The sequence below is a fragment of the Pan troglodytes genome, chromosome 1, assembly GCF_028858775.2.
Source record: "Pan troglodytes isolate AG18354 chromosome 1, NHGRI_mPanTro3-v2.0_pri, whole genome shotgun sequence".
Classification (NCBI taxonomy): Eukaryota; Metazoa; Chordata; class Mammalia; order Primates; family Hominidae; genus Pan; species Pan troglodytes.
In genome coordinates this window covers 226532382-226603760 of record NC_072398.2, presented here as the reverse complement: position 1 = coordinate 226603760, position 71379 = coordinate 226532382, and the positions used below count along the sequence as shown (strand labels likewise).

The following is a 71379-nucleotide window of genomic DNA, read 5'->3' as shown; positions in this document are numbered from 1 at the left end:
TCCAGCTTCACAGCAGCAAAGGACCTGAGCACATTTCACTGGATGATGTGTGCCCATCCTCCTGCTCTGCCCCTTCCCAGGAGAACATCAGCTCTGAGGGCTGGGACTGTGTGCTCCGCTTACTGCCGTATCTCCACAGACCATAGCAGGCACTCATCAAATACATGTCAAATACACAAATAGATAAGATAGCAAAGCAGCCAGAGGTGACGTCATCACCTCAGCGAAGCTCAAGCCCCATCTACGGGCAGATGCAGACGCCCGTGGAGGAAGCAGTGGGGGTGACCAGCAAGGTCACGTCGGGCCACTGGCTTGAACTTGATTTCTGTCTCCTGCTCTCTTTGCTAAATGGGAAAACAAAATGCCCTGCTCACTTGGCAGGGAAAGTCCTTATGGTGTGAATTGACTCACCCTATCAAGAGGCATAAATGGGTTAGGATGAATAATGAACGGTCAATACCTGGACTTGGCGTGAAAAGCACATCATCAAGTCTGCGTGGCCTGGTGACAAGGACAGCCCTGCCTCTCCCCTGGGTCCCGATCCCTAGGAAGCCAACCCCAGTGGGAAGTTATTTGCCTGTCTGGGGTAATTAGCAGCAGAGGCAGATGGAGCCACGCAGTCAGGCGTGGCCCTCTTTCCAGCTTGCTGTGTTCTCCTGTGGCAGGTGGCCACACTCCTGGGCTTCAGTTTCCCTGTTTAAGCAGTTAGACTCACCCTCCCTTCCATCACTCATTTTGTTCTTGTATAGAGGGACCCTGATGAAAGGAACGTCCCTGACCTCTGTTTTCCTTCTCAGGCTCCCCTGTCTCTCCAGGCAAAGGGGGAGTGACTCAGCTGATGGGTGAGTACAACAGTCCCCAGAGTGTGATGTTCCCCTTCCTGTGTCCATGTGTTCTCATTGTTCAATTCCCACCTATGAGTGAGAATATGCGGTGTTTGGTTTTTTGTTCTTGTGATAGTTTACTGAGAATGATGATTTCCAATTTCATCCATGTCCCTACAAAGGACATGAACTCATCATTTTTTATGGCTGCATTTAGTTTCTTACTGTCACTGAAACAAATGACTGCAAATGTCACAGCTTAAGACAACACCAATTGATTGATTGATTGATATTTATTTTTTGAGACAGGGTCTTGCTCTGTTGCCCAGGCTGAAGTGCAGTGGTATGATGATGGCTCACTGCAGCCTCAGCCCCCTGGGCTCAAGCAACCCTCCTGCCTCAGCCTTCCAATGTGCTGGGATTCCAGGCGTGAGCCACAACACCTGGCCGTAATAATGCCATGGAGCTGGCCCCGGGCCTGGGCATGACCCAGTGTCTGGGACATTAGAAAGTCCATCTGGCAGTACCTTGGTCATCTCTCTCCCAACAGCCTTGTCTAAAATGAAGACGATTGCCTTTTATGCTTTATTTACTTGATTCTTGTGTCCATTTGCCAAACTTGGGAGGGGAGGGTGTCCTATGTCAACCCACTGAAATTCTCATGGTGACGCCTGTTGCACTTCCAGGAACATAGGAAACACTAAGAATGGGATCTGGGAACACAGAAATGATAGAGATTGAGGTTTCTGGAGTCCTCTAAGCCCGTGGCTTGAGGCCCTGGCACCACCCCACCCTTGTGGGTTTCTAACTTTGTGAAAAGTCAGTGGTGCTCTATGACCAGGGTTCCAGGGGCACCTGGGTTTTCTGGGTGCAGCCTGGGAGGGCCATGCTGGGGCTGGGACCTGAGTGCACTTGGGCTCTGCTGGATCTTGACCTTGGAGGGTCACTGCGGCTTATGGAGGCTTTAACCATAGGCTAGGGGCTATTTTGCAGCAAGGGCAGACCTTAGCAGTTCCAGGTGGAATAGCATGGTGAAGGCACAGCTTTGATGATAGCATCTGTGGGTATACAGATTTTAAGGCATTAGGGGATGAAACTTTTTTTTTTTTTTGCTGCTTTTAACTGTGGTGCTCAGTCAGACTGGCAGGCGAGGGAGCCAGGATTTACAACTGTAAAAGTGTCTGGTTTCTGCTGGCATCAGGAGCAGGCAAGAGGCTCCAGCTTCGAGCGAGCCATCAGAGCTGAGTCCGCAAGCACGATTGAATCTGCCGGCCACTATTATTCCCCTCCCTTCCTCCTTCTCTCCCTCCTGCCTTCCCTCTTCCCTCTCTCCTTCCCCCCTTCCCTCCTTCCCTCCCTCCTTCTTTCTTTCCTTCCTTTCTTCCTGTTCTTCCTTCCTTCCCTCTCTCCTCCCTTCCCTCCTCCCTTCTCTCCCTCCTTCTTTCTTTCTTTCCTTCTTCCTTCTTTCATTTCCTTCCTTCCTTCCCTCTCTTCTTCCTTCCCTTTCTCCTTCTTTTCTCCTTCCTTCCTCCACAGAAGACAGAACTGGCTAGAGGCCGACTGAGACACCATAAGCGACCTTCCTAGGAAGAGGGTGGGGAGGAGACCCCCCCTGCAAACCCATGGTCTGGGAAGACAGTGACTGCATGGCGGAGCCCGCACCTTCTGTTTCTGGGAACCAGGTTTGCTCAGAGGGACCCAGGAGGCAAGGGGGTGGCCTGAGAACACGTCTCAGAATTACTCTCAGAAGAGCAGCTGGGCTGTGAGGAAGGCAAAAGAAGCAAGACATGGATTCCAGATGCAGAGCAGAGGCATTTCCACTCCAGGAAGGTGGAGATCTCAGAAAATGTACCAGGCAGATGCAATGGGGAAACTGAGGCTCTGGAGGCCTATCTGCTCTTAAAGAAGCAGGGAAATGGACAATGCAAGGCCCAAGCATATTAAACCGGTATTAAAGAGGAAAGTTGAATTCAGGTCAAAGAGCTCCAAGGGACAAGAGGAGGTGTCTTGGTTCCTACCGATTGGAGAAGTCGAATCACAGAGGGTGAAGGGCATGACTCCCGGCAGGAGCATGAGCCAGGACCTGTTTCAAGCTACAGGTGAGAGTTACAGCAAAGGTGACTGGGAGTCATTTCCTCTGAAGACAGTGGCAGCTGCAGGAGGCAGTCGCAGGAAATCTGGGCAGCTCACTGAGCAGAAGGCTAGGAGGTAACTTTCAGGTTGATGAAAGAAAAACTTCAGCCGAATTAAATTTAAAAGAGTCTAATCGAGCAAGGAATGAGTCCCGAATTGGGCAGCCCTCAGAATCACAGCAGACTCCAGGGGTGCCTCGTGGTCAGAACACATTTATAGACAAAAAACGTAAAGTGACCTACAAGAATCGGAAGTGAGGTACAGAAACAGTGTGATTGGTCACAGCTTGGCAGGTGCCTTATTTGAACACAGTTTGAACGCTCAGCAGTCTATGAGTGGTTGAAGTATGGCGGCTGGGATTGGCCAACACTCAGCCATTAGTACAGGTGCATACTATTAAGTTGGGTTTTCAATTTTGTATATTAAGCTAGGTGACAGTTCATCCACAAGGACTCAAATACAGAAGTATGGAGTCCTTCTCAGGCTTTATTTGGTTTGCTTTAACAAGGTAGATATCCTCACCATAAGTATTGGTGCAGCCAGGGTCTGATAGGGAAATTTAGGGATGGGGGCCCAGGAAGAAGTCCAGCAGAAGAGAAGCAGTGAGTCAGGGAGGGTCTGGGCATACCTCTGTCGCACAGCCTAGGTTCAAATCCTGGCTCTGTCACCTAGCGCTCTGCAGCCTTGGGCAAGACACTTCTGGCCTCCAGAACTATGAGATAAGAAGTCCACATTACACTCGTGCTAACTTGTTACAGCAGCAACAGGGCACTCATACAGCACCACTTACACAATATGTGCCTCATAAATACCGGAAAGATGAACAAACAAATGAACGAGTGAATGAATGGCAACGAATACCACAGAGGTCTTGAACACACAAAATCGGAGGAAATGCAGTCTTTTAGGAGCACTGGGAAGAGGCTCAGCAGCATGGCTTTCCCGGCCCCCATGGCGGCTCAGCTCAGCAACTTGCTGAGGGCAACCCTGCTGCTGAGTAACCATGGGAAGGAGACGGGAGCTATCCCCAGAAGACACAGCCTCAGGCCCAAAGGATTTCATCTCAAGAGACAACAGGAACAGGAAGGATGACCTTTCCCAGAGGACACTGCAGGGGCTTTGTGGAGAGACCGAGTTGAAACTCAGCCTGTCATTGAGGCACCCAGAACCCAAGACAAAGCAGTTTTAAGCATGTGGGACAAGAAAAACTCATCTCACATGAGGCATGGTAAGTGGGGCTTCCAGCAGACTTAGCCAGACCATGGCATCCTCCCACGGACAGCTCTCTGAAAGACAAGACAGCATCCTGTGGGGAGTTCTCGCCCAATTTGACAAACATCACTAACTTCTTAGGGGGAGATTTTGCCCAGGTGAGTGCAAGTTCTCAGGTCCTGCACTTGGTGCAATGGACAAAACTGAAAGCAGCGGGATTTTCTCTGTCTTCATTCAATACCAGAGTCTGCCCTGTGTTTTGGGGGCACTAAGCACTGAGCTCTAGGAACAGAGCTTTGCCTTGGACAACTGCTTCAGGGCTGGGGATGACCTTGTTCTCTAAATACATCAGGGAAAATACCACCATATTATTGTGTATCTTGGAAACTCTTCACACTCACTCAAACCAAGGCACACGGGAGCCTAATTCAACTTCTGAGGTTCTGAAGAAGACATCCTCATCTCCCAAGACACGCCAAACAGCAACTGCTACAGAAACTCAGGTCTGGGAGCCCACAAGACCGGGGCCTGAGTAGGGTAAGACATTGTGGGAGCCAGCTTCCAAGATGCCCCCTGAGGATCCTCACTTCCTGGTATCCAGACCCACAGTGAGTAGGGCTGAGCTGGGTCAACAATAGGACATTGTGGAAATGACAGAGCATGACTTCCAAAGCCGAGTCATAAAAGTTATTGCAATTGTGGCCTTGCTCTCTCTTGAATATTTCATTCTCGGGGAAGCCATCTGCCACATCAGAAGGACATAGTGGCCCTTTAAAGAGACCCATGTGGTGAGAAACTGAGGCTGCCTGCTGAGAGCCAGCACTACCTTGGTGGCATGAATGCAGCCATCTTGGAAGCACAGCCTCCAGCCCCAGTCAAGCCTTCAGATGATGGCAGCCCCAGCAGACATCTGACCACGGCCTCAGGAGAGACCACAAGCCAGCCCTCCTAGGTAAGCCGCTGCAGAGTGTCAGACCCACAAACACTGAGAATAATCAATGTTTATGGATGTTTCCAGCTGCTTCATTTTGAGACCTTCTAATGAGCTCATTAGGATGATGTGGCTGGACATAATTTGGGATGTAGCCTAGAAGAGAGAAGATATTTTCAGCCTTGGAAACAGAGCAGTCTCAGAGTTAATTTCATTCATGTACTCTGTGCCTTCTGGAGAAAATTTTGCACTGCCCCCCTGCAGTCCCAGGAGATTCCCCAAAGGAGTAACTGTTTGTATAAGTTACCACGTGAAGGTGAGAAAGGTGGCCTTGGAAGATAGTTCTTGTCATTTAAAGAGGAAGCTACACCCCTGGCTCATTGTAAGCTTATTGATTAAGGAAACAGTCAGCTTTGGAAGGTCACTTGTGATGTTTCCACACAGAAGGACCTTCACTGGGTCACACTCCAGCCTCTCTAGCCACCTTGTCACCCCTGAGCTCAAGGAGAAAGCCCTGGGTGTGAGCAGAGCCTCTTCTGCCTGCCCTTCAGCCTCCTCCTGCCTGCTGAGCAGATGGACTCTGGCTACTTGGCTCTGTGATGTGCAAAGTGTGCTCAGGTAGGCTGTGGTCTCAAGGCATAACCAGGAGCATAGCAGGTAAGTTTCATTAGTAGGGGAGATGTACGTTATCAAGACCACCTGGACATCCTCAAGGCACATACGACAAGCAGCTTCCTTAGTGATACAGAGATATGTATTTTCACCTTCCTGTCACCTGCATCTCTTTCAGTTGGTTCCAAGCCTGTGGGGGACAAAGAAGATGTTACATAATGAGCATCCTTAAATCAGCATGGAGGGCTCAGACCACCTGGGCAATGGCAGCTCACTGGGAATCCCCAGGAAGAGAAGAGTGCTGTGGACTGTGCCCCCCACCCGCCAAATTCATATGTTGAAACCTCAATCTCCAATGCAATGGTATTTGGAGATGGGGTCTTTGGGAGGTAATTAGGTCATAAGGGTGGAGCTCCCATGATGGGATTAGCGCCCTTGTAAGAAGAGCCAGGAGGGGTCTCACTCTCCCTATTTCTTCTCTCTCTCTCTCTCTCTCTCCCCTACCACCCTACCCACATGAGGACACAGTAAGAAGGCAGTGTCTGCAATCCAGGAAACAGACTATATTAGTCTGTTTTCACACTGCTGATTAAGACATACCTGAGACTGGGAAGGAAAAACAGGTTTAATTGGACTTACAGTACCACATGGCTGGGGAAGCCTCAGAATCACGGCAGGAGGTGAAAGGCACTTCTTACATGACATCGGCAAGAGAAAATGAGGAAGATACAAAAGTGAAAACCCCTGATAAAGCCATCAGATCTAGTTCACTACAAGAACAGTATAGGGGAAACCGACCCCATGATTCAAATTATCTCGCACCAGGTGGGAATTATGGGAGTACAATTCATGATAAGATTTGGGTTTGGGGACACAGAGCTAAACCATATCACAGGCCCTCACCAGAAACCAAATCTGCCAGCACCTTGATCTTGGACTTCCAGCCTCCAGACCTGTGAGAAATAAATGTCTACATTTAAAGCACTCTGTCTATGATATTTTTGTTATAGCAGCTTGAACTAAGACAAAAAGTTAGCAGTGGACAAGTTGAGGGTCGCGGGTGTGGCCACAAGTGGAGGTCCCTGTTCTCGCCTAATAGGGGAGGCCCAGCTCAATTTCACCCTGAGTGCCTTGCTGGAACTGTGGTCTCTGCACTGATGGCGAAGCCGTCTGCTAGTTATGTAAGAAAGCCCTCGACGGGCAGTTAGTGATGTGCCTGCCTCATGAATTACTGAGGCCCATCCATTTTCTACAGAGGCTGAGCTGAACTCGGAGACCTTTCATAATTTAACATTTGATTACATTTCCGGCCTGTGGAGTTCGGTGTTTAAATATTTCAGGCAGAAGTCTAAGCTGCTGGCACGCCGCCCTCCTGCTTTGTGCAGCAAAGCTTCCCTGCCTTATTCATCAGCATGAAAGGAAGAAGGGGTCTGGGAAAAGTGGCAGGACTGCAGTTACAGGCTTGTTCAATGCCTTCCACCGCCTGCAGGGAAAGGAGCCGTCCCACCGCCACTAGTGCCATTACGATGCAGTGAAGTTGAATTCAAGGCAATTCACAGCTCCTCTGTAGGCAATGAGTTGTCCAGGTTGGAGTGTCTGGGCCTTTTGTGGTGAGAGACTCAAATTGTTCACTCCACTCCACGCTGAGAAGCATCCTTCACCCACCACTCCTGCAGGAGAGCACCCGCCTCTTTTGGGGAAAAAGCTCTCACTTAAGAAACCCTCCTCTCCCCTTAGGTGTATTGGGCTGATTCTATTTTCCATGAACACGTTGAATGTTGTCAGACATGGCTCAGAGCCCCTGAAACAGCTGGGTCTGCTCTCCTGGAGTGCAGCTGGGCCTCCCTTCCAGCTTTCTGTTGGCCACCACCTCAGGAGCTCCTTTGCTCTGGGGTTGGGGTGCCCTTGCTCTGAACCCAAAAGATCGATGTGATAAATTATCACCAAAGCAGTGCCAGCTGTCAGATCAGTCCTTCGTGTTTTAAACATTCATTCAGGTACCCAGTGACTGCTACCACATGGCCCATTAGAGAGGTTCTGTGCTGGGGGCCAGAGCACATAGGCTACAAGGAACAAGTCTGTTTTGTGTTTCCCAAAAAAAATTCATGTTGAAGCTGTAACCCCCAAGGACTCAGAATGTGATTATGTTTGGAGATAAGATCTTTGCACAGGTGATTAAGTTAAAATGAGGTCATTAGGGTGGGCCCTAATCCAAGAGGACTGATATCCTTATAGAAAGAGGGGATTAGAACACAGACATGCAGAGAGGGAAGATGATAAGACACAAGGAGAAGACGGCATCTTCAAGCCAAGGACGGGGCCTCAGGAGCCACCAACCGTGCCAACACTTTGATCTTGAACTTTCAGCCTGGAAGACTATGGGAAAATAAATCCCTCTTGTTCAAGACCCCGAGTCTGTGGGGCTTTGTTATGTCAGCCCTAGAAAATTTTAAAGCAAAGTCCTTGCTGTCAAAGTGGTTGTGATCTTGAGGGTGAGGCAGACAAGTAACCAGTTGACTTAAAAGTTGATCAGGATAAGTCAATGATGCAGGTAAGGATGGGAGCAGAGGAGGCACAGAGGAGGGGAGCCCACTCAAGACCCAGGGAGTGAGGGCAGGCCATGGGCTCCGTGGCAGACACAGGGGAGGCTCAGGATTAGGGAAAGATGAAACAATTGCTAAACAGCCCTCAAGAGGATACCATTTGTATCAATGGGAACAATACAGAAACAATATACTATAGAAAACAGGTATTGCAAAACAAAAAACTGCAGTAGTCAAAGAGGACTTCCTGGAGGAGGGGGCATGCAAACCGGATTTTGGAGAATGGGTTGCATTTAGGTCTCAGGACTCAGAAAGTGTACACATGCCCTCTGCTCAAATGTTCCATTGGGCTGACCTTTGTCACATGACCACATCCAGCTACAAGGGAGGTGGGAGATGTACTCTGAAGCCAGATAGCCAGGCGCACAGCAGGTATGTGGAGTTCTACTAATAGCAAGGAAAAAGGCAGAACTGTTATCAGATGATTGATTTTCGATTTTCCTCCATCACATACTTGGTGATTTGTTGAGGTTCATGGGGGGAAAAGAACATCTTCTGGCCTAGGCTATGGCCCCCTCCAGAGGGGAAATTGGGAAAAATCAAGAGACCAGTGGGGTGCATGCCAAACCACAGCCAGATGGATGGTTTTGCTTATCAGGGTCTCTTTATTGTCTGTGGTGCAGGATTGTCTCACCCTGTGGTGGAGGGAAGAGGAAATGAGCATCAGGTTGTGGTGTGGTTTGAATGTACGTGTCCCTCCAAAATTCATGTTGGAACTTAAACCCCAAAGTGATGGTATTCAGAGGTGGAGCTTTCAGGGAAGTTACTAAATGATGAGAACTCCCCCCTCATGAATGGCTTTCTGCTCTCATCAAAGAGGTTGTAGCAAGCACCCTAGTCCCTTTTGCCTTCCATCTTGTCTGCCATGTAAGGACACAGCGTTCATCCCCTCTGGCCCCACACACATTCTAGCTGTGTGCATGGCTCTCTGGCTTCAGACTGTATCTCCCACCCTCCCTTGCTGCTAGATGTGGTCATGTGACAAAGCTCAGCCCACTGGAACACGAGCAGAGGGGATGCATACAACTTCTGAGTTGTGTCCCTGAAGAAGCTCCCATAGAGTCTTTCAGTCCCTGCCCTTTGGGGAGAGTGACAACAAATTGGAGGAACCATGGAAATTAACAACAAATTAAGGGTGACCCAGCCATCTGCCAGCCCCATGTGAGGACACAGCAAAAATGAGCCATGTTAAAAGAGAGAGTAGCCCTGCCCAGACGCTGAATGTGCCAGCCCCATGATTGTGGACTTCCCAGCCTCCAGAGATAAATAAGAGAAGTAAGCGTCTGTTGTTTATAGGCCACTCAGTCTGTGGTATTTTGTGGTAGCCGCCCAGATAGACTCAGACTGATTGGCTCCTGGTAGATCTGGACACCGACTCCACCTCCACCTCCACATTGCTCTGTGACTTCAGGAAAGTTACTCTACACCTCTGGTGCTCAGTTTCATTGAGAATATTCAGGCAGAAATGGCAGCACGGAGCCAGGGAGATTTGGTATTGGAAGCTCAATAAAGCACCAAATATGTGATCGAGAAAAATTGAAAATCAATCTTCTGATATCAGTGATGCCTTTTTTCCTTTTCAAACTGAGTAGAACCCCATACACATTCTGGCTGTGCACGTGGTCTGGCTTCAGACTGCATAACCCACCCTCCCTTGCAGCTCCGTGTGGTCATGTAATAACAAGTTAAAGGTGACCCAGCCACCTTCCAGCCCTGGTTTTTCACCCCTGGATGGTAAAATGAGAGAGTGAAAAGATCTGCGTTATCAAAATCACTATGGTTGGGTCTCTTTATTTTAGCAGCTTAGCTTCTACCCTAACAGATACAGAAACTAGTGCCAGAAGTGGGGTGCTACCAAAACGAAGAACTAAAATGTACACCACTGGCGTAGCAGTTGGTGCGGGAGGTGAGGGTCTAGACGCTGCAGGTTTGGAAGCTGTTCACCCTTGCTGTGTTTTGCAAATTTTGGTAGACCTGTCCCCTGGGATAACTTGGAAAGCAGACCACTTTCCTATCCACCTTCTCGACTTTATCTCACCAGGAATCTGCTGGAAAAACTCAGAGTGTTGGCTGCTCTTTGTTGCTTTTAGCAAAATACAAAAGAGAGAAATTCAGGTGAGAACCCATGGCTTTGTAAACAGGTATAGAAGAAAATTGACTTCAGTTAAGAGAAGCTTACAAGCTGAGACCTGCAATCTAAATTGATTTAAAATCCAGAAGTCTGGATTCTCACAAGATTAGAAAAGCCATCTGCTCCTGTATCTCAGGCAGCAGTAGGTGCAAGGGTCTCTAGGTGCCTCCTTAGCTTCCATGAGCTGAGCAAGGGTGCTGCCTCCCTACCAAGCCTACTGTTTCGGAAGGCCTTGGGGAGACATCATGAAATAAAAAGAGAGAGGGTGCACCAAGTTAAATAGTGTAGCCTTGTAATTAATGTCCACCTGGAACTTGTGAATGTAACCTTATTTTTTAAAAAAGGGGTCTTTGCAGTTGTAATCAGGCTGTAATGAATTAGGGTGGACTCTAAATCCAATAGGACTGGTGTCCTTATAAAAAGGAAGAAACTTGGACACCAAAACAAGAAAGAAAGCCATGCGAAGATGAAGGTGGAGATTTCAAGGATGCTGGCAGGAGCCAAGGAACATCGAGACTGCTAGAAACCAGCAGAGGCTGGATGAGCAAGGAGCGGATTGTCCTCTACAGCCTTTGAGGGCACATGGCCCTGCCAACACTTTGATTTCTGACTTGTAGCCTCCAGAACTATAAGAGGATCACTTCCTGTTGTTTTAAGTCACCTAGTTTGTGGCACTTTGTTACAGCAGCTCTTGAGAACTAGTGCAGAAGCGTAGACCTGGTCAACCAAGAAATCCTGGAAACAGAAAAGGAGACTTGGTCCATTTAAGATCATGACTTTAAGCAGATACAACCCTTCCTAAATGCCAAAGGCACACACAGACACACACACACACACACACACACTCACGAAGAATACAAATGACTAGAACCAAGAAATGTAAATACATTCTGCTATGTATGGTAAACACAGCCTACAATGTGGAAGAGATTAGAAAATAAACATGGAAATGAAATGTTTTTATTAATTCGCATCAGTACCCACCAAAACCAATCAGCATAATCAAATATTATAACACTGAATGTAAAAAACAATCCAAAAGTCCAGAGTGATAGGCAAAAGGTTTTAATTGTATAGATTAAAATTAACTTCGGACAAAAATTAAAACTCAGGCAGAGAATGTTTTCTTCTTTTTGCAACAGCAGACACTAGTAAAAACAAAGGCACAGTAAAAATTGAGACCCAAAATTTCCAGTGTAGAGATATGAATATAATAATAGACACAGGAAGGGAGGATTAATAAATGATAAAATGTTTAGAGGATGATCATTAGAATACAGGATATTTATACTCTTGAAAACCGCTTTCCCAAGTACTTCATTATAAGTAAGGTGTCTCTAAAAGGGACAGATCTCCTAGACCCCTCCTTAACCAAGTAACCAGTCCTGATATCATAATGGTGATGGACAAACTAGACCTTCTCTGCCCGCAGATGGGCTGAGGTTGGAAATTCACAGCATTGTCTCTGCAGTGTTCCTGGCAAAACGTTTAGGCTGAATTTAATCATGAAGACATTTTCAGACAACTTCAGAATGTAGATCATTGAGCCAGACAGCTGATCTGTCCTCTATAAACAAGTCCATGTCACCACCATCCATGACAACAACAAAAAGATGAGGAAATATTTGGGGTTCAAAATAACTAAAGAAATGCAGCTACATTATCTTTTTACTTTTCTTGAACCCAAAATATCTCTTCTCCTTTTTGCTGTGTGATTTGTGGTGATATGGACTATGTGAAGGAGACAGGTCGGTTGTCCTGCTCAGTGTTCTACATTCTGCAGTTGTCTGGTGATTACCTCCTACGAAACTCAGGCTAAGCGTTTTCTGCAAGAACATGGCATTGTTCATATTCTGCACCGGCCGAGTCCTGGGTGACATGCTGTCTCCTGCCAGCGGCTCCTGACTCCTGTTCTCTACAGGATGGAATTGAGAGGAGCAGGGCTAAGGCCTCCCAATGCTGTTTGTCCATCTAGCTGTGGTCTTCCTAAGTACTGACACCAATTGGAGGCTGAAGGACTGTGGCTTCTCTAACCAAAGGAGCCTAGCGGGTTAACAATTGTCAAGAGCAGTTGGTGGTTCTGAAATACAATCCTCAGCCAAGGATCCCTCCTGTGTTACAGATGGATCAGCTAAAACAAGCCAACACTGAAGACACAAAGAATGAGGTTAGGTTCATTGAAACCAGGGTAACACCTTTGGATGAGCTAAACACAAAGATGACACTGACCTTGAGCAGGTATAGAAGCTCAGAGACATGCCTGCAAAATGAAATCCCTGAGGAACTTTGTAGCTACCCAGAGATACGTGGCTCAAATTAAAATGTCTGACTGATCACTCCCAGCATGTGCTGCACAGTTATGTGAACGTGTCACACCTAACTTGGGTCCATTGTCTTCAGACTGAGCACAGGTTGCCACTGGCATGGTCTGAGAATAGGAATAGAGCCATGCCCACTGACCCATCCTATGTCTGGGCTTCCAAATGGAACTATAGTTTCATTCAAATCTTCATGTGCCTATAGGTCCTGCCTGCAGGAATGACATCTCTCTGCTTAGTAAGGGCTGCTTATTGTGGGAATATGACTCCCATCTGGAAGACCAGGTGGAGCCTTGTCACCGTCAAAGTAAAAAACCTATTGTCCACGTAAAGGGCGAAGCTGATGTGCTGTTCCTCAAATGAGTAAAACACACTTCTGTAGTGCTGGAATAAGTCAGGTAGTTCAAAGTAGATTGATGGAGTCGAATAACATCTATCCAGTGAGTCCTGTAAGACTTCAGGCTCTTCCACTTCCATCAGCCTGCTGTTGAGCCTGGAAAACGAGACAAAACTAAAGAAGCAGCCAGGGAAAATGAGACACCACAGAGCCCCACTAGATTTCAGAAGTAACATAAGGAAGTGGTTAGAAAAGAAAAAGGATAGATCCACTAATGAGGTAACAAAAAATAATTATTGCCTTTATGTTGGGATAGAACAGGGCCAGGTAGAAAACAATGAAAGAGAAAGACAGAGAGAGAGAGACAGAGACAGAGACAGACAGAAAGTGAGCTAGTGAATTGGCCAGGTGACATACTGGTAAGGGAGTCAAAGGACACTCTGAGTTAGTGCCCTCATGACACACAGCAAACTGTGATCATGAAAAGAGTGAGCTCAATAGTTTTCCATAAAATATGCTCAAAATTCGATGCAGTGGCCATGAGAGTACAGCCTTTGAGGTATGGTCAACCTACAGTAAGTTAGTTAATGATAAGGGGAGGAAGAAATGGAAACCTAAACATCTACTGCAATGAAAACCAACAGCAATGTCAGTAGGAGTCATTCAACCTTCGTTGAAAACATGAAATTGAACACACTCTTGTTTTCCCTGGACCTGGCATCTCCAGGTGTCAACACAGAATTAAGCATCCATAATTGCTCAAAGTTACCTGGGGCATGATGGGTCTTGGTCTTCTTCCACTTCTTGGTACTTTTCAATTTCTGCAATAAGTTCAGACATGGACAGACATATTAAGGTGGTTCTCCTACACACATAACAATCCACTGTCTAATCCTCACACAGGGACTTCAGGTTCCTCAGCATGAGAATAGGACACTGTGAGAGATATTCTTCAGGAGGCCTGAAGGCTGATCATGATAGAGATTCCTTGGTTTTTGTCCCAGAAACTGTGGGTAAAATTCCCTATTCTGGTAGATCGTTATCCCAATATCATTTGTCCCAAGTTTGTGCAAATGGTTATGCCATATTTTTCCAATCGATTTAAAGCAAATGCCCCCAAATGGTTGCTAGGAGAAAAACTGCACTATTCAGCCCTGTCTCATCAAATACTCAGATTGTTCATGGTAGCAAGGAATTTAGACGCTGAAATTAGAGGGAAGGATGAAATCTACAAGATCTACAAAATTGAGACAAAATCAGAGTTGTGTGAATTTGTCACATCTGCCCAGATCCAACATCTTGAGAGTAGGATTAGGGCGCCACAGGCATGGCCTGAGACTAGGAAGAGAGCCTTGCTCACTGGCCCATCCCTTGTCTGGGCTTCCAAGTGGAACTAGAGTTTCATTCAACCTACATGTGCCTATAGGTCCTCCCTGTGGCAATGACATCTCTCAGCTCAGTAAGGGCCACTTGCAGTAGGAATATGACCCTAACCAGAAGACTCAGTGGATCCTTATCACCTTCATAGAAAGGTACTCACCATCCATGTCAACAGCCAAGCCAACACGCTGTTGCTCCAATACGTAAAAGGCACTTCTGTAGGGCTGGCATGAGTCAGTCAGTCCAAGATAAACTGAAGGAGTTGAATAACATCTATCCAGTGAGTCCTGCAAGACTTCAGGCTCTTTCTTATCCAGCAGCTCTCTGCTGAGCCTGGAAAAGTGGGAAAAAGTAAAGAATAAGCCAGGGGGAATCAGAAACCACACAGCCCCAGCTAGATTTCATGGCTAACATAAGGAAGAGTTTGAAAAGAAAAAGGACAGATCCATTAATGAGGTAACAAATTATTGCCTTTATGTTGGGATAGACTAGGGCCAGGTAGAAAAGGATGAAAGAGAAAGACACACACACACACACACACACACACACACACACACAGAGTGAGCTCAGTGAATTTGTCAGGTGACACACTGATGAGGGAGTCAAATGACACTCTTTATTTGTGCTCTCAGGACACACAGTGAACAGTGATCATGAAAAGCATGTCCTCAATAATTTTGCATAAAATGTGCTCAAGTTTCCCTGCAGTTACCATGAGAATACAGCTTTTGAGGTATCGTCAACCTTCACTAGGTTAGTAAATGATAAGGGTAGGAAGAAATGGAAACCTAAACATTTACTCTAATGAGAACCAAAAAGCAATGAAGTAGGCATAATTCAGACTTGTCTGACAAGACAAAATCATTATTTTCAGCATGTACTGTTTTCCCTGGACTTGGCATCTCCAGGTGTCAACATCAAATTAACTGTCCACAATTTCTCAGACTCACCTGGGACCTGTTGCCTCTTGGTCCTCCTTTTTCACTTGATCCCACCGATGTCCTGCAAACAAATTCAGATGGGCCCTCTTACATTAAGCAGTTCTTCCTTGCACACAGAAACATTCCTCTGTCCAATCCTAACACAGGGACATCAGTCTTGTCAGTGTGAGAACAGGAGACTTTGAGAGAAATATTCCAGTAGGCCTGAGGTCAAGTCTTGAGAAAACTGGCTTGGGTTCTTTCATGAGCCTTGGGCAAAGTTCCCCTGTTTTGGAATGTTATCTTCCCTATGTGCTCTGTCCTAGGTTTATGTACACAAATGAGCAATTTTTTCCCCAATAAATTGTAGGCAAATAGTTCTAACACCTCATAGGAGAGATACTTCAATATTAAGCTTTCTCTCATTAAATACCCAGAATTTGATAGTTTATGAGATTGTGGACACAGAGATTTGATGAAGGGGTGCAATGTACCAGCTCTTGAGTCAAAATGAAACTTGGTTCTACACAGAAGCATCAGCTATTATGGCTTTTGTGGGTGAAAAGTCAGCCATTTATCTAGAAAACATACCAGGAACATGATGGACAGATGAGCTAAAACAAGCGAACTTAGAAGACACAGAAAATGGGACTAAATTCAGTGAAACCTGGGTCACATCTTTCACTGAGAGGTAAACAAGGGTGACACTGGCCTTGGGCAGGTAAAGAACCACACAGACATGCTTTGGGAACAAAACTCATAAGGAATTTTGTAGCTGGCAAGAGACATTTAATTCAGATGAGCTGATCTGACAGACAACTCCTGGGCATGTGCTGCATAGTTTGGTGTGAGTTTGCCACACCTGCCTTGAGTTCAATGTCGTGACAGTCAGTCCAGGTTGGCACGGGCATGGCCTGAGACTAGGAAGAGAGCAAAGCTCACTGACCCACCCCATGCCTGTGCTTCAGACTCGACTCCAGAGTGATTGAAATCTACATTGATATATAGGTTCAGCCCACGGTGATGGCAAATATCAGCCCAACAAGGGGCACAAGGCCCAAAGATTATGGGGTCTACCTGGGCCATGAACTGGAGCTTTATCACCTTCACAATGGAGTACTCACTGCCTATGTCAACAGCCATGCAGACTTGCTGTTCCTCTAATGAGTGAAATGTGCTGCTGTAAGACTGGTACGAGGCCAACATTTCAGGAGGAATTGAGAGAGTCGAATAACCTTCATCCCAGGACTCCTGGGGGACTTCCTCCTCTTCAGACTCCTGCAGATTCCTGATGAGCCAGGCAGGACAGGGATGATAGAAGATTTAACCAACAGACATTAGACAACAAAACCTCCCAGATGATCTGATGGGAGACAGAATGGAGTGGTCACAGAAACCAAAGGCATTTTTCCTTCAAGAGAAATAAAACTATCCTTCTAAATACAGGGTGGAGAGTGACTGCTCTGGGGACAGAGCAAAAATGGGCAGCATGTGCTCAGTACATTTGCCACAGATGAGCCAACTCAGGGCACCCAGACTCTCCCTGTAAACTACCATCATGACTTGCAGCACAGAGAACTGACACAGGGCTTCAACTACTTTGCATAAATTGGGTTGAATTTTACATGCAGCATTCAAGTGAAGAGAGTTCTTGACGCAGTGCAGACACAGATCTTGTGTATTAAGGGCCCCATTTTCCCAATATTTTGATATAATATATTTACTTTTTCAATTTCTTTTCTTGCAAAAATACTAGCCAACATACTACCAACAAATAGGAAGAAAGCATATATATACACCTCTCCCTGGATTTAAACACATGGGAGAGAATAGGCAACACCAAGAAATCCCTGTTTGAGGGTCTGGAGTGGACTTCCAGCAAACTCCAACAGACCTGAAGCTGAGAGACCTGACTGTTAGAAGGAAAACTAACACACAGAAAGGAATAGCATCAACATCAACAAAAAAGACATCCACCCCAAAACCCCATCTGTAGGTCGCCATCATCAAAGACCAAGGGTAGATAAAAGAAACCAGAGCACAAAAGCTGAAAATTCCAAAAACCTGACATCCCTTCTCCTCCAAAGGATCGCAGCTCCTCGCCAGCAATGGAACAAAGCAGGATGGAGAATGACTTTGATGAGCTGACAGAAGTAGGCTTCAGAAAGTCGGTAATAACAAACTTCTCTGAGCTAAAGGAGGATGTGCGAACTCATCTCAAGGAAGCTAAAAACCTTGAAAAAAGATTAGATGAATGGCTAACCAGAATGAACAGTGTAGAGAAGACCTTAAATGACCTGATGGAGCTGAAAACCATGGCACGAGAACTACGTGATGCATGCACAAGCTTCAGTAGCCAATTCGATCAAGTGCAAGAAACGGTATCAGTGATTCAAGATCAAATTAGTGAAATGAAGCGAGAAGAGAAGTTTAGAGAAAAAAGAGTAAAAAGAAATGAACAAGCCTCCAATAAATATGGGACTATGTGGAAAGACCAAATCTACGTTTGATTGGTGTACTGAAAGTGACGGGGAGAATGGAACCAAGCTGGGAAACACTCTTAAGGATATTATCCAGGAGGACTTCCCCAACCTAGCAAGGAAGGCCAACATTCAAATTCAGGAAACACAGAGAACACCATAAAGATACTTCTCGAGAAGAGCAACCCCAAAACACGTAATTGTCAGATTCACCAAGGTTGAAATGAAGGAAAAAATGCTAAGGGCAGCCAGAGAGAAAGGTCGGATTACCCACAAAGGGAAGCCCATCAGACTAGCAGCAGATCTCTTGGCACAAACCCTACAAGCCAGAAGAGAGTGGGAGCAATATTCAACATTCTTTTTTTTTTCCATATGTATAGTTTTCCTTTATTATTTTTTGTGTGTATGTATATATATTTTTTTTAATACTTTAAGTCTTAGGGTACATGTGCACAACGTGCAGGTTAGTTACATATGTATACATGTCCACATTGGTGTGCTTCACCCATTAACTCATCATTTAACATTAGGTATATCTCCTAATGATACCCCTCCTCCCTCCCCCCACCCTACAACAGGCCCCAGTGTATGATGTTCCCCTTTCTGTGTCCATGTGTTCTCATTGTTCAATTCCCACCTGTGAGTAAGAACATGCGGTATTTGGTTTTTTGTCCTTGCAATAGTTTGCTGAGAATGATGGTTTCCAGCTTCATCCATGCCCCTACAAAGGACATGAACTCATCATTTTTTATAGCTGCATAGTATTCCATGGTGTATATGTGCCACATTTTCTTAATCCAGTCTATCATTGCTGGATATTTGGCTTGGTTCCAAGTCTTTGCTATTGTGAATAGTGCCGCAATAAACATATGTGTGCATGTGTCTTTACAGCAGCATGATTTATAATCCTTTGGGTATACACCCAGTAAAGGGATGGCTGGGTCAAATGGTATTTCTAGTTCTAGATCCCTGAGGAATTGCCACACTGCCTTCCACAATCATTGAACTAGTTTACAGTCCCACCAACAGTGTAAAAGTGTTCCTATTTCTCCACATCCTCTCCAGCATCTTCAACATTCTTAAAGAAAAGAATTTTCAACCCAGAATTTCATATCCAGCCAAACAAAGCTTCATAAGTGAAGGAGAAATAAATCCTTTACAGAGAAGCAAATGCTGAGAGATTTTGTCACCACCAGGCCTGCCTTACAAGAGCTCCTAAAGGAAGCACTAAACATGGAAAGGAACAACCGGTACCAGCCACTGCAAAAACATGCCAAACTGTAAAGACCATTGACGCTAGGAAGAAACTGCATCAACTAACGGGCAAAATAACCAGCTAACATCATAACGACAGGATCAAATTCACACATAACAATATTAACCTTAAATGTAAATGGGCTAAATGCCCCAGTTAAAAAAACACAGAATGGCAAATTGGATAAAGAGTCAAGACCCATCAGTGTGCTGTACTCAGGAAACCCATCTCACATGCAGAGACACACATAGGCTCAAAATAAAGGGATGGAGGAAGATCTACCAAGCAAATGGAAAACAAAAAAAGGCAGGGGTTGCAATCCTAGTCTCTGATAAAACAGACTTTAAACCAACAAAGATCAAAAGAGACAAAGAAGGCCACTACATAATGGTAAAGGGATCAATTCAACAAGAAGAGTTAACTATCCTAAATATATATGCACCCTATACAGGAGCACCCAGATTCATAAAGCAAGTCCTGAGAGACCTACAAAGAGATTTAGACTCCACACAATCATAATGGGAGATTTTAACACCCCACTGTCAATATTAGACAGATCAATGAGACAGAAGCTTAACAAGGATATCCAGGACTTGAACTCAGCTCTCCACCAAGCAGACCTAAAAGACATCTACAGAACTCTCCACCCCAAATCAACAGAATATACATTCTTCTCAGCACCACATCACACTTATTCCAAAATTGACCACATAGTTGGAGGTAAAGCACTTGTCAGCAAATGTAAAAGAATGGAAATCACAACAAACTGTCAGACCACAGTGCAATCAAATTAGAACTCAGGATTAAGAAACTCACTCAAAACCGCACAACTACATGGAAACTGAACAACCTGCTCCTGAATGACTACTGGGAAAATAACAAAATGAAGGCAGAAATAAAGATGTTCTTTGAAACCAATGAGAACAAAGACACAACATACCAGAATCTCTGGGACACATTTAAAGCAATGTGTAGAGGGAAAATTATAGCACTAAATGCCCACAAGAGAAAGCAGAAAAGATCTAAAATTGACACCCTAACATCACAATTAAAATAACTAGAGAAGCAAAGCAAACAAATTCAAAAGCTAGCAGAAGACAAGAAGTAACTAAGATCAGAGCAGAACTAAAGGAGATAGAGACACAAAAAACCCTTCAAAAAATCAATGAATCCAAGGCTGGTTTTTTGAAAAGATCAACAAGAAAACCCTGTTTGGCTAGTTCACCTGGCTCATCTGATGGCAAGTTCCTATCTTGAGAGGACTATGAAATTAAAACCAATACAAGTGCCACAAATAACATACAACATTGTAAATCAGCACAATTTGTAGCTGGGTGAATGGAAGAAATAGTTCTATTCATCACTTCCTCATTTTCCCTAAATCTACAATCTCCAGATGTCACTACTGAATTAACAGCCAACAATTCCACAACATTACCTGGGAGACACTGGCCCTTTTTCTTCCTCTTCCTCATCATCACTTTCATTTTCTGTAAATAAATTCAGAGAAGCATGTCACATTAAGCAATTCATACTTCACATATGAACAAATCACTGTCCAGTCATAGCACAAGGACATAACTATTCTCAGTGCAAGAATAAGGATTCTGACAGGAATATTCTAGGGTGTCCTAGATTAACTTTGGTGAGAATTAGATGACCCTGCTTTCCAGACCCACAGGCCAAAATCTCCCTCTACGTGTAGACCATGATGCCATATTCCCTGCCTGAGTCAAAGTTAAACAAAATTTTTCCCCAAAAAAATCTCCAAAAATTGGTCAAACAATTTTCTAAGAGTGTTGCTGCAATACGGACTTATATCACCACGTAACATGGACATTAAATGTTTACAGGCATCTATACATGAAACACGACTGATAGATAAATTTGAACAACTCTTGCTTTAAAAAGAATCTGTGATTTGGGAGGCCAAGACAGGTGAATCATTTGAGGTCATGAGTTCAGGACTACCCTGGCCAATATGGGGAAACCCTGTCTCTACTAAAAATACAAAAATTAGCCAGATGTGATGTTGTGCACCTGTGGTCCCAGCAACTCAGGAGGCTGAGGCAGGAGAATCACTTGAATCTAGGAGGCAGAGGTTGCACCAAGCCAAGATGGTGCCACTGCACTCCAGCCTGGGTGACAGAGCAAGACTCCATCACAAAAAAAAAAAAAAAAAAAAAAAACCACGATGCTACAAAGAAACATTGGATCAGCCATTGCATTGACAGGGTAGAAAACCAGGGTCCAGCCTTGCTTTATGGAAATATATCAGCAAAGTAAAGAAGAAAAGTTTCCGTCCTGATTTCAGGGTGACTGTGCAGCTAAGCAAGCTGACTTAAAGGAGATCCAGATGAAAGCTGAGAGCAGTGAAGCCTGGGGAACAATATTTCCAAATACAAAGGCAAGGCTGCCAGCTTCCTTAAACAGGCATAGAAACTCCATGGACATTGCTCAGGGACAGATGACTTAATCACAGATGACAAGAGATACTGAATCGAAGCTAGGAGGCCTGACAGATACTGCCTGTGCACCTCCTGCACTCAGGTGACTATGAGATTGTCACACTTGCCTGGGGTTGAGTAACTTGATACTGGGGACTGGCAGACAAAGGCATGACATTAGCTGAGAAGGACAAAAAAACTCCCTGATATCTGTTTAGAAACCCATCATAGTTTTTTATTCAAATGAATTTGTGTTTATAGAGCCTGTCTTCAGAGTTTATCTTCCTCAGCCTAGAGAGAGGTATGAGACACAAGGAAAACAGAGGCTACCTGGAATAATGTGTACAGCATCCTCCCATTCAACATGAGAGGATGAGCCAATGAGAGTTGAGTCGACTTTGTCTTCCTCAAATGTGATTTTGGTTTTCCTATGTGGCTGGTTAGAGTCATAAGGGCCATGGCTATTTGAACAAGTGATGGCACATTCCTCCAGTGAGTCCTCAGGGACTTCCTTTTCTTCAGCCTTCTGCATCTCCCTGATGAGCCAGGTGGGACAGAGATGACAGAAGATTAAACACAGAGGGATTGGACCCCAGGGAGTCCTAGCTGGTTTTGACAGGCGGCATTAAGAGAGTGGTCCCAGAAAGCAAAATGGAGGTTCCCATTAAGAGGGAACATGCAATCCTGTTCTCTCTGCAACAGAGCATGGCTGCCATGGGAACCAGAGAGGAAGAGAGCAGCTGGTGTTCATTGCACTGGACAGATAGGAGCTGAGGAGGATGAAGACTCAGCTATCCCTGTACGGTGCAGATATGACACTCAGCACACATAGAGAAACATGACAGCTGCCGCACCCTGTGTCTAAGCTGGGTTATATTTCACATACTGTGGCCAAGCGAATGCGGGTTTTTGGCCCATCAGAGATGCCAGAGAGGGTGTGCCTCCTAGATATTCCTCATATGTTACCATCCATTAATTGTTCCTGAGTATTCAGTGTTACCTGGGGGCAGACGATTTCTGCACTTTCTCAGCCACCTCAACTTGAACATCTTCATCGTCATCGTTGTCATTTTCTGTAAATACAGAGGTGTTCATTCAGATATTTCCCACTTCACAGTCTGCAAGCACAGTCAGCCCAATGTGCAACAGAGACATGAACATCTAGGCATGGGTCACTGTTCAACTGAAAACTCTCATGTTTTATCTTTAACAGAATGCCCTGGCATAGTTTCCTGATCCATCAGGCAATGCATTTCTGATCTGGAGGGCCACCGTCAAGATGTGGCCAAATATTGAAAAGACCTTTTGCTTCCCATATCACTGGAGGCTTGTGCAGCCTCTCTCTGGACGTTGGCAGCTGTCTCCCCAATCCTGCCAGATCTGATTCCCAGGCACAGGCTTGGTGTCCTGTCACAGTTCGCATTTCAAACCTCATTCTTTCTCTTAGAAGAGGACAAACTTGTCCCACAGTCCTCTATGCATCAGAAGATTTCAAGCCTCCAAGTGGCTTCTGCTGTGTTATTCAGGGACATTCTATCCATGGGGAGTGCTCCAGTCTGAAGCACTTCCTACCACAAAACGCCCCCACATAAAGTGCCTTCTCCAACATCACACGGCGAGGGGCTTCATCTCATTTTGGAAAGCAGTTGTAAGTGTTCCCACATTTGAATGCTTCAGACCCTTGCAAGGGACAATTTGTCTGCCACGGAGAGAGAGAAACTCAGGAAGGACAAGTCATTCACTCTCTGACAGTTACTAAGAACATTGCCGAAAAGACAGCCTGGGAACCTTCATTCTTAGTCCAGAGCTCTTTTCACTCTAACAAGCCTGCTCCCATCGCAGCCTCCTTCCTGTCCTTTAAAACTAGACAGATGCTGCCTCTTACTCCAAAGACCACCTTCCATCAAGGGAGGAGGGACACTTGCAATACTGTGACCTCCAACCCCATGGGTTTCCCATCTCCGTTCTTACCCAAGAAGTCCTGGTCATGTCTTGGCCACATAAGCTTAGTGGAAAAAAACCCCGCTGATACAACTGTCATTGTGAAAGTATGGAGGTCTGGAGTCTCTCATAAGCCTGGGGTTTTGGGTCATCAGGGCCTATGGCCACCTTACCTGGGCTGAGCTTTTGGACGAAGTGCTGTGCCAGTCTACACCCCTCAGCCAGCTGTTCTTGGAGGTCCTGCCCCTGGGACTTGTCCGGCTCATCCGGAGTGAGGAGGGCCTGGAGATGCTGATTCAATGAGCGGGAGGCATCTCTCCCTTCCCGTAACTTTTCCCTTAACTGGGTCAGCTCTCGTTCCTGAGAGTGAACCAGGACTTTATATTGCCTAAGGTGAGACGGTAGAGAAAATTTAAGAGTAGAAAGGGTTGAGTGATCCGTTCAAATATTGCAACAGAGACTTCTGAGACAATGTCCTCAAGGAGACCTTCAAGCAGAAGGTCAGCACATGTTGAAAGGAATGTCTGTGGCCAAGAGAAAGAATAGAAAATGGTTTACAGGCTTCCTCTGTATCAGAGAGGGCTCCTGCAAGATCCTCGATGATGTTCCATTCATCTTTCCCTTCTGTAAACAAAAGTAGGTGTCTTCCTAATTCCGTTTCAAAAAGACATCCTTTCAGTTCCTCACTCTGGCCATGGACATTTCCATGTGAAAATACACATAGTGCATCTTGCGGCCACTAGATACAAAGCCATGTACAGAAATGAGGCCAGATGCAGATGGGGCGAATTGAAAAGACGAAAGAAGAAAAGAATGACAGGGTCGAGAAGGTAACATTGATTGAGTGAAAGAATGAGAAGCCGCAGTCAGTCAGGAGGTGATTCTCACTAAAGGTAAGTGGGGTGGTGATGGCACACCATTTTGAGTATACTGAATGCTGCTGTGTGGTTCACACTCCTTTGGTTAATTTTGTGTTATGTAAATTTCACATCAACAATTACTTGTTTGAAAAAGAGAAAACAAGGCTCTGAGAAACAACTGCAACCCATACATTTTTATTATACTTCTTCTCTGCTTGATAAATACTTGTGTGTTGCGAGCCTGCCATGGCAATTCCTGCTCTTCCCCTGGCCCAGCTTCGTTCTTACTTCTCCCTACCAAGCTGTTGTACTTCAGAGATTTACACACCTGCCCCCCTGCCTGCCCCCATGGGGTCCCCTCACCTGAGCTCCTCAGCTTGCTTGAGCTGCTCCGCAAGCTTCTCCTCCTTGAACTGTCGTCGCTCATTCCTCAGCATAGATTTTATGAGGTCTTCGCACTCTTCATATTCTGAGAAAAGACAGACACGCCTGCCTCAGTGGAAGGCTGGACATGCTGCTGTGGTCATTGCCTACAGGGCAGGAGCCAGGTCCATCCCAAGGACAAAACTCTCCCCAGTACCAGGTTCTAGACAGGGATTTCCACATCTTTACTCTTCAGTCTCCTGACTTTCTGGCATCTGATCCTCCAAAATTTAGAGATGAAGAAAGAGAACCTCAAGGGCACATCAAGGAAGTTGACAAGATGATTCAACCACAACGAAGTGGAGTCAGAATTCACAGTCCCTGAGGTCTGACTCTGAATGCGGGGCCACTTTCCCAAGCCTTGCAGCCTCTCCTCTAAAACACTGCACTGGGGCATGAAGTAGTGATTTCTTGTACAGTCGGGAAGGCCCCTAGGACTATGGGACTGATGGTTTCCCTTTTACTGGGAATTTCAAGGACAAGTATGCGAAAGATTTTTAAAATCTTTGATTTTTAAATCATATCTTCAGTTATGATTTTAAGAATCATATCTGAAGCATAAAGAGTGACACATAACACCATAAGGCCATGAAGGAAATATGCCCAAATGCTAATAAAGTTTGTGTTAATTTAGAAACAGCAGAATGAAGAACTAATAGATAGTGTTTACTCTGTGCCAATAAATGTTCTAGGAGATTGACAAGAAATAGCTCATGTAATTCACTGCAGCAATTTACAGAGGTAGGTATTATTGTAGTACCCTCTGAACAGGTGAGGAAACTGAGGGACAGACAAGACAAGCAACTTGGATGGAGCCCAGGAGACAGGCCCACGGTCCCTGCTCTGTACACTGCACTGCTATCTCCACACATTCTCGGGTGCGATCTTTCTTCCTCTTTAGCAACAAGACTCTGTGCCCCAGGAAGCAGGACTTCACCCTCACCAAGCTACTCTCTGCTTTTTATTCTTATTTTTATTTATCATTATTATTATTTTTTTTTAACAGTCTTGCCCTGTCGCCCAGGCTGGAGTGCAATGGCAAAATCTTGGCTCACTGCAACCTCAGCCTCCTGGGTTCAAAGGATTCTCCTGCCTCAGCCTCCTGAGCAGGGGTGATTACAGTCACCTGCCACCACGCCCATCTACTTTTTGTATTTTTAGTGGAGATGGGGTTTCTCCATGTTGCCCAGGCTGGTCTCAAACTCCTGACCTCATGATCTGCCCGCCTCAGCCTCCCAAAGTGCTGGGATTACAGGAGTGAGCCACCATGCACGGCCCCTACTCCCTGCTCTTGATGCTGTCACTTATAGACAGCACAGGTTCTATTAGGAGTAGACTCCTCTTGAAGCCCCTCAGAGCAGGTACTGGCTACTATCACCAAGTTTCCCTCAGAGTCACTAGAACGGAGCTTTGCCTGTTGGGCCTCAACAGAAACTTGAACTGAATAAAATTTCACTAGTCTCAGACATTTAGAACAACAGACTAGATGTTATTTGTCTGCAGGATCTTATATGGTACAGAGAGGATTCTTGAAAACACGATTGAGCCTCTTGGAGAAAACAGGTCATTCTGTGCCTGTGTCAGAAATCAATAAATGGCAGTTTAACTCTAGTCCCACCCCCACCTGATTGCAAACATGGAAAGTTGCTAAATACTTTGGTACCTCTGTCTTCCAACTTTAACAAAATGTTAAAATACCCATTTCTGTTTTCCTAGAAGTACAGGAAGAATGAAATTATTTTTGATGGAGAGAGCATTTAGTGTCTCAGAGAGAAGACAGGACATCATTCATCACTTTCGTGATGGTGAGCCTATAGATCTTACTGTATTTCTTCTGTCCGTTGGCCAGGAAGCCGGCCAGTTGAGTTACAAAACATTTCTCTTTGAGGCTTCTGAACTGCTGTTTCTTCTCTGCCAGCTGGGGGCGCAATTTCTCATTGATTTCTAGAATGTTCATCTCTGCCTTCTCGCTGGACAAAGGGCCGGCTGATACCACCATGCTGACGTTTGTGGCAGAAGAGGTGGAGTCAGGGACTGGGGAGAAGAAACCCAAACATATGATGGGTTAAAAACTGGTGAAATCAAATAGGTTTAATCAGGACTGAGGGATGTCAGTAACTGAAATTCTTAACTTACTGTTGTGAAAAATGTGATCACTCCCCACAGCACTTTAGGATTCTTCACCGCAAAAACAAGGTTCGAGGTGCCTGAACTCAGAGCTGAAAGCACTGCCAGTAGCTCAGACTCTGATAAGAGTGAGGTAGAATGTGGCCAGCGTGCCAGGTAACCGTCTGCAGTTGCAATAACAGAATTAGAAGGTGGGGGTGTCATGGAATCTTAGGAGCCCTGCATTCCAATTGCCCAGGCTTTGCTGAAACACAGTCACCCTAGTCTCACCTGAGGGTCACCACCAATGGGGATCATTCCTTCAGCATTCACTCTCAGTATTCGTGTACCCTTGTGACAATGCCACAGACCCGTGTCTTTCCCAATACATCTAAGCATATTCCTCACTGTTTATCTCTTGTCTGTACAACATCATCAAGGCAGAAACAGTTTCCCAACAGGTTATATTTTCTTAATGGTAGTCATGAAGTCACCCCACCTGCTCTCAGCTAAAACAGAGCTTAAGGCTTTTCCACAGGTGTAAGATATCAAACTTTTAGCCTGCCCTGATATCCTCCGGGTCTTCTGCAGTTTTTTCTGTATCCACTAGAAAGTGAATGAATAATTCATTTTTTTAAAATGTTTTCTTTCCTGTCTCAGTATTCTTGCTGCTGCATCCCATTGTTAGACTGATTTCTTCTTTCTTACTGGGGCACCTTCTTGGGTTTTCATTACATTCTAGACCAGTTTGACATCCCTACGTCCAAAGCTCTTCCTCTATGTGGGTTGATTTGTTTTTTAATGTCACTGAGCACTACATTTTATACTTGTCACTTATAGATGTCATTCTAGTGCCACAAGACCTCTTTTCAAGGTATCAAGTGATCAAAGTCATTTATATAGAGGTCTCCTGAAAACATGTGTGACCATCTATCTTGGGAAGTTTTGTAAACCTGATGCTATTTTGTTGTTTCCATTTTGTTTTCCCATATACTGAAAAGAACAGGGCCACGAGCAGTTCTTATGTAATATGGTTTGATATATATTTTGTTGAGATGACCTAACACCATTGATTTTGGGTTGCATTCCACTAACAGAACATGGCAAGATCAAGGTTATGGTCAGGGTTGGTTGGCGATCCTCAGTGTTGCTGTGCAGTAGAAGGTAAGTTTGAGGTGAGAGGAACAAGTAGGAAAGAGTGATCCCCTGAACCACCTCTTCGCTTTCTCAGCTTTCATCCCCACCTAGGTTTTGTGAGCCTGGAACTTGAGAGACTGTTCTGTAGCCCAGGTCTCCTAAGATTGGCTGCTGGACTTGCCTGAGTTGAGGGTGCAGTGGGTTGACCCTGGGCTGCCCAGCATTCATGTGGAAGTGAAGGAAGGAGGACTGGTTAATCCCATTTGAAAGCATCCCTCTCTGCAGCCTGCACCATCTTCCAGTGACACTGTAAGGATACTGCTTTGAGATGTACCAAAGGCTTTAAGTCAATGTATTTTCTAGGGTCTGGGAGACCTGACATTCTGTGTCAGAATGAAAATCTGTCAAGTTTCTAAATGAAAAAACTGCAGGTTCACAAAGTGTCATGGGTTACTTGAGGTCACAAAGGGATGAGTTTTCAGCACTGCCAATAAAAGCAATCACAATAATTATTCAGTAATTATTCATAGGATCCATACAATCCAGTAAATATTCACATATTTAGTAATTATTCATTGACCAATTCGTACAAGGCATTTTGCTCAAAACTGTGTTTATATTTGGACATTGTATCTTCATCATAATCCTTAAGGTAATGCTATTATCTATAAGTAACAGATAAGAAACCTGAAGATGAGGGACAGCTAATCATGTATTTGGCCATATTTCCATTTTTTGGTTTTTGTGATGCTGGAAGAATGACCAGAATGGGTCACGGGAAGAGTATTCGTTCCTGTATTATTTTCCAGGACAGAGGTGTGCCCTTCTAGAGTACTGGGACCAAAATTCAGAAGTGTCTGAAACCTTGCTTTAACAGTATGGGAAATAACCTCTATCACCTGGAATTTCCCTGGAACTTTGGAATATACAAGAGAAGTATGAGACGTGGGTCTTCCCTTGGCTGTGTTTAATTCACTCTTCTATGGAATACCAATGATTCTCACTAAGACTTTTGCCTTTTTATAACCACAATGTATGTCTTATGGAGAAGATTTTACACTTTGCTCTATTTAGAAAGAATAAATATGAGCAATAGTTTTAGGTTTTATGCCCTGGACTTCATATTTTTCTGATTTCTGTTTTGAGATTAAATTCTCATGTAAATAGAAAAATACTTATTATTTCTCATCAGGCCAAGTTTGTTATCAGCTTGAGTTTTTGAAGATGAAGCACAAACTTTTGATTTTATCTTTGTCCCCATCAGCGCCACTCATTGTCTCTCAGTATGACCTGGACTTGCCCCTGCATTTACCCTCATCCTGCTGAGCCATCTCCATGCACTGTCCAATTCCATCCGTGATTCGGGGTCCTCCCAAGGCTCCCTGAAATGTGCACAGGGATCAGGACGTCAGACACATTCCAGACACAAAGGCAACCCATACTGTAGAGTGAGCAGCTGTGTTCCTACTTCCCTAATGTTCCAGTGATGTCCTCAAACTGAAAGGAACACTTTCCCTTTTTAAGGGTCTGTTCTTCATGTCTCAATGCCTCTGATCTAGTGAACACAACTGTCCTGAAAGTGAAAGAACCTGCTAAATTTCGGGTTTCTGGTTAGGTGGCTAGAATAGGTTTATAAGACTTCCTTACTTACCTATGACTGCAGAAGTTTGAATTCTTAGCAGTATGATTCCTTTTCTTGTAAGCTGAGCAGCTTAGGAAAGATTGGCCATGTTGCTGTGCAAAAAGAGGTAAATTTAATTTCTACTCAAAGCATGCTTGAATTTGAAACCAGGGCTTCCACTCTTCCAAAGTTGGACTGTCACTACCTCAGGTATGTGTCCCAAAGGGCTCATGTCTCTGTTGTACTCAAAGTTCAAATGGAGCCCAGCAAGCCAGATCTCCTTTACTTCTAGGTTCCCTCAACAGTTTCTCCTCTGCTTTAGAGACTGCCTTGAAAATATTCTTGTCCTGCTGTTGTGTTTTGGCTTTGGAATGATGTGATGCAGCTCAATGGGTCCTACCCCCAAGTTGATCAGAGTAAGAAACAGCTGGGAAAGTCAGTGCAAATACAAGTTCATCGTCCTCCTTGCAGGGATTCTGATTCAGAGGGCCCAGGTGAGGCCTGGAATGTGTTTGTTAACATGACTCAGATGTGCAGTCAGTTTGGGGACCCGCTGATACCATCGACCTTACAGTTTATGGGATGATTCGTTCTGTTTTGCTGATGAAGAAACTGAGACATAGAGAGTCTGTAACTTGCCCAAGTTCCCCTTGCTGTAAGTCCTGGAGCCGGATCTCAGGTGGAGCAGCCTCTTCCCCATCCCCTTCCCACATTTTCCAATTCAGCTGGGTCAATTCTTTCCAAGTACATGTTTCTCTCCCCTATAAGTCATTTCTGAAAAGAGGAGAACTGGAATTTAACTTCTTTCATCTAATACATTTCCTCACAACATGCTGCCAGCATCATATTCTGGCCTCTTACTATTAAAGTGAGATGCCTTTTTTTTTTTTTTTTTTTTTTTTTGAGACAGGGTCTTGTTCTGTCACCCAGGCTGGAGTGCAGTGGTGATTATAGATCACTGCAACCTTGAACTCCTAGGCTCAAGCGATCCTCCTGCCTCAGCTTTCCAAGTAGTTGGAACTCTAGGCACACATCACCATTTCTGGCTAATTTTTTATTTCTCATGGAGACAAGGTCTTGCTATGTTGCTCAGGCTGGTTTTGAACTTCTGGCCTCAAGCGATCCTCCCACCTAGGCCTCCAAAAGTGCTGGGATTACAGGAGTAAACCACTGAGCCTGGCCCTGAAATGCTTTTTTTTTTTTTTTTTTTAATGAAAATACAAGGCATGGAGATGTGGAAAGACACCTTGCTTTATTACTGTTATTATTATTTCTATAGTATAATTCATATATCACAAAAATCACCATTTTAAGCATATATTTCAGTGTCTTTTACCATATTCCAAAAGTTCTGCAACCATCACCAATACCTAATTCCAGAATATTTTCATAATGCCAAAAAGCATGCCTGTACCTATGGGCAGTCACTCTCCAATTCCCCCCTTCTTGCAGTCTCTGACAACCACTAATCTACTTTCTCTATATAAAAATGTAATTGTTCTGGGCACTTCCTCTATATGGGATAACAAAGTGTGGCATTTTGCATCTGCTTCTCAGCATTTTGTTCTCAAGTTTCATCCTTTTTAGCCTGCATCAATACTTCAACTTTTTTATGGCCAAATGATATTCCACCATATGAGTATACCACATTTTATTTATTCATCAACTGATGGTGGTTTAAGATGTTTCCACTTTTTAACTATTATGAATAATGCTGCTATGAACAGCTTTGTACATGTTTTTGAGTGAACATCTGTTTTTCATTTTCTTGGTTATAAACCTAGGAGTGCAATTGCTGCATCATGTCACTTTATGTTTAACTTTCTTTTATGTTTAACTTTTTGAGGAACTTACACGCTGTTTACCAACTTCAGTGGCTATGCCATTTTACATTCCCACTAGTAATATATGAGAATTCCATATTCTCCATAACTTTCCAAACATGTGTTGTCTTTATTTTTTCTTAAGTCATACTAGTGGGTGTGAAGTGGTATCTCATTTTGATTTAAATTTACATTTTCCTAATGATGAAAAACATCGAACATCTTTGCATGTGCTTCTTGGCCATTTGTGTGTTTGCTTTAGAGAAACCTCTACTCACAGATTTTTTCCCATTGTTAAATTTGGTTGTTTGTCGTTTATTGCTCAGTTATATGAATTCCTTATATACTCTAGGTACTAGACCCATGTCAAATATATAATTTGGAAATAGTTCTCCCATTATGTGGATTATCTCTTCACTTCCTTGACATTATCCTTTGAAGCATATAAGTTTTTTTATTTTAGTGAAGTCCATTTATCTATTTTTGGGTTGTTTGTGCCTACTTAAAAAATGTCTAATCCAAAGTCACAAAGATTTGTACCTATGTTTTCTTCAAGACATAGTTTTTTGAATGAGAACTTTCCTGGGTTTTACTGGAGGGCGGACATTGTTTATTTATGCCTCTTGTCCATTACCGATGTTTCTCCTGATTGTTATTCATATGCTCACCACCCCTCCATGGAGCATGCCATGGCCTGTGACAGAGCTCTGGGGACTGATATCCTTCCACTGACTTTGGCGCCGGTGAGAGCCCTGGTCATGTGGTTCAGCTTGGCCTTAACCCGACCCAGTTGCACATATTTCTCAGGGCCTTTAGAGTTGAAGTCGAGAGCCTCTCTGAGAACGCTTGCCAGCCCATGCTGTTCTAAGGCTGGAGCAAACTTCCTCAGTCTATTCCAGAGAGAGGGGACTGCAGGGGTGGGACTCATTCAAGACATCTCTGGTGTTAGAAAGTAGACCTGTTTCAGGGTTTGGGGACGATTGTTCCAAATGAACTAGGTTCTCTCTATTTTTACTGTATGTGTGACTTCTTTCTAGAAACAAAGGAAGAATATTTATGTTAGAACATTTTGTCTATTCTTTGTCAATTGTTGTTTGTCTACAATTTTAATGGATAAAGGAGAGCTCGGTGTAAATATATTCTTAACAATTATGGTTCATGTCCACTGCCATGCAATCATATTTAAATCTATGAACTGGCCGGACGCGGTGGCTCACGCCTGTAATCCCAGCACTTTGGGAGGCCGAGGCGGGTGGCTCATGAGGTCAGGAGATCGAGACCATCCTAGCTAACACGGTGAAACCCCATCTCTACTAAAAATACAAAAAATTAGCTGGGTGTGGTGGCGGGCGCCTGTAGTCCCAGCTACTCAGGAGGCTGAGGCAGGAGAATGGCGTGAACCCAGGAGGCAGAGCTTGCAGTGAGCCGAGATTGAGCCACTGCACTCCAGCCTGGGTGACAGAGCGAGACTCCATCTCAAAAAAAAAAAAAATCTATGAACTATGCTGTTACTTAGGTATTATCCTGCTCCTGATGAGAAAACAAACTCAGAAAGATTGCAAAATTTCCCTAAGTCACAAAACTAGTGAGGAGAGGAATAAGAATTAGATACCAGTTCCTTTTGGCCTTCAAAGCTAACCGTGTACCATTAGATCAAACTGATTTACATACTTTTGCTGGAATTAGTCTCAGAGTTTGTGGTTCTCACTTGATTTTCCCAAGGAAACTGTGTGCCACTTTAATATCATTTCAAACTTTGAAATTTAAAACTTTTTTATTATACTTTTTTGTCTTTGTAGAATTGATCAAGCAGAAGAAAAAATTAGAAGCCGTCATCTGAGGATAATGTGTGGTCATGACCCCTTCGGCCAGGACAGTTTTTGTGTCCTCTTTTTTTCTTTTCCTCCAGTGTCTGTTTCTCTCTGACACTAAGCTTTCCTGAAAACTGTTTAGTGTTTCTAATTCAGCCAAATTTTCACGTTGTATTTTTCTTTCTCATCTGCTGCAGTTTTCATCTTTAAACTAGCCAGATCGGTAGATGGAAGAAACAATGAGGTACCTCCAAAATTGAGTTAGATCAATGTAACCAACAGAAAATGATGAGATTAGATAAACACAAGTGACCTGAGCCAGTGGAATATAACTTAACAATTAAAAAACTCAATGATATCTATAAGGCAGACATTATGACAGGGAATGTCGTTATGATATTACAATTGTTCATCTCTCTATGATCTCTCACATCAGAAGGTCAACTTTCTCCAGTTTTTTTTTTTTTCATAATTGCTTCAGCCTAAGGCACTAAATTCTAGGACAACTCTATATTTTTCTTGAATTATAGATTACTTGTCTTCCTTTAAATATTTTTTAGAAATTTACTTATCCAATACTCAAAGAGGATTCTTCTTTACATTTTTATTAATTCTGTTGACATAATTTTATTGTGTCTAGTCAGGTCCTATACGTATTCCGGGATGGATGAGATTCTCAGTTTTATAGATAAGTAATAGATAGGGAAAATAACAACAACTAGACAGAGAATAACCTGGAGTCTCTGGAAGGTTTCAGAGACATGAGAAGAAAACAATTAAGACCAAAAGTAAAAGAATAGCATAATTTCAAAAAATCTTTACTTAAAAATAAAAATTATTTAAAATCTGTTTTGTACTCTCAAAAAAAAGGTTAAAGAAAACATGGACTCTATAAAACAACAGATGAAACACAAGATAATAAGGTACTAGATTGAATTGTAAAAGGAGCTGGCAGAGTTAAGAAACAGTGCCACAGCAGAATTTAAGAATAAAGAGCAGAATTAGCAATACATAATACCAAACCAATTTTGTAAAGAATCAATATCAGAAATTCTCCCAAATGCCAAAAGAAAGGACAAAGAGATGAAAATTATCCAAGAAGAAATAACAGATATGGAGGAAAGACAATAAAAATCCAATACATAGATATCAATGCTCCTGAAGAAAAGTCAGGACAAGTGAACCATAAGCTCTAAAGATACAATAGAAGGAAATTTTCTTGAGCTGATAAAAGACCTGACATTGCAAATTGGAAGGGACTCATCATGCACCAGAAAAAATCTAGATAAATTTTGATTTGCAAGTATAAAGACATAATTCTATAATTTAGAAATGTAATGGAACAACCCCTGCGATGGTTTTTGTACCACTGTTTAACAACTATGTTTTCACATTCTTGTCTGCTTGTGAACAGAGAGTAGGATCATACCTCTCTCAATAGGAGGTGAGGCTTCCTTGAAGATAATAGATATTTCAAATGTCAACTGCTGAAAAGAGAAAGATTCTAAGATGAGAAAAGAGAATTTGGAAGGTGGGCCTTAAACAGGAACAAGAGGGAATTCCTTTCTCTGAGCCTCATTCTCTTGAGCCTGCAATCCAAAGAGTCATAATATGCTCACTAGTACTTCCAAAAAAAGAAGGGATAATGGCATCTGCCATATGGAGGCAAGCTAGGAACTAAGTTGGGGAGTTAATGAGTTAATACAAGTCAAGATCTTAAAACAGTACCTGGCACATAATAAGCACTCCACAAATATTAGCTATCATCACCTTCATAATTATTATTATATGTGATATGATTACCGTAATTTAGCATAGCCTTATTATTATTATTATTATAATTATTGAGACAGTCTTGCTCTGTCACCCATGCTGGAGTCCAGTGACACAATCTCAGCTCACTGCAATCTCCACCTCCCGAGTTCAAGCAATTCTCCTGCCTCAGCCTCCAGAGTAGCTGATACTACAGGCGCATGCCACCACGCCTGGCTAATTTTTGTATTTTTAGCAGAGACGGGGTTTCACTATGTTGGCCAGGCTGGTCTCAGACTCCTGACCTCGTGATCCACCCACCTCGGCTTCCCAAAGTGTTGGGGTTACAGGCAGGAGCCACCACGCCCAGCCTAGTCTTATTGGAGGAAAGACAATAAAAATGCACTTTAGACTCAGCTTTGATAGAGATTTAAGAAAAGGGTTTATATGGTCTGGAGGGTAAAGGAGAGAGATTCCTCCTCTCCCTCAGAGGCCACTGTTGGTCATAGGGATGAATAATAGCTCAAAAGGAAAAGGGAAGCTGGAGTGAGCATAAGGAACCAAAAACTCTCAGTTTCAGCCAACCCTCTCAGGGTGGCGCTTGTCCTTCCAGTGCCGACTGTGGATGAAAAGAGTGTTTATCAAGTTACTTACAAAGGAAAAAAAATCAGGCTGGCATCATACTTCTGCATAACACATTAAATTTCAGAAAAGATTATCCACAGAATATTGCAGATGAAAAACTTCAGCTGAAAACTCCACAACAAGCCAAATTTCATTCATGTGTGATGCCAATTGAAAGGCACTCTCAATTATGCAAAAGCTCAAAATACCTGCAAACCCTTTTTTAAAGAAAAATTTATTTCATAACCCACTCAAGCCAAGAGAGAAATATTTTTTGTTTTTTGTTGTTGTTGTTTTGTTTTGTTTTGTTTTTTGTTTTTTGAGATGGACTTTCACTCTTGTTGCCCAGGCTAGAATGCAATGGTGCTATCTTGGCTCATTCAACCACCACCTCCCAGGTTCAACCAATTCTCATGCCTCAGCCTCACGAGTAGCTGGGATTAGAGGCGTGCGCCACCATGCCTGGCTAATTTTTGTATTATTAGTAGAGACAGGGTTTCACCATGTTGGCCAGGCTGGTCTCGAACTCCTGACCTCGGGTGAGACACCCGCCTCAGCCTCCCAAACTGCTGGGATTACAGGTATTAGCCACCGCGTCCACCCAAGAGAAATATTTTTTAAAAGAATTCAAGGCCAGGCATAGTGGCTTATACCTGTAATCTCAACATTTTGAGAGGCAAAGGTGGGAAGACCACTTGAGCCCAGGAGTTTGAGACTAGCCTGGGCACATTGTGAGACCCTGTCCCTATGAAAATTTAAAAATTAGCCAGGCATGATGGCGCACGCCTATAGTCCCAGCTACTTGAGAAGCTGAGGTGGGAGGATCACTTGAGCCCAGGAACTACAGTGAGCTGTGATCATGCCACTGCACTCCAGCCTGAACAACAAAGTGAGATGCTGTCTCAGGAAAAAAAAAAAAAGAAATCAAAAAGGCAAAGTATGAAAGAGGCTGATGATGAATACTGAAGACATTTAAGCATAAAATGAATTAAATGTAACTATTTTAAGTATAGTTACAACACAGAATACAAATATCATAAATAATCCTTAACAAAAATATATTTTTAAAGTAAGGTTTAAAATCCCAGATTACACCAACATAAACTTGGGTATTGTCTGGGATGAAGGGAGTAACAAAGAAGGAGAAATGTGAGAAAGTAGAAGTGTCCTGGTATTCTCAACGTACAAAGATACTATTTTATTCTCTATGTTAGTAATAAAAAAATATAAAGTTGTGTGTGTTATTTTAAAACAAAATGCATGCCTTCCAGATTACTAGGAAACAAAACAAGAAACAAGGACTACAAAATCCATATAGCAAAAAGAAGAAAAAACAGAAAAAAGGCAAAAATAAAGACCAAACACAGAAAATACAAGAGCAGAATCATTAAACCAAACCAAAATATTGGTCTTTATTAATATAAAATATAATATGCAACAAAGACACACTATGAATCATTTTGCACTGAAAAATAAGGCACTGGACTGTATGAAGCTCTCAGAAAAAATGGAGATATGGACAGAAAAATAGTAGCAATAAAAGACTTCAGTCCTTGACGAATTGATAGAAGACAAAAATAGAGAGGACCTAAATGTAATTTACAAGTCTGATTTAATGGATATGTAATGAAATGTTAAACAAAATACTTCCTATGTCTTGGAGTTTCAGTAAGGCTACATAACCAAGGACAATAAATGCTCAATGTCTACACTTTCTAAAAAGTGGTACAAAGCACAATCTAGAATTCCTTAAAAAAAAAAAAAGTAGCCCCTAAATGGTCTTGCAACTCCTAGCTCACAATCCACCTCTGGGTTATTTAAGAGAAAGATAAGGGTTAACTGATAGGAGCAGTGTTTGAAGAGAGTTGTCAGACTAGAAGAAAGAGCTGTGGTGTTTCTCATCCCCTTCTCTCATTCCCCTCCAAGTGAGGGGCTCAAGGAAAACCTCTGAGACTTTCTGGGAAGCACTTGCTGGGAGGGAGGCCTGACCTCTTTGTCACTAGTCATTAGTGGCCTATTAGTCTGCAGAAGTTCACAGGCTCACCTCTGGCTGCCACAGTAGCCAAGCTTGCAGGAGCTTGATGTGTGTCCTCAGAATTTGCTGGGACATAGACACGGTGACCTTCCCTTGCCCAGGGAAAATTGTAGGCTTGAATAAGTGTTTCTTGTGGGCCAAATTCTTCACCATCATATTATTTTATTATAGTAAACACCACTAAAAAAAAATCCAAAAGGTAGATTGGTTAAGTTACAAATGACATAACCATATGATGGAATGTTATTGAGTCAATAAAAATGTTATAAAGTATTTGGCACAAGAAAATATTCATAATATACATTTTTTTGAGACAGGGTCTCACTCTGTTGCCCAGGCGGGAATGCGGTGGTACAATCACAGATTCTTACAGCCTCAACCTCCTAGGCTCAAGCAATCCCCACACTTCAGCCTCCAGAGTAGCTGGGATTACAGGTGCGCACCACCATGCCTGGCTAATTTTTTTTTTTTTTTTTTTGGTAGAGACAGGATCTCCCAATGTAACCCAGGTTGGTTTCAAACTCCTGGGCTCAAGTGATCCTCTCACCTCGGACTCCCAAAGTGCTGGGATTACAAGTTTTAGCCACCATGCCTGGCCTATAATACTATAAAATATTTCTTTTTTTTTTTTTTTTGAGATGAAGTCTCACTCTGTCACCCAGGCTGGAGTGTGGTGGCACAATCTCAGCTCACTGCAACCTCCGCCTACCAGGTTCAAGTGATTCTCCTGCCTCAGCTTCCTGAGTAGGTGGGATTACAGGCATGTGCCACCATGCCCAGCTAATTTTTGTATTTTTAGTAGAGACGGGGTTTCACCATGTTGGCCAGGCTGGTCTCAAACTCCTGACCTGAAGTGATCCGCCCATCTCGGCCTCCCAAAGTGCCGGGACTATAGGCGTGAGCCACCATGCCCAGCCCCATAAAATATTTCTAAAATGAAATATAATGAAAAATATATAACAACATAGTATACTCATTGTCTTAGTTCATGCTATTATAACAAGATACCGAACATTAGGTGGCTTAAACAACAAAGTTTTTAAATTTTTTTATTCTTAAGTTTTTTGGGTGCATAGTAGGTGTATATATTTAACAGCCATTTATTTCTCACAGTTCCAGATGCCAGAAGTCCAAGATCAGGGTGCCAGCATGGTCACTTCTTGGTGAGGGCCCTCCTTCTGGTTCACAGACAGCTGCCTTCTCACCATATACTCACCTGTCAGAAAGAGAGCGTGCTGGTTCCTTCTTCTCCTTGGAAGGGCACAAATCCCATCATGGGGCTTCACTCTCATGACCTCGTCTAAATCTAATCAGCTCCCAAAGGCCCTCCTCCAAATACTATCACATCGGGAACCAGGGCTTCAACATATGCATTTTGCGGGTACACAAACAGGATCCATTTTTTCAATATTGGATCACTAGGAGTCCATAGCACTCCTCCAATTTTGGGAATCCAAAATTGTGATCCAATTTTGGGAAAATCAAAAGGTATATGTGCATTGGTGTGGGTATGCATCACGTTAACCAAGAATAAGAATGAATATCCCAGACTTTGGAAATATGCCAGTGTTGTACTCCTTTGCAACTGTCTTAACATTATGGTGGCAAATCTCAATCCAGTGGTAAAGATGGGGACTTCTTTAAAATAAGCAAATGTCCCTGCTGGTAGTTATCCCAAGAAGAGGTCAGTCCTGGAGCAAGAAGTGGTGGGGCAGTAGGGAGAGCTTTCTGCTCTGCCTGAGCACAGACAGCAGGGGACCAGAAGTTTGGAACAGTTCATACAATAAGAATATGAACATCCTTTACTTTGAACTTCAACTAATATATTCCATTTTAAATTTAATCTCTACATATTCTTCCCCTTTGTTCACAAAATATATGGATCAAATTCATTCTGCATGATAATTATATCAACAGAGAATCCCAAAATTAGTTTTAATAAATGGAAAAAGTTGGTGTTATATATTTCAAATAATGCCACTGAATCTTTCCAAATTTGAGAGCTCTACGATCATCAGTCTTTTCAGTATAATGTGAATAATTGACAACCAAAACTTTTAAATATACATTTATAAATATTAATAAATAAATATACATTGAAACTAATGATGAAGGAAAACTGAATGTAAACTCATAATAATAATAATGGGTAAAAATTGTTGCATACTTACTATAAAGTGCTTATTTTCCTGAGGGCTTTATGTATATTACTTAATGTTCATAATAACCTTATGAGATAAGATACTATTACTATCTCTATTTTTTAGATGAGGAAACTGAAGTACAGAGAGTTTAGTAACTTGCATAAAACCACACAACTATTTAATCTTCTTTCCTCAGGAACACGACCTCAAGAACAACCAAGCACTTGATACAGAGTTGACTCTAACTCATATGAACCAGTCAAGGCCCTGGACAGGGCGGTGCATACCAAGTCAGCACCAAGGTCAATATATCCAAAATGAGATTGTATAAGAGGAAAGGACTGGAATGCACCTCCAAGAAGGTCTGGAAAAGTGAGAACCAACTAGGGAAGAGGTTCAAAGTAGACTCAAGGAAGATGAAGGGGAATTCTTGAGCCAAAGCGCAAGTGGTTGGAAAAGATCTTTGGGCTTCCTGAGGCTATAGAGTGAGCATATCTAGAGAAAGGGTCGGGAGTGGAAAAAAGCAAAGAGCAAAGCTAGCACCACTCTGGCCCTCAGTCCCCTTTCTCTAGACAAATCGGAGCTGGCATTTTCCCAGTGTGAAGGCGCTAACTCACTCTAGGAAAGTTTTGAGATGGGGAGCAGAGTCTCACAACCAGTCCCCAGTCAGAATGCATAAGAATCTCCTGGGATGCCGTTACAAATGCAGATTCCTTCTTAAAAAAAAATTGAACTCACAAAAGCAGAGAGTAGAGTGGTGATTACCAGGGGCTGGGGGGGGATAGTCGGGTGGGGTTGGAGAGATGTTGGTCAAAGGATACAAAATTTCAGTTAGATAAGAGGAGTAAGTTCAAGAGATCTATTGTACAATATGGTGACTGTAGCTAATAAAAATGTATTGCATTTTTGAAAATCTCTGAGAGTAGATTTTAAGTATTCTCACCACAAAAATAAATATCTGAAGTAATACATATGCTAATTACCTTGCTTTAGCCATTCCACAATGTATACATATTTCAAGATATCATTTTATGCATGATAAATATATATAATTTTTACTTATTAATTAATTGACTCCTAGATTCCTCCTGGGAGTCACTTTCAGAAATCCCAAGTCCACTGGTCTACATTAGGACTTATGAATCTACATTTTAAATAAGCTCCCCAAGTCATGAGAGAACCACACTTTGAGAAAACTGCACTTATATATTTTCTAGGTATCAAGCATAGATACTGCCCATGGGACCATTGGGAAATAAACACTTTTCCTCTGAATACTTGGGGTTTCCTGTCCAGCTTACACTGGTGACTTAGTGGGGCACACAGGGGAGTTCAGAGACTCAGTGAACCTGGCACAGTGGGCAAAACTACAAGATAGGTTGTCTATCCATGAAGGGAGACAGCTGGAGTAGGATGCCACGGAATTGGTGATACCATATGTCTCAAACGATCCCAGACTTACAACTGCATGTGAATCTACAACTATGTCACAATAAGTAAAAAGTTTCAAAAGAAAATCCCTAACAGAGATCATCCAGCCACTGGCATGGGCAGGTGCTATGTATGTGCACGGAGAAGAGGTACTAGGGTGTTTCCCAGGGATCTAATGTTAGTGTCAACTCCTGGGCCCAGTCCTTTGCATTAATTTGGAGGAAGGGGATGAAGTAGTTAGCTGTCAGTATGTGGATGGTGCTGGGAAGTGTGAGAGTACCGTAGGTATGAACACTGCAGTTGCTATGAAAAAGGACAGTAAAGTGGTGTGAGCAAACACTCATCCAAAGGACACAGACTGATCATCTTGTCAGTCGACTCTTTGTAGCACATCTATGGGACTGGCTGTCAATCTCTGGATGAGTGGCAAACAATGGCTACTAGTTATGAACATGACATATTTTGAAAAGCTCCCTTGGAAAAAGCACAAACTGGGGACTCAGAGCCCAGATGGTGTGACTGTCCATGGAGGCAGAACCAAAAGATCCCACTATTCTAAGAGGATGGCAGCAGCTAGAGTGGATCGGGAGAATATTACCAGCGGTAGAGATGGGAGGACAAGCCATTTTAGTGTCAGAGTCCACCACCAGCAGTAGAGACTTGCTTTGAAAGGAGAGTCAATTGGATACTAAATGCAGTGCAAAGGTTTCTAAAGACAATCCTCAATCAAAATCAGGGGATAAAGCAGTCGCTTGAATCACCTAGGCCTGTCCTTTACCTGGACACAAGTGGTACAGTAGGGAGAATTCTGAATAGTGTCACCCAAAGCTTTGCATAGGCCTTAGGCCAGCAGGTATTGCACACCTTTCTCTGCTATTCCTCGTTACTGCTATTCTGATCCCCACTGTGCACCCCAGTAAGCCACCAAGGTAAACTGCTTGCCTTGATAGTCTCTTTCAGCACTCTGCACTCTACACACTCTTGAATGTCAGTTAGGTGCTGTTATGTGGGAATCTACCTGCTTACCTAATAGATATAGCCTGGACACAAAGTTCTCTGGTTTATGACACTCCCATTGTACAGCTGCCTCCACAGCTCCTTGAAATTCTGGATCAGGGATTGGACATCTGACAGGCAGTTTTGACTGCTTGGTATCACAGAGTTCAATCCAACAAAAGGAAGACATGTTCCCTTGTGTGTAATGAATCTGCAGGTCACTTATTCAAACTATAGTAGTCTGAACTCAGATGCTGGATGTCAGGTCCCCTCAGGATTGTCTTCCTGCGTCTTGACTGCAGCCACTCCTACACAGGGTGATTTCCTGGGCTGGAGCCAGTTTGCAGGACTATGAGACTATATAGACTACAAAGCCTAGCTAGGCCCCAGGTCGGCGGCAGAGTAAGCCCCACAGCAATGCGTTAAGCCTTCACGAAATGAGTGTTGAATGAATGAGGTAGTGATTCAGTGTATATTTGATCCACTGCAACAGGTGGGAAGGGGGCAGAGGCAGCTACTTCCTAAAATAACCCTTCTTCAGACTCTTAAAGAACTGATCCTTGTTTTGAATTAAAATCTATCTTCATTTAACTTCCAGTCCTTTGCCCTACAGATAATTCGTAGCGCCACATCAGTTCTACCCATTCTTTCACATGAAGACAGATGTCATGTTCTGAGTCATCTTTCTTCGCCTCCTTCCAGCAGCCCTTATCTGGTGGCTCACATTTGAGCGAGCTCCAATATGTCTCTGTATAATCTCTCTCTTCTTTTTTCTTTTCTTTTTTTTTTTTTTTTTTTTTTTTGAGATGGAGTTTCGCTCTTGTTGCCCAGGCTGGAGTGCAATGGCGCGATCTCGGCTCACCGCAACCTCCCCTCCCGGGTTCAAGCGATTCTCCTGCCTCAGCCTCCCTAGTAGTTGGGATTACAGGCATGCACCACCACGCCCGGCTAATTTTGTATTTTTAGTAGAGACAGGGTTTCTCGATGCTTGTCAGGCTGGTTTTGAACTTGCGACCTCAGGTGATCCGCCCGCCTTGGTCTCCCCAGGTGCTGGGATTACAGGCGTGAGCCGGCCCGGCCTGTAAAATCTCTTCAATGTGTGGTACATGGAGTGCAGTACTCCACCTGTGGCCTGACTGATATGCAGTACAATATTATCACTAAATTGCTACAGACAGCGTAAAAGTTATAACATTTAGGACACAGTGCCCGACTTACTATAATTACCATTATTATCTTATGATCATTACAAAACAGAATTACCACTTAGCTCTCAGGCCCTACCTCCTTCAGCCTCAGAAACGTTAACGCTACCTTGCATTGCTGCTTTTAGCACCGCCCCTAATAAGCCCCGCCCCTGGGGCCTCCGCGGCGGAAGCCTAGCGTCCGCCCCACCCACCCCGAGCCCGAGGCGGGGCTGTGGATGTAGCCGCTGATTGGCTGACTGGGGCGCAGCTTGATGGCGTCGGGCTGGAGAGCCGCAGTCCCGGCTGCAGCACCTGGGAGAAGGCAGACAGTGTGAGGGGGCCTGTGGCCCCAGCGTGCTGTGGCCTCCGGGAGTGGGAAGTGGAGGCAGGAGCCTTCCTTACACTTCGCCATGAGTTTCCTGATCGACTCCAGCATCATGATTACCTCCCAGGTGAGTCACCGCCTCCCGCCCCGACACCCGTCCGCCTCCCTTTACCGAATCGCCCTCTCCGGTCCTCCGCGGTGCGGGCTGGTCCGGGGTCTCGCTCCTCTCTTACGCGGCCTGCGCCAGTCACTCTGGCACCCAGAGAGGGTGTGCGATTTGCTGCGGCCGGTTCCTTCAGCCCCGGCTGTCAGGAGGCTGGCCTGCGGCCGTCCGCGTCCCCACCCGGCATCCATCCCCGGAATTTCGGTCCACTTTTGGAAGCGGTCCGCCGACCTCCAGGCTAAGAGCCGGCGCCGCCAGCTAAGGCGGCGGTTCTAGGAGCTCCTCGAAGCTTCCGGGCTGCGCCACTGATCCTGGACTGGGGAAGCCTGTGTGGTTCTGGGCGCGGGGTGTGCGACGCGCCAATACTGGATACTGAGGACACGTCAGTGCAGGCTTTGCTGTTAGATGTCAAATCCTGAATCCGGGTGTGGAGAAATTTGCTGCTTCAAAGTATCAGTATAAGGTAATACCTATGCTTGAAAGTATAAGGTTTCGTTCTTGCACTGACACCTCGTCCTTTATCCTCTGCTTAGTTACCCACCTTTTCCGGATGTTTTTCTGACCCTCATGTCTTCTCCATTGGCCACCTTCATTTGTTTGTACAGTCAACAAACATTTATCGACCATTATATAAAGCTCTGAGCGTAAAAACATGTAAGACACTGTCTCTGCTCAATAGAAGTTTCGTCTAGTTAGCCTCTTGCTTTTACCATGTAATCTATTGTTAATTATTGTTTCTTCCTAGCATTCATCATAGCACTGGCATCATTTATGTGTGTGTTTCTGATTTTGTTTTTTGAGATCCTGCCTTGTTCATAGCTGTATCCCCACTTCCAAGTGCAGGCATTCAATAAATAATTGTTGGCCAATATTTGTGAAGCTCAGACTGCCTGTTGACCTTCTTCCCCTCATCTTTCCAATAAAGATTTTGTGTGTGTGTGTGGTTGTTTTTACTTGTTCTTTCTCTCAAACGGCAAATAACAGAAACAGTTACCTTTTGGGGCTTAAAGTGAACTAAATTTGTGTTCTTTGATTCAGTTTTTGTATTGCTTCATCCTAATACTCGTCTCCGTAGAGCGGAGCATTGTCCTTTTCTCTTCAAAAACTTGTTTACAATATTTAAGAAAATAAGAAAGAAGGAAAAGCCATCCATAATCCTACCACTCTAATGCAATAGTTTTTTCATTTTTAAAATTTACCACCTTTTCTATAGTTTTCATAAGTATTGTTTTTATTGGCTGCATAGTATTCAAATGTATTAATGTAAAAAAACCTAGACATGTAACTCTTCTGCTTAAAACCTTTCTAAGACTACCCAGTGCCCTTGGTGACAACTCAGGGTTATTTTTAGCCTTAGTACCAATTTGAGAAAAATAACAATATTTAATTAGCTTTTCTTTTCACTTAGAATAAAGATAAGAATGTTTGTAGAAAATTGGCTTTGCATTGCAGCCTCTACGATTTTTAGCATGGATATAATTGATACGTTGAACCAAGGAAGTGGCTTTCTAATTTTGTATGCCTTATAATCATAGACTTTCACTTCACACATGCATCCACATGCAGTAATTAATTGTTAAACCTGGTTTTTACAAATGTGGAAGAAAGACCCAAAGATTCCTTTGCATGGAATGTTCTCTGTTCAGATATTTATGTGGCTACTTTATCATCCTTTCGGTATTAATAAAAATGTCGCTTTAGGAAGGTTTTACCTGACACCCTGCCCACAACCAAAGTAGCTTTCCATTTCGGCTGCCTTCTTTCTCATTTCCATGTTTTATTTTCTTCTTGGCATTTATTACTATGGTTCATTTGTATATTCATGTGTTTGTTAATCTGTCCGTGAAGTCCAAGATACTGTCTGTCTTGTTCTCTCCTGTATTCACCAGCATCTAGATCAGTTGCGGGCACATAGTAGAGTTGTAGTGAATATTTGTTTAATAAAAAGCACCTCTCTAGAGAGGTGTGGTTACCTTGGAAACACCACCATTGCCCCCTGCGCCCCTCCCTGCTCATTTTTTCTGTTTTGTATTAACTGAAAGGTTTATTTGAAATGAAATCTGAAATCAGAGGTCACGTATTGAATCTTGCTCACCACGGCACAGGATGAAGTTCAAACTCCTTTATGTGGCTTTTCAGGTCCCTTATTGATGGGACCCTGGCTCTTCTCTCTTCAGCTGTGGCTCCAATTTATTCTTTAGACTTCCTGAACTTCTTTTAGTTCCCTAACCTGGCCATGCTATGGTGCCTCCAGATTTCCACACAGTGTGTTTTCTGTTTCTGGGCCTTTTCCTCATATCCCTCCCCTTCTTTAAGCCTTCAGATCTCAAGTTGAACATCCAAGAAGCTTCCCCTAGACTGGACTAGATGTCCCTATACCTACTGCCATAGTACCCCTCACCTACTTCCCCTGTAACAACACTACCACATTGTTTTGTAATTACTTGTTTATCTCCTCTATAGATTATAAACTCCTTGAGAGTAGCATTCATGCTCTCATTTGCCATTCTATCCCTTGGACCTGGCACATATTAGGCACTAATAAATATTTGTTAAGTGATTAAAAGGGTGAATAAATGATCCAAAAAAGGTGTCTTTTATAGTTAATTCTTTAATAACTGTCCTGCTGATGGCCATCTTTTTTTTTTTAACAGTAGCTAATTTTCAACCCAGAAGTCACTTTTTTAAAAGCAACTGTTAACTAACTCATGTTTTGAGCCCTCTATACCGTCATAAGACTTATCAGTTCCAGAGTACACTCTTAAGTCCTAAGGTCAAGACTCTGTACAATTCTGAAAGTATTAAGTCTCATTTTTAATAAGAAGCTATACGCCTTCCATTTTATTTGCAAAGCTATTTGAAATTGCATTTTGCTTCTGCTTTCTTTTTGGATCCTCTATAATCTTGCCAGAATTTGTGTTTACTTGGATGTAAATGAATTCTCCAGCTACTTGTGTGTGTGTGTGTGTAGTTTAAGTCTTTTTTTTTTTCAACTTTTATTTTATTTTAGATTTGGTACTTGTGCTGGGTATATTGTGGGAGCTGAGGTTTGGGGTACAAATGATCCGGTCACCCAGGTACTGAGCGTAGTACTCAATAATTAGTTTTTCAACCCTTCCCCTTTCTCCCCTCCCCTGCCCCCAAGTAGTCTCCAGTTTATGTTTTTGCCATCTTTATGTTGGTGAGTACCCAATATTTAGCTCCCACTTAGAAGTGAGAACATGTGGTATTTGGTTTTCTGTTCTTGCGTTAATTTGCTTAGGATGATGGCCTCTAGCTGCATCTATGTTGCTGCAAAGGACATAATTTTGTTCTGAAAGTCTTTTTAAGCTTTCGTTTTCAATGTGAAAGGAGGCCACAATGAAATATTAATGGTATATATCTGTTTCTCTTTTCTTCCATTCCCCTCCCCACCATATAAACTTAAAATTTTTGCTTGTTTTCTCTTCTTTATCTAAAGTTCCATTTCATAGCAATCTTGGTGATTTTTTTTTTAATCATCCATTTCCACTATACATACCACCCTCAGTCCTAACTGCCCAACTTCTCTGTCTTCAGTCGTGGCTTCATAAGTCATATAAATATGGTCTCTAAACTCTGAATTTACATCTGTCTCCACCGGTAAATATTTATAATAGCCAAAGGATATCCTGGACATTTTCTCCTAATCTGTTTGACCCTTTCCTTTTCTGCTTGATCTAGATGCTTGGATCCAACTTACTTTCTTACACCCTCTTGTTCATTTACCTTCATGTATATATAAGTCCACACTTGGATCACTGCTATAGTTTGTTTACTACTAATACAGAGGCCTGAAGGCTACTATAGAAAATCACATAGCTGTGTAGTTTGCCAACGCCAAGAGTTTAACCCTCAGCTCACTGAATTATTCCTTTTCTTGACCTTAATCAGCTACTTGTTTCATTCCCCTCAAAGTTTCTCCGAATCTTTGTCACTCTCCTCAAAGCTCCCTTTTCTAACTCACCTCTCTTACTCTTAGCAGATAACCTTGCCTCGTACTTACTCAACAAAAGTGAAGCCAAAAGGTATGATCTCCTACTATGAATACTTTCTGCATTTTAATCTAAAAGGTTATCTGTGTTCACAACCATTCTTACCTCCTTTCCTCCCATTTCAGAAAACGGGGTTCCCCTACTCCGGTTTAAAGCCATTCTACCTACCTTTGATCTTAGAGTAGCGTATTTTGAAGTGGTTAAAAGCACAGATTTTCTAAACAGACAGACTCAATAAGAGCTGAAAAAATAGTATTTAAAAAAAAGCACAGATTTTGGAGTCAAACAAGCTTGAGTTCAATCTTGATTCTGACACTTACTATAAATTGATTAACTTCTCTAAACCTCATCTTTCTCTGTGAAAATAGGATAATCAAACCACTATACTGAGTTTTTAATGATTTTTATAAGATTATAATGCTAAGTACTACTTAGAGAGCCTGGAGTATAGTAAATGCTCAATAAAAGTTACCTAATAATATTAATAATAGTATTATCAGTTCATCCTCTAGTATTCCACCATCCTTCTCATCTTCTTCTCCTTACTTGACTGCTTTCTTTCCCCCTGGCCAATAAACTTTCCCTTTATTCCACGTTCTTCTCTAGCCTATTATCTAATGTTTTCTTTTTTTCTCATTCCTGGCTCTCCCTAGAGTAATTTGCATTTACTGTCCCCACTGCTTTAGCTCCCATTCATTCTGACCTGCTACACTCTGGTTCCTGCCTCTACCTCACCATTCAAAATTGTTTTCCTTATCCTCTAGTGTTTTCTTCTTGGCACATTGCTCTCCTTACTCTAGATACTATTCCCAGGTGATCTCATGTACTTTGGTGGTTTCAACTCATAGGTATATCTTAGACCTGCCTTCACAATCTGTCTTTTATTCCAGATACTTGCTGGATATCTTGACCCATCTTGCTGGCTGTCCCTCAGGCCCTTAGTGTGTTCAAAAATGAGCTCATCATTTTCCCCATCCTCTGCCCCCTTTCCTAAACCTCTTCTTTCTCCAGTATTCTTTATATAAATTGGGTAGCTTCACTCTTCATCCTGTATTCCAAACTAGTCATCCTTGACTTCTCCCTGTTGATTTTACCTTCTAAATAGTTCTCAAATCTGTTTTCTCCTCTTCTGTCACCAAATGTCTTAATTCAGGGCTTTATCATCTTTCATCTGAATTCCCATAACACATTTCTATAATGTTTCTCTTTCTACACTGTCGTTTCCTTCAAGTGTGTCTTCCACACAGCCACCATACCGCTCTATATAGTATAAAACAAATCAGACCATGCCATTTCCCTGCTTAAATAACCCTCACCACCTACAGACTATAATCTAAGCTCCTTAGGGTGGCCTTCAAAGCTCTCAGTGATTGGACATCCACTCCTCTTGTCTAGCCTCATTTTTAACCTCTTCCTTCTTTGAATTTCATCTTCTAGCAGCACCAAACCATGTGTAGTTCCCGGCATATACCATGCTATTCACTCTGCGCCTTTACTCATGCCCTTTGCTATCTGGAAAGCCCTGTCCTCCTACCCCTACCACCTGTTTTTACCCTACCTGATTCGTTTTTTGTTTGTTTGTTTTGTTTTGAGACAGGGTTTCGCTCTGTCACCCAGGCTGGAATGCAGTGACATGCTCACAGCTCACTATAACGTCTACCTGCCAGGCTCAAGTGGCCCTTCCACTTCAGCCTCCCCATAAGCTGGAACTACAGGCACGTACCACCATACCTAGCTAATTTTTGTATTTTTTGTAGAGATGGGGTTTCACCACGTTGCCCAAGCTGGTCTCGAACTCCTGGGCTCAAGCGATCTACCCAAAGTGCTGGGATTACAGACGTGAGCCACCATGTCCAGCCTCCCTACTTGATTCTTATTCATCCTTTGAGAGGATGGTTTTTATGTTAGGGGTGGTGGAAACCTTTGACTGTGTGATGAATACCTTGAAACCACTCTAGAAAAATGCACATAACCCCAAAATGTGCATACAATATCAGGTTTTAACCCCAAATTAAAACTTCCTTCGGCTCGGGCATTATCTTCTCCAGAAAATCTGTCCTAACCCCCTACAGATTGGTTTGGTCTCCCTCTTTCATATTGTTTTACAATATCATGTATGTATTTCTATCATCGCACATCCATATTATGTTATAATTATTTATGTACTGTCTTCACTATATTGTGAGCTCCTAGAGGGTAGTAACCATCCTATTCATCTTTGTATCCTCAGCACTTAGCATAGCACATAGGAGTTATTACAGAAAATTTAAGATTGAATGCTGAAGAATAAACCATCTTTTATGTAGACCACTTAGCCATTCAGCAAGCACTTATGGAGAGCCTGCTACGTACCAGGCTTTGTGCTGGATGCCAAGGATACAAAGATTACAAGACAAACATGGTTTTTGTCCTCATAGAGCTTATAATCTAATGTCAAAAAATATTTAAATCACACATTACAAAACTGTATGGTAAGCACTTTGATGAGGGAAGTACAATGTAAAACAGGATTATATAAAAAGAGCAATTTATCTGCATTTGAGAGGGCAGAGAGGGCCTTCCAGGGGGAGTAAATAGCATAACTGGGAGAGGGCTAGAGAGAAGTTCCTTTCAGAGGACATCTACACAGGTCTCGATGTGAAAGAATATGGATCTAAAGAACCAAAGAAGTTCCAGGGGGCTGAACATATGAGTTTGCTAGGCAGCAGGGGCATGATAAGAAGCTAAAGTAGTCTGTGCTAAACTACTGAGTTTACACTTGCTCAGTAAAGTAGTCCTAGAAAGACATAAAATCATTTTATTCATAAAGGTCCTAGCCAGTTTAAGAAGTAAAGAGTAGTTGTGTCAGTGTGTATGTATAGAAAGTTCTGTTTACTACAGACCAGCTTTGTCAGCTGTCATGTGGCTACGGTCTCTGCCAGTTTGAAACAAAACTGACGAAAGAGGGATCCTGCAATCTCTCGGCTTTACACTGAGATGAAAACCACTTTTATGTAGATTAGGCAGGATGGTGGAGAAGCTAAGAAAACTCTCTGAAGGAAACAGATATAAAAAATATTAGGCTTTCTACTACTCCTCTAATTTTGGTCTCAGCTCCTCTCCCCTGAAGTTTTTATTTTTAAAATTAATTTATTTTTATTTATTTTTTGAGACAGGGTCTCACTCTGTTGCCCAGGCTGGAGCGCAGTGGTGCAATCATGGCTCACTGCAGCCTCAACTTCCTAGGCTCAGGTGATCTTCCCACCTCAGCCTCCCAGGTGGCTGGGACTACAGGCACACCCCACCACCCCCAGCTAATTTTTATATGTGTGTGTTTTTTGTAGAGACGGGTTTTCACCATGTTGGCCAGGCTGGTATTATTTTTAAATACTTGCAATCAGGGATCATCCATAAGAAGCAAGTCTCACTCTGACACCTTTTCTTTTTTTTTCGAGACCTAGTCTCACTCTATCACCCAGGCTGGAATGCAGTGGCACGATATTGGCTCTCTGCAACCTCTGCCTCCCAGATTCAAGCGATTCTCATGCCTCAGCCTTTAGAGTAGCTGGGAATACAGGTGCCCACACCCAGCTAATTTTTGTATTTTCAGTAGAGACGGGGCTTTGCCATGTTGGCCAGACTGGTCTTGAACTCCTGGCTTCAGGTGATCTGCCCACCTTGTCCTCCCAAAGTGCTGGGATTACAAGTGTGAGGCACCGTGCCTGGCCACTGACTCCTTTTCTATTTGCAAACTTCTCTGGCTCATATAATGATTATCATAAGATTATGGCAACATATGTACTTCCATTTTTGTCTTAAAGCATACTCTGTAACATGGATAACTTCAAAACTCCAAGGGCATTTAAAAATTTATTTCCAATGTCATGAGCTTTAATAAGTAGGTCTTATAAGAGTGGATCTTATCTTTAATCCCTGAAATAAGTTAACCGTCTAGTTAGCAGACCTTTTATCATAAAAGAGTTTCTATAAAACATTTCTCAAAAGAAAATATGTATTGACATTCTATCTTCTTTCTCCTCCAGATACTATTTTTTGGATTTGGGTGGCTTTTCTTCATGCGCCAATTGTTTAAAGACTATGAGGTGAGAAGAAATCATTTTGTCATACTTACACTATATGAATTTAGATTGACAAGAAAAATGTCTCCATTAAAGAAACATTATGTTCATTTCCAAGATAGGAAGCTTTTGCCAAATAAGTACTATATAACTATTAGATTGGAGAATATAAGTAGAATTAATTGATTTAAAAGGGGGGAAAAAAGGCAAATCAAATATAGGCCAGAAGTTAGGAGCAAGGATTATGTCTTAGTCATATCAGGATATGTACCAATAGCAAATAGTTATTCTGTAGGAGAGAATTTAATTCATAATGTCTCACAAATGTTCCCTTTCATTTGTCTATCTGGCCCTGAATTGCAAGCCTTATATTATAAGTTAATACCAAAATCCCAAGGCTATCAGGGGAACCAGTCCCCAATATTTCAACATAGGTTCTTTCTGTTTTCCTTAAGTGTCGGCCAGTCTGAGAAATAAAGAGAAAGAGTACAAAGAGAGAAATTTTACAGCTGGGCCTCCAGGAGTGCCATCACATATTGGTAGGACCGTGATGGTGACTCCGAGCCACAAAACCAGCAAGTTTTTATTAGGGATTTCAAAAGGGGAGGGAGTGTACGAATAGGGAGTGGGTCACAGAGATCACATGCTGCAAAGGGCAGTAAAGTCACAAAGCAGAGGCAAAAATTAGAATTACTGATGAGGGTCTGTGTCCCACTGTGCACACATTGTCTTTATAAACATTTTAACAGGAAATAGGGTTCGAGAGCAGACAACCAGTCTGACTAGAATTTACCAGGCTGGAATTTCCCAATCCTAGTTAAGTCTGAGGGCACTGTAGGAGACCAGGGTGTATTTCAGTCCTATCTCAACCGCATGAGACAGACACTCCCAGAGCGGCCATTCATAGACCTCCCTCCCAGAATGCATTCCTTCCCCAGGGTTATTCCTTGCTGGAAAAAGAATTCAGCAGTATTTCTCCTACTCGCTTTCTGCAAGAAGAAGAATATGACTCTATTCTGCCCAACCCCGCAAGCAGTCAGACCTTATGGTTATCTTTCCATGTTCCCTGAAAATTGCTGTTATTCTGTTCTTTTTCAGGGTGCACTAATTTCATATTGTTCAAACACACATGTTTTGCAAACAATTTGTACAGTTAACGCAATCATCACAGGGTACTGAGGTGACATACATCCTCAGTTTACAAAGATGACGGGATTAAGAGATTAAAGTAAGACAGGCATAAGAAATTTTAAAAGTATTAATTTGGGGAACTAATAAATGTCCATGAAATCTTCACAATTTATGTTCAGAGATTGCAGTAAAGACAGGCGTAAGAAATTATAAAAGTATTAATTTTGGGAACTAATAAATGTCCATGAAACAATTTATGTTCTTCTGCTGCGGCTTCAGCCAGTCCCTCCATTCGGGGTCCCTGACTTCCCGCAACACAAGACTGCTAGAAACCAGCAGAGGCTGGATGAGCAAGGAGCGGGTTGTCCCCTACAGCCTTTGAGGGCATATGGCCCTGCCAACACTTTGATTTCTGACTTGTAGCCTCCAGAACTATAAGAGGATCACTTCCTGTTGTTTTAAGTCACCTAGTTTGTGGCACTTTGTTATAGCAGCTCTTGAGAACTAGTGCAGAAGCGTAGACCTGGTCAACCAAGAAATCCTGGAAACAGAAAAGGAGACTTGGTCTGTTTAAGATCATGACTGTAAGCAGATTGAGGGGATGGTTACTTGCACATGGAACAGACAGGAAGCAAATACATTTTGAGGGGCTGTTACTGTCCAAAAATGTGCCACAAGTGGGGCCTACAAAAGCCTGTGATGGTCTTCAAAACATATCTGGAGAAGATGGCTGCAAAATCTGTGTATTGCCCAAGGAGTGTAGCATCCTACGCTTGCTTCAGATGAGCCATGAGGGGTGCTGCACAAGGAAGGGCCTTCCAGGGCACAAAGCCAGGGGACACGGGATGACAAGCCCGGGAAGTGCTTCAGAGAGCAGGGCCAGGGCTGCCTGTGGGGTCACCAAGGAGCTCACCCTGCTGCCAGGGTGGGGAGTCTTTGTGATAATTCCTGCTCGGAAGGATTTTAAAGGGAGACTTGGGGCATCATGAACTGCTCTGTTTCTCTCATTCCCTCTTGAAGTTGGGTCTTTATGCAGCACCCTCTGCCAGCCCGAGCCCTGCACAGTGGCGATGTATCTGGAGAGGTGTTCAGATGACTGTCCATTGGATGCTTGATGTGATTATTGAGTGTCAACTTGATTGAATTGAAGGATGAAAAGTATTGTTTCTGGGTGTGTCTGTGAGGGTGTTGCCAGAGGAGATAAACACTGGGGTCAGTGGACTGGGAGAGGCGGACCCATCCTCAATCTGCGTGGGCACCATCCAATGGGCTGCCAGCGCAGCTTAAAAAATGTAGGTGGAAGAAAGTGGAAGAAGCTGGCTTGCTGAGTCTTCTGGCTTTCATCTTTCCTCCCACGTGGGATGCTTCCTGCCCTTGAACATCAGACTCCAGGTTCTTCAGCTTTTGCACTCTTGGACTTACACCAGTGGCTTGCTGGGGGCTCTTGGGCCTTTGGCCACAGACTGAAGGCTGCACTGTTGGCTTCCCTGCTTTTGAGGTTTTGGGACCTGGACTGATCCACCACTGGCTTCCTTGCTCCTCTGCCTGCAGACGGCCTATCGTGGGACTTCGCCTTGTGATCCTGTGAGTCAATTCTCCTTAATAAACTCCCTTTCGTATATACATAGATCCTATTAGTTCTGTTCCTCTAGAGAACCCTGACTAATACAGCCACCTACCTCTGGGCTTTTGTTATAAGAGAAAGAAATAAGCCCCAATTTTGTTTAATCCACTGCTTAATGAGATTTTTTGTGTGTGTGAATCTCAGCCAAACAGCACTTTACCTGGTGCAGACCCCCAGCAGGGAGGCCAGCAGCTGAGGGAGGCCAGCAACTGAGGGAGGCCAGCAGCTGAGGGAGGCCAGCAGCCAAGGCTGGCTCAGCACCAGGGTGCCCAGAGAGCAATGGCAGATGAGGCCAGGATCAACAACTTCCCCTGTTCACTCTTCTCAGCAAACTTTCCACTTGAGTCCCAACCCTTAGTGCACTGCCTGACTCGGGGCCACCCTCTGGGAAGCCCTGGGTGGCATGTGCTAGGGTGCTTGCCGCAGCGCTGAGCTGAAAAGTCCAGGTGTCTCTGGGGGCGGGGCACACACTTTCCCAAGACAAGACATCACTGTGGTCCTGCTGGGGCTTCAGCCAGGCTCTGGGATCTGAAGCCCTCCTAGTTCCCCTAGACTGAGAGCCCCCAGTCACGTGCATGTCCCATCGCTGCTTTGGACAGGGCTCCAAGGTCCTGTATGGCATGGGACCTATGTGTCACAGTGGCCACACTACCCCTATAAGCCACCCACAGTTATAGCTTTAGAAAATGATCTGTTCCAAAGCCTCTTACCAATGGGTTCTCCGATGGGTGCTGCTGGAGCATACTGAACCTGAACTCCACCTGAACATCAGCCGTCTGCTTCCCATGCATATACTGGGCCCTTGTTAGTGTTTTCCAGGTCTCTGTCCTCCTCTTTTTGCCCATCAGTGGCCTCTCCCTGGCTTTAGTATGTAGCAGAGGCTTTGCAAGCCTGGTTCTACAGGACACAGGTGGGGTAGTAGCTGGTAAGTCATGATGCGGAGGAATAAGGTTGGTTAATTTAATCAGCTCTCATATATTCACACCTACACTGTGCCTAGCTTCATGCCAAGCATGTTACAGGGATCATCTCATTGCACGTTCCCCACCAGCCTGGGCAGGTGGACAGCACCCTCAGCCCTACCTCACAGATGAGGGAACGAAGGCTCAGATCGGTTAAGAGGGTTGTTGTAGTCACCAGCAGACACGCGGCTGGACCAGGATTTGAGGCAAGCTGCAGCATTTCCTCCTGGTGCTGTTAGTGGTCTTCCCAGTAAGGAGTCTACAAGGGGCTGGGAAGTAATGTATTCATTACAACAATATTAATACATGTCTATTATAGACAACGCAGAAAACACATATATACAAAACACAAAGACCCAGAATAAAATGACGGTAAAATGTCAGTCAAATCCTTCCAATTACAAACATGCACGCACACACACACAAACACACACAAACACGAATTCATGCAAAGCCAAAGTAAGAACATGCTACATACAGTTTTGCCATCTGCTTTTTCTTCAAATTCATAATATTTCATGTTCATCTTGCCACATCATTAAATACTCTTTTAAGTATAATTTTTATGGTTAGATCATAAAATTTGGTTTATGGCTAGTACCATAGTTTGTATATATTTCTTTAGAAATAAATTAGGTTCTTTCCTCTTTTTTGACCATGACAAACACAGCCAAATTTCAATGTTTGTACACATCAACAATTATTTTCTTAGAACAAATTTCCATAAGTGAATATCACAAGTAAATGGTTTCGTGGGCTCTGTAAAGGTTGTGTATCTGTTGTGCCAAATTATCTTCCCCAAAAGGTTTATCAATCTGCATCCCCCACAGCAGTGTCCGAAATTGCTCTTTTATTCCCTCTGATGGAAGCTACATTTTTTCTGTTTGAATTGCAGTCACCAAACGTGAAGCAAAACTGTGTCTACTTGGGGATTTATTTTTCCTTATCCTGCTCAAGGTGTTGCTTTTCCCATCTGCCTCGTGCTTTTCATCAGTTCTGGAACGTTCTCAGCCCTGGTGGCTTTAAATATTGCCTCTTCTGAGTTGCTCCAGGCTCTCCTCCAGGACCTCCTGTCTGGTAGACATTGAATGTGCTCCTCCTTTTGTCTGAGCCTTGAAGCCCCTCTGTCTGATTCCTGAATGGTTTCTTCAAATCACTAATTCCAGTTGGCGGTCAACGTGTCCGCTTCGTTTCATTTCGTTTCATTTCTGCGGTTCTACTTTCTTCCCTTTCAGACCCCCCTGCTGTATTTTTCCCATAATGTCGTGTTCTTGCTTTGTGGTGTCTTTTCTTCCCTTTATCTCTTGAAATACTTTAAACACACTTATTTTAACGTTCCTTTGAAGTTGTCCTATTTTCTGTGCTTCCCGGAGTGTAATTGATCCCTTTCATTACTTCTGCTATTTCTTCCATGGGGCCTGAGTCTCGGCTCTCCCCATGGCGTAGGCCAAGCCCGAACCCAGGCCCTGCTCATTGGCCCAGCGACCCCAGGAGCCCCCGGCTTCTAGTGCCCTCACGGCTCCAGTTTCCTCTTGCTTTCTGGGACCCTGGAATTTTGCTTTCTTGCTTTTAGCCTTGGCACGTGTATGTGCACGGTGGTGTGTGTGAGCTTGCACGTGTGTATGTGTGTGTGTGCACTTTATGGTGTATGCTGTGTGGTGAAGGGGGCTCTCTGTGCCAGCTCTGCCTCCCATCTTAAAGTCTCACTCAAAAATTACTTACTCATCAACTAATAATAGTAGCAATGATAGTAATTCAATGTGTCTCTGAGGTTCCAGGAGACTTTATAGCCCTCATCACAGCCACAGCTCACACTAGTGGGTGTTTAAATAGCACATGTGATCTTATTTAATTCTTTGAATAACCTTTGTCATTATCCCCATTTTACAGATAAGTAAACTGTGGAAGGATGGGAAAAATGAATTGGCACTGCTGGAGATTATGCAGAGGGCTGGTGAGAGGGGCAGGCTTCGAAACCCGACCCTGCTCTCTGCCCGAGCGTCCACTCAAGTCCTGGAGTGGGAGGCTCTGAGGTGGGCACCTCCAGCTTCTGCAGTGCTGAGGGGAGCCTTGTTCTTCTTCCTTCTCAGGACGGGAGGCCAAGGGGCTGGGATGGCAGGTGCCGTGAACAGCGAGCGCCCAGAGTTGGCCAAAAGCACAGCGGAGGTGCAAATCCAGGTATGTCTGGTTCCACCACCCCCCAACTGCCTCCCAAATGCACAGATGCATCTGTGCTCAAACACACACATTTACAAACACACACAGGTTGCCCCACGGTGAGAGCTGCTCACCTAAGGGAACTGGAGAAAAGCTGTGCTGGTCTCACAACGTTGCCGGCCTGTGGTCCTGTGCCTGTCCCAGAGCCTGGGCTGTGGGCGTGAAGACAGAAGGCATCCCGACCCTAGTACAAAGCATCCTCACACCTCAGTCCCCGGGCTAAGCAGGGCACACACTGCTCTCTAACCAGAACATCGCCAAGCAAAGGGCTGCCCCAGCTGCTCCGAGAAGCCGCACGCACGAAGCTGCAGTAAGCCCAAACCCAAGGCGGGAAAGCCCCTCACCCCACGAAGGTGTCTGCCTGGTTTCCACGGGCAATGTTGCACAAGGCCATTTTTTACTGGAGAAGTGTTGAGGCTCCATATTCTTAAGTTCTAATCATGAAAGGAACCAGGACAAGGCAGCAGGGAGCAGCAAAAGATTGGTGTGCCCTGCCCCAGGAGAAGGTGTGTGCTGTGGTCTGAATGTTCGCGCACCCCCTGCCAAAATTTATGCATTGAAATCTTTTTATTTTTGAAACAGAGTCTCACTCTTGTTGCCCAGGCTGGAGTGTAGGGGCACCGTCTCGGCTCATTGCAACCTCCGCCCCCTGATTTTAAACAATTCTCCTGCCTCAGCCTCCCAAGTAGCTGGGACTACAGGCACGTGCCACCACGCCCAGCTAATTTTGTATTTTTAGTAGAGACAGTGTTTCACCATGTTGGCCAGGCTGGTCTCGAACTCCTGACCTCATGTGATCCACCCGCCTCGGCCTCCCAAAGTGCTGGGATTACAGGCATGAGCCACTGCGCCTGGCCATACATTGAAATCTGAACCCCGAGGGGATGGTATGACGAAGTGGGCCCTTTGGGAGGTGATGAGGTCATGGGGGTGGAGCCTCATGAATGGGACAAGTGTCCATAGAAAAGAGCCCCGAGAGAGACCCCTGACCCCTTCCACCACATGAGGACACAAAGAGAAGTCACCGTCTGTGAACGAGGAAAGGGGTCCTCGCCAGACCCTGAATTTGCCCGAGCTTTGACCCTGGACTTCAGAGGCTCCAGGATTGTGAGAAAGAAATTTCTGCTGTTGGCAAGCCACCAGTCTGTGGTATTTTGTTACAGCAGCCTGACTGGGCCATAACTGTGGCTGGTGATGATGGCAGGTATGCGTCCTGCAACAGTAGAAGGTGAGAGAGGCAGGTATACCGAGGTCTTGGAGGAACACAGCCAGCTATCAACTTCAGTCCTCACTCTGTGGCTGCCAACACAGTCTTTGAGGTCAGTAGAAAGAATCTAACACACACTCCGTGGCTTTTCTTCCCAGAAACCTCCTTCTTTCAGCCCTGTCCCCCTAATGCCCAGGCATTCCTGTGGCCTCCCTCTCCCTGACTTTTGTTTAGAGATCGTGGTCCTTTGGGATCAACCCTGATGAGGCCTGGGTTGCCCTGACCAGTGCTAGATTTAGGGAATCTTTTATCATACCTCACTTTGGGGTCAGCTTGGGATTCAAAGAACCAAAAGGTAGCAGAGGGATTTGAGAAATGCTTAAGGAGTGAAACTGTCATGACTTGGTGATGATGAAAGTTGGGGAGGCACCAGTGGGAAGAAGACTTTGGCTTGGTCTTTGTCTTGGCTAACCACTGCCCCTGGGTGAGTTCTGGTGACATTGAAGGCTTTACCTGCCCATGGTCATAGCCGAAGGCCACAGGGCCAAGGTCTTCCTTTGATGCCCCTCCACACCCTCTGGTTCCCTCAGAGAGAAAGTTTCTTCCTCTGGCTTCCCATGAGAACTGGGCCCTTTCTCCGGCCCCAACCGGGCAGCGGGAGCTGATTCCCACATTCCAGCCTTAGGCTAAGGTCCTTCTGATATTGCAAAGATATCCCAGAACTGTGGGATCCCGAGCTGCAAATACCCCAGATGGCTGAAGCGCTCTTAACTGTACTACATTTAACAAATTCACTGGACTGCCCCCCTGCAGACCACACCACCACCCTGTGCTCGCCCTGTCCTTCCAGTGGCCGGCTGCTTGGCAGACAGCCTGTGCCCTTCTGCTCCCACTGGAATGTGCAGCTCATCATGAAGAGTTGAATAAGACATGGGTCTCATTCAAAAGACCCCTCCAAAAAGATACAGTGAGCTCCTAACCCCTGGAACCTATAAATGGGACCGTATTTGGAAATAGGGTCTTTACAGATGCAAACAAGTTAAGAAGGGTCCTACTGGATTAGAGCAGACCTTAATCCAACATATATGACTGGTGTCCTTGTAAGAAGAGGAGAAGACACGCAGAGACAGCTGCACGGCACTGTGCATGGTAGTGTCTGCATGACAATGTGTGTGAGCTTGCGTGTGTGTGTGTATGCACTTTATGGGGTATGCTGTGTTGTGAGGGGGGCTCTCTGTGGTGTGACTGGTGTCCTTATATGACTGGTGTCCTTATAAGAAGAGGGGAAGACACACAGAGACAGCCGCACACAAGGAGAAGGCCATGTGAGGGTGGAGATGGAGACCGGGGTGATGTTTTTACAGCCAAGAAACAGAAAGAATTGTGGTAGACGGACATGGAACAGATTGGAGCCTCCGGAAGGAACCAACCCAGCAGTCCAGGGAACCTCTTCACTTGGACTTCTGACATCTAGAACAAATATCTGTTGCTCTAAGCCTCCTGGTTAGTGGTACCTGTTAGGGCAGCCCCAGGAAGCTAATGCACCAACCCAGAGTCCTCTGTGTTTTGTTCCCAAACCTGCTTATACCAGTTGCCTTTGTTATTGTAATAAGGTAATTGAGTTAAACGTTACATAAGCCCATCGCTCTAAGTATGAAAAGAGAGCTGCAGCTCTGAAAACCGCATCAACTGCTTTGGAAAGAATAGATAAAGGTAAGTTCTTAAATCTATTGCAGTTGAATTAGGTTGGGCAAGTCAACCATGAAAGATTGGAAAATAAATCATATGAATCTAAAAGGATTCTAACCTCAGATTATTTTATATGTGACTTCAAGTTCTCAGTCCACCCCAAAGAAACCTAAACTAGAAATGAAAGATTGAATATTACGAGTGTGTTTTATGAGAGGGAGAGAGAGATTGGAATTCCAATCAGGGGAACTGTGCTCAAAGAAAAGGGCTTTGCCTTATAGCAAATGACTAACAAAATGACATCGTGTTATATGTTTCATGTTAAAACGAAAATATGTATGGCACCCATGTTGCATTTTTTTATCTTTCCCCACTTTGTCCAACTTTCACTTAACCAAATAACCCAGTTATGTCAGTTTGGAGGGTTTTTCTCGACATCCAAGCTCTTTCTCCAAAGTCTGGCTGTGCTTTGAAAAAAATCCTAAGCAAATGGAAGAGGGAAAAAAGATCTTAGATTCTTGGCGTCTGTGTATTTGGCCACACTTGTGAGCACCCCATAGCTGTCCTCCAAATTCTACTTGCTATTATTATTTAATGATTCATTCACCTGTTACTGTCATTTCCTGGCTATGGAGATTTCCTCCTCAGCTGCCAGTTCCCTGAAGGCAGGGCCCTATCGCATAGCTTGTTCACATAAGAGTCCTTCCCTGCACGGTGTTTGTAAACATAAGCTGACGCTTTTAGGCACCGTCTCCATAGCTTGTTCACATAAGAGTCCTTCCCTGCACGGTGTTTGTAAACATAAGCTGACGCTTTTAGGCACCGTCTCCATAGCTTGTTCACATAAGAGTCCTTCCCTGCACGGTGTTTGTAAACATAAGCTGACGCTTTTAGGCACCGTCTCAGGTTCCATCGACCACCTTCATCTCCCCTCTCTCTTGGTTAGTGTCCCCAGCCCACTAAGTTGTCCCTCCAAGATAAAACTTGGATAAAATGTCACAATACACAGTGATGGGTGGGTCTGGCTTCCCCTATAGCTGCTGGAGGAGCAATGACAGCATTCAAGCGATCATGGAAATTAGCTCCCAATGGAAAATAGGAGGCCAGAGGGACAGATAGGTCCCCACCCCTCCTCCTCTTCACAGACATCCCCAAGGTACCATCTCCCTTTGCGAATCTTCCAGAGAAGGCCCGTGTGCTGAGCAAACACACCTGTTGGCTTCTTCACGGCTCTTTCTCATGCCTGCTAGTTTCTTTGCGGCTCTTTGTGGAAGACGGAAGAGCAAGGTCACGCACCCCAGCACCAGCTCTGTACTTTCTCTTGCCTGGCCTCCATCTACCCCTCACTCACCACCTTGGGCTTGCACCTTCCAAATCCAGGATCTGCATTCGAACCCTTGCTTCAGGCTCTGCTTTCCAGGTGATGCAAAGACTCATGTAAATGGTTTGATGGATGTTGCAGAGACAAATGCAAGTGCTCAGCCAGGTCTCCAGCTCAAGAAACATCTCAGGAAGGAGTGAAAAGAGGTCACTGTGAGAGCAAATCCAGCTGGTGGTTATGAGAATGTGGAATGTGGGGGTGATGGAGCTCCGCTTCTACTGACTCTTCAGAAGGTTCCCAGGAATCCACGGAGTCCCAGAGTCTTTAGGAAAAGAAGGATCTTGTGAGGTCATGTTGTCCAGTTCTCATCTGACAGAAAGAATCCATTCCACCATCCTAGAAACCCAAATACTCATCATGATCAAAAGCACTCCTGAAACCCAGGCGTCTCCACCCTACGGCATCTTTCTTTCTGTTGTGCTTGAAGTTCTCCCCACTGTCCTCCTGACTCAGTCCCTCCTTACACGTTAAAGCCATGGTCACCGGCCTGTCCTTGGTTTCCATTACCTGGCACACTATGGCAAAGCCACTGCTCGTGGCCACCAGACAGGTCGAGGCAGGCACTGGGGCCAATCCCATTCCTTGCTATGCCTGATGCCCTTCCGTGCCTGATGCCCCTCTGTCATCTCTTTGTTTGCACAGCTGTGACCTGCATTGTCTCCACTAACGACAGCGTCCTTAACCCGGACAGTGACCCAGCAAGTGGCAGCCCACGCTCGCCGGCCGGGTCCAAGTTTTAAGTAAAGAAGCCATTTGTTCCCAGGCTCATTTTTATCAAGGCTCGTCTGTCTTTCCAAATTAGGGCTGAGTCATTTATAAAGCATGTGAGTGTTTGGATGTTAGCAGCAAACATTCATCCATTTTAGAATAAATGATTAAAAGGCACTCATTAAATTCCTCTGTTGACTGATGCCAAGGCCCCGAGAACGGATTGGCCTGTTGGCTTCTGGCTGGCCTGACTGCCATCCCACCTACTGAGAACTCTCGTAGACTCTGGAGAGAAAATTCCTGCTCGAGGGGACACCCTGATGGAAGATAACAGGAAGGATGGCACTCAGGCCTGTTCCCCCAATATTACAACACAGTTATCTACCTTCAGAGTGGCCGCACCCAACAGACTCTTGGTGAGTGGGAGGACAACCCCTTCTCCCCTCCAAAGATCTAGGGACAATGTGTGCCATTCCTTCCCATGGGCATGGGGAATGTTTAACTCAAAAGTCAAGGGAATAATTCCATAATGACTGAAAACTAAGTATTTCCAGTCCTGATAAGAATGGCGCTCTGTGCCCACTCCAGGAATACAAGAATTGGCAAGACTCTCCTGTGGCCCCTGCCCTGGAAGGTAGAAGGTAAAAGATCATACACAGACAGGTAAACCAACTCCCGAACAGAACTGGGAGCCTCGGACCACAGGCTCTGACCCTTTGCTGGCCAGCAGGTGCAGAGGGAAGGAGCTTCTGCTGTCCTTGCCCCCAGCAAATGTCCATCCTCACCACAAGGGAACAAACCATGCCCAATGCCTCGTTGGGGGCACTGGCGCCCCTTGAATGTATCCTCTCTAGGATCCTTGGCCCCACCCACCTGTTTGCCATCTCCAAAGGTCCTTTCTTAATGTCTTTAATTTGGATGGCTCTGACAGCTCCCCACGGCTGGCCTGAGAAAATCGCACACTCCTCTGCATGCCATTTATCAGGTCACAGCGTGAGTTTCCCGGGCCCTCCTTCCACTAAAAAAACATTAAAACATATATATTACAATGGCATTGGTAAACAGGAACCTATTGATTTATATACTGAAAACATTTTTCCTCAACCTAAAAGTTCATGTATTTCGTTTTGATTTTAAAAGCAATTGAAACATTTCGTGAGTCCTGAAATCACTGTGGGCCCGAGGCACTGAGCCACCATACCCGATACTGAAGGGGGTCTAGGTCAGTCCTCTCTGCAGCCGTCCAGCCGCAGGTTCCCCCTGGGAGCTGCCCTTCCAGGCCTCCCTGCCTGTGCTGCTGCTGCTGCTGCTGCTGCTGCTCCTGCACCCTCAATGCTGCCTCATCCTTCTCTGCCACGAAACGTCCTACAAAGGTGTTAAGCCCTGGACCTAGTGTGATGCTCCCAGGCCCTGGAGGCAGCATCTGTGCATCTTCTTTGCCCTCTGCCACCACTCTGACCCCCTGCAAGCCCAGACAGACAACGGTGTCTTCCTGACCAGGTGACAGGATCCTGCATTCATCCCACAAACGCCTCCTGGGCACTGCCTGTGGGGATGCAGGAAGGATCTAATAAATGGCCTGGCCGATGCTTTGTATGTTCTGGAGACTCTGAAGTATTTTGTGTGTGCTGTTTCGGTTCATCCCACACTGTAAAACCCCGAGGAGGTCCTTCTGATCGGACATGAGTCACCACCAGGTACCTCAGTGGGTAATGACATCGCTGAGATGCCCACACAGGCATTCTAGGTCCAGGGTGGGTGCTCTGGCCCCTGCCCCGTCCTGCCTCTCACAACTATCCTCTAAGATAGGAAGTATCACTCCCATTTTGGAAACAGGGAAATTAGGCTGATGAAGATCACACATTCACCTAGCAGTGGAGCTGGGTTCAAGCCCAGGACAGTCGGAGGCCGGGCGAGCACGGTGGGTTCTGCTGAAGCAGTGATGAGTAGGCACTGTCGCATAGCGAGATGTCCCAACGTGCGACACGACCTGGCTGCCTCTCCCACACTTTAGGCTTTGGAGGCCTCGGGTCAGAGCCAGAGATCCATGTTCTTTGTGAGCACAGACAGTGGCCGTGAGGACCAGGCTGGCCTCAGACACTAATGGGACTAGACAGTCAATTCAGCGCTGCACCCGGAGGCCCCGCCAGGAAGCTCTGCTGGGCACCTGCCTCGGGACGCTGAGCAAACATTATCTTTCCAACTGTGGTTCTGCTCACATGCTTGAGATGTCACCCTTATTGGTTCTCTGGGCGACGGCCTCCACCAAATGGGAGCTGACGGGCAGTTGGTGGGGCTGGAAGACGCCAAGAGGCCCGCTGGCCCTGGTTCCGTGCCTCCCTCGCAGCAGCTGCTCTCCTGCTAGGATTGCTCCCAGCCATTCCAATCTGATTCATTGAAATGAAACCATTTCCACAGAATTTAATTTAAAGACTCGCCTGAAAACATTAGGGTTGATGCTGATGGAAGGTTTTTAGCCGAACGCTGACATGAGATGGGAGAGGGAAACCAGAAATTCTCATTATTGGCTAATGTTCCTGGGGTCCCTGGGGTGAAGGAAGGCAGGGGGGCTTCCCCGGGGCCGTTGCAGGGTGTTCCTCTTAAAAGATGAAACCAGAGCGAGCACAGAAGTCTCGCTGCAAGTGCGGGCTCTGGTCACACGGCCATTTGCCAGCTGTGTCCTCGGCAAGGCCCTCCTGCTCGCTGAGCCTCAATTTCTTCTTCTCTGCTAAGTTAACATGTCCTTATTCCCAGGATGAGACGAGAGGGTGCTTGCCAGGCACAAAGCACAGTGCTAGCCCAGAAAGTCCTCCCTGGAGTCAGTTCTTCTTTGTATTATTATTCCAAGTCCCAACATAGTTTAAGCTCAACATCACCCTTAAAAGAATCACTGGTTTTTAAGCTTAGATTTTTAACACAAACCCAGCGACTGCTCCTTGCAAGGATAAAGTGACTTATGCAAGGCAAGGCAGAGGGTAAGTGTCCCAGAGCCCGGCTCGTTATTAAGCAGGGAGCTCTCACCGTCCGGAGGTGCAGAGGGCTGGGGATGCTGCCCTGGCTACCCTGTGCCGAGCCAACTCTGCATCAGGAGGCAGGTGCCGTTATCATCCCATTATTTACAGATGGGGAAACTGAGGCTCGGTGAAAGGTTATAATTTTCCAAGTCCATAGCATTCGTAAAAGTTGGATCCAGAACTTAAAACTGGACAGTTTGACCCCGGTGAGCCTGCTTTTACCACCTCCATTCTCCTGCGTGGCTCCTTCACCACAGCACTGCCGGCATTTGTGGTTGGGTCATTCTTAGTCACGGGGACTGTCTTGTGCACCAGAACCATCGGACTTGGTCTGTAACCAACAGGCGTGGTCTACAGCTAGCAGACACTGTCTGTAACCAGTGGGCTTGGTTTGTAGCCATTTATACAGTTTTCCCTCACTCCAGTCATGATTCAAAGCACTGGGCAGGGAGAGCTTGATCCAGTGACTGTAGGTTCCGTGGTTGTACCTAGATGATGTGAGAGACCAGATCTTTGTATTATTATTCCAAGTGCCAACATAGTTTAAGTTTAAGTGGAAACTTCCAGGGCCCCTTTCAGCCTCCACTGCAGGAGGGCAGGGCTGCACACACACACGGAAATAATTCCCATGGGGGGATTGTATTGTTTGCCTACAGTTTTGCACTCCCTCCCCTCCCTGGCCACAGCTCTCCTGGGGATGGATACTCTGTCCATCCCACCCTTGTGGGCTTGGCCTTGTGACTTGCTTTGGTCCATGAAATGGTGGCAGAACTAACCAAGTGCCAGTTCTAAGCTGAGTCCTTCAGAGGCATTGCATGAGGCCACTTGTCCCTCTAACACCTCTGCCACCTGCCATGAAAGTGTCCTGCTCCAAAGTGCACTGAACCCAGAAGGACAGCCACATGGAGCCAACTCGAGCCTGACCCACACCTCCAGCAGAGCCACCTGCAGACCACGAACAAGAAAATTCCGTGTTCACTGTTGTAAGCCTTTGAGATTTGGGGGGTTTTGTTAAGCAGCTTTATTACAAAAATAGCTGACTATCCCTCCCCAGGGGAAATTTAGAAGAGGAAGAGAAGCTTCCCAGACAGAATCTCCCACACACGTCCTCTGCCCTCACAACTCACCGTCCCCAGAAGGTATTGCTGGTAACTATCATCAAAAAGAGTCACATGGTGCAAAGCTCTTCATGCCCCTTCGATTCTCCACAACGCTTCTGGCGGTGGCTTTGAGTGCTGCCGGCATTGTGACAGTGAATAAATGAAACCAAAACCTGTGCCCTTTCCTCTGCAAGCAGCTCCCTCTGTTGGCCTCAGCCACCCTGGCCCGGAGCCACTTATCTTGTTCATGCTCCCTGGACACTGCTTGATGCTGAGGGAATGCAACAGGCAAGGCTGAGTTCCACGGGAGATGAGAGGCCAGGCAGGTGCAGAGCAGAGGGCTTTGGAGCTGTGTGGCCACCGACAGTGCAGAAGGGGAGGGTGGGCCCCTGCCTGTTCACTCTGCCTGAGCAGGCATCACAGGGAGGGGTACCAAGGAGGAGGAGAAGCCGGTTCTGTCATCCCAGAGCCTCCAGGCTGCTTGAGGAAACAGCCCCACAACAGCAGAGCCCTCCAGGGTCCGCTCCTCTCAACACTCACCGCTGTAGGGTGGGCAGAATCCCCATGTGCCCTACCCCCACCTCAGGAGAGGTTCCCATGGGTGTGCCTGAATGGACAACTGGGAGCATGCGTCTCCAGGATGGGTGCAGACAGGCACCTCTGCAAGCCTCGATTCCAGGAGCAATGGAGAGGCAGAGTAGGTGCATTTACACCATGTGATATGGTTTGGCTTTGTATCCCCAACCCAAATCTCCTCTCTAATTGTAATTCCCATGTGTTGAGGGAGGGAGGTGATTGGATCATGGGGGCAGTTTCCCCCGTGCTGTTCTCATGTTAGTGAGTGAGTTCTCATGAGATCTGATAGTTTTATAAGAGGCTCTTGCCACTTTGCTTTCTCCTCTCTCTCCTGCTGCCATGTAAGGCGTGCCTGCTTCACCTTCTGCTATGATTGTAAGTTTCCTGAGGCCTCTCAGCCACATGGAACTGTGAGCTAATTAAACCTCTTTCCTTTATAAATTACCCAGTCCCAGGTATTTCTTTATAGCAGTGTGAGAACAAACTAATACCCCGTGTATCCAAAGATTCTAGGGAAGAAGCCTTCCTTATCCATTCCTAGCTCCAGTGACTCTGGCAGTCCTTGGCTTGTGGCTGCATCACTCCCGTCTCTGCCTCCATCTTCCCACAGCCATCCCCCCTCTGTCTGTGCCTCTTCTTCTCTTCTCATAAGGACACTGACCCTATCTGAATGGAGCCCATCTTAATGCAGTATGACCTCATCTTAACAAAGCACATCTGCAATGACTCTATTCTTAAATAAGGTACACTCTGAAGTTCTGGGTGGACATGAATTTCAGAAGGACATGATTCAACCTAGTGCAGTGACCAACGGAACCAACAGGGGCTCCACTATTTGCAACTCAAAACAGCGTTATGGAGCCTCCAATTTAGCCCCAAATCACCTGCCAAAAGAGGTCCCAGCCACCTAGTTATTCTTCTTCCTGCATCCCTGGCCAACTGTGTTGCCCTGGGACTGCCTGGGACTTCGCTGGGTTGGGGTACAGCAGTCCCTGGAGGCGGAGGCTTGTCGACCTTGCACTTTGAGTTGGAGAAATGGGCAGAGATATTTCCTGCCATTTATTCATCACAGAGGACTTGGGCAGGGTTTGTTTATCTCCAGAAAAGATGGATTGGAGAGTCTCTGTCCTCCACAGACTGAGGCAGGCAGTTTATCGCCAAGGAAAATGTCTGAGAAGCAAGGAGCTCGGGCCTTGGGGAGTTCCCTGATGTCATTCTCATGCCGGATAAGGTGCTCCTGTGTCCACCCTCCTACCTTGGTCCTTACTTACATGAGCCCAACTGGGAATGTGCTCCGTGATTCAGGTCCACTTAATTTCTAGAATGCTCAGGTAGAAACTAATCATTAAAAACATGTAAATTAATTTACCCCAGGAGCTTAATAGATTAGCCATCGGCTTTTTTCCTCCTCGTGGATTCTAACCTTTCACGGAAATTAATCACAAAGGGCTCAAAATAGCCACCGAGGATTAACATGCTCTGTTCAGTCTTGGTGAGTGGGAACTCAGGCCCAGCCCCTCAGAGAGGAGGAAGGATCCCCCCATCTTCACATTCCGTTTTCCCCTCCCAGCAGTCCTCCTGTTGGATTCGATACAGCCACCCTGGGAGTGGCTGGAAGCCCCTGGCCACCTGACTCTTCCTGCACAGCAGCTACCCAGGAGAAGGGAAAAAAAGGTCTGCCACTTGTGACATTGTCAGCCCGCACCCCACTGGGTGGAAAGGTCAGCCACACACACTGCAAAGAGGAGGGCCTTCTAGGGCACACAGAGACATCCCTGCACATTCTTTCATTCATGTATTCACTCTTGGAGCACTTATTGAGCACCTACAATATACCAGGACCTGCATGGGTGCTGAGCACATCTAGATCAACGAGATCCAGTCCCTGCCCTCAGGGGACAAACACGGAATCACAGGATCTCATCAGTGTGGCTGGAGCAACCACAGAGCATCCTGGGAGCCTGAGAAGGGAGGTCTGAAAACTGCCTGGAGCAGGCCTGGAGGGCTCCATGGGGGAAGGGACACTTTGAGCTTTTTCTTAAGCACTAGCAAGCATTTGCCAAGGGGAGGAGATGCTCTCCAGGAGGAATGGAGCACAAATATCATGGCGGCTACAGGGACCCTGGGGCCAGCAGACCCGGGTTCAAAGCCAGATGCAGCCTCTGACCAGCTGTGTGATGACACTGTCATTGGGCAAGTCACTTGCCAATGTTGACGGAGGGTGGATTGTGGATTGTGCAGTAAGTGGAGCTCTTAAGGCTGCAGAAATGAACACACTGGGTGAGGAACGGTGGGCAGAGAGATAAATGAATGAATTAATTAAAAAATGGATAGAGCCTGTAATCCCAGCACTTTGGGAGGCCGAGGCGGGCGGATCACGAGGTCAGGAGATGGAGACCATCCTGGCTAACACGGTGAAACCCCGTCTCTACTAAAAATACAAAAAATTAGCCGGGCGTGGTAGCGGGCGCCTGTAGTCCCAGCTACTCGGGAGGCTGAGGCAGGAGAATGGCGTGAACCCGGGAGGCGGAGCTTGCAGTGAGCCGAGATCGCGCCACTGCACTCCAGCCTGGGCGACAGAGCGAGACTCCGTCTCAAAAAAAAAAAAAAAAAAAAATGGATCGAAGGATGAGTCGGCTGCCTGGTGAGGAGTTCTGCCCTAGGAGTAGTCACAGGACATGGGAGGGATGTTGGCTGCAGACCGTGCTCAGATTTGCGGCTTAGAACTGCGTCCCCAGCAGCAGCCCTGAGGGGCTGAGTTGCCGCAGGACAGAGCTGCAGAGCCCTGACCACTTTTCTTCTCTGGGTTGGTGCCTTGGTCCACGGCTCTGCTGGGTGTGGTCTTCGGTCTTTGATCTGAGGCCCTTATGGCAGTGGTCCCCAGGTCTGCCCTCACAAAACTGACATCTGCCTGTGGACACTTTGGCTCCTGGATTCGTTTCCTTTGGCTGACATAACCCATCACCACACAGCGCTCCTGCAGAGGACGCGTGCTGAGCATTTCCAGAAGAGAGGAGAATCAGCAGCAAGAACCATGGTTGTGCAGCACAGCCAGTAAGGGGGCACGAATGGTTTTATTTTGGAAATTAAAGGAAAGGGCAACTCTGGGACAAGTGTGATAGACAAGTTCCAGGTTCAAATCTGTTTGCAAGTTCCTTCCATGACGGGACTGCAGCTGTACTTCTTTCACACACACCTTGCAGCCAGCCCTCACCTGTCCAGCCAGCCCTCACCTGTGCAGCCAGCCCTCACCTGTCCAGCTAGCCCTCACCTGTCCAGCCAGCCCTCACCTGTCCAGTCAGCCCTCACCTGTGCATCTAGTCCTTATCTGTGCAGCCAGCCCTCACCTGTCCAGTCAGCCCTCACCTGTGCATCTAGTCCTTATCTGTGCAGCCAGCCCTCACCTGTCCAGCCAGCCCTCACCTGTGCAGCCAGCCTTCACCTGTCCAGTCAGCCCTCACCTGTGCAGCTAGTCCTTATCTGTGCAGTCAGACCTCATCTGTACAGTCAGCCCTCACCTGTCCAGCCAGACCTCACCTGTCCAGTCAGCCTTCGCCTGCGCAGCTAGTCCTTATCGTGCAGTCAGACCCCATCTGTACAGTCAGCCCTCACCTCTCCAGCCAGCCCTCACCTCTCCAGCCAGCCCTCACCTGTCCAGCCAGCCCTCACCTGTGCAGCAGTCCTCACCTGTGCAGCTAGTCCTCACCTGTCCAGCCAGCCCTCACCTGTGCATCCAG

At 45.0% G+C, this 71379-nt stretch overlaps 2 protein-coding genes across 6 annotated transcripts; one reads left to right on the top strand and one right to left on the bottom strand.

The window, feature by feature from the left end:
* Nucleotides 1-11386: 11386 nt before the first annotated feature.
* On the bottom strand, nucleotides 11387-37896 carry LOC747233 (neuroblastoma breakpoint family member 15). Of its 5 annotated transcripts, none has more exons than XM_054678920.2 (13): nucleotides 37726-37896; nucleotides 26944-32527; nucleotides 26632-26841; nucleotides 24748-24853; nucleotides 23698-23912; nucleotides 22584-22656; nucleotides 21914-22119; nucleotides 20575-20626; nucleotides 16526-16689; nucleotides 15432-15483; nucleotides 14642-14814; nucleotides 13871-13922; nucleotides 11387-13257 (listed from the first exon to the last, which is right to left on the bottom strand). In XM_054678920.2, the coding sequence occupies exons 3-13, from the start codon at nucleotides 26804-26806 to the stop codon at nucleotides 13014-13016; spliced, it is 1512 nt and encodes a 503-aa protein (XP_054534895.1). In that variant the 5' UTR covers nucleotides 26807-26841; nucleotides 26944-32527; nucleotides 37726-37896; the 3' UTR covers nucleotides 11387-13013. The 5 variants fall into 5 exon arrangements, with proteins under 5 accessions (XP_054534895.1, XP_054534916.1, XP_054534905.1 ...); XM_054678941.2 differs by having other exon boundaries at nucleotides 26944-30445; XM_054678930.2 differs by lacking the exon at nucleotides 37726-37896 and having other exon boundaries at nucleotides 26944-29432; nucleotides 29702-36259.
* Nucleotides 37897-38865: 969 nt separating this feature from the next.
* Nucleotides 38866-64548, top strand: LOC129136293 (uncharacterized). Its single transcript, XM_063809018.1, has 7 exons — nucleotides 38866-38879; nucleotides 39031-39097; nucleotides 43671-43926; nucleotides 47966-48008; nucleotides 51998-52057; nucleotides 57841-57928; nucleotides 60539-64548. The coding sequence occupies exons 1-7, from the start codon at nucleotides 38866-38868 to the stop codon at nucleotides 60680-60682; spliced, it is 672 nt and encodes a 223-aa protein (XP_063665088.1). The 3' UTR covers nucleotides 60683-64548.
* Nucleotides 64549-71379: the final 6831 nt, after the last annotated feature.

Coding starts and splice junctions, on each gene's coding strand:
- LOC129136293 (XM_063809018.1), top strand. Junction 43,927..47,965: donor GCATCATGATTACCTCCCAG/GTGAGTCACCGC, acceptor TACTCTTAGCAG/ATAACCTTGCCTCGTACTTA. Junction 48,009..51,997: donor AACAAAAGTGAAGCCAAAAG/GTATGATCTCCT, acceptor TTTCTCCTCCAG/ATACTATTTTTTGGATTTGG.
- LOC747233 (XM_054678920.2), bottom strand. CDS start 26,806: ATGGTGGTATCAGCCGGCCCTTTGTCCAGCGAGAAGGCAGAGATGAAC. Junction 22,657..23,697: donor CGTCCAAAAGCTCAGCCCAG/GTAAGGTGGCCA, acceptor CTGTATTTACAG/AAAATGACAACGATGACGAT. Junction 15,484..16,525: donor CATGGCTGTTGACATAGGCA/GTGAGTACTCCA, acceptor ATTTGTTTGCAG/GACATCGGTGGGATCAAGTG.